This window comes from Pinus tabuliformis, chromosome Q, assembly GCF_031772625.1.
Source record: "Pinus tabuliformis cultivar Carrire ecotype Pingquan chromosome Q, CPIR1, whole genome shotgun sequence".
Lineage (NCBI taxonomy): Eukaryota > Viridiplantae > Streptophyta > Pinopsida > Pinales > Pinaceae > Pinus > Pinus tabuliformis.
Window position 1 is genome coordinate 435,762,750 of NC_142296.1, and position 72,089 is coordinate 435,834,838.

Sequence of the window (72,089 nt, forward strand, 5' to 3'; positions counted from 1 at the left end):
CTTTTTCCTTTTGTTCACTCAATTTGACTTAAGAAAGCTCAAGAAAAATCCTTGAAAGTGAGAAAAAAACTTGAGGTTATCATGATGTTGTTTGCTTGATGCTTAAAGCAGCATTGTAGCATAAAGATAAGGCTTAGTGCAACACCATAGCACTCCATTGAGGCTCAATGGTGTGCTATAAAGAGGCAGGGAGGGAAAAGGATGAGCTCAAGGGAGAAATAATGAGGCCATAGCGTTGAACTGAGGGCCAACTAGGCATTATAGTGCTGGAAAAAGGCTCAGTGGAGCACTAAGGAGGTTTAAGAGAGAAGAAAATTAACTTAAAATTCCAAGTTACAAGGCTATAGCACTCCCTTGAGGCCCAAGAGGGTGACTATGGTGTTGTAGTGATGCTCAAGAGGGTGTTATAGCAGCCTTTACAACATAGATTTTAAGAGAGACTCGAGAGGAGGCCTTCCCTAAGAGTGTGGCACTGACTTCAGGCCTAGAAGGTTTTTATAGTGTTGTCTTAAGGGACAAAAGGGCGCTACACAAAAGTTGGAGGGCCTAAAACCAAGTTACAAGGTCAGTTGCAAGGCTATAGCACTAAGTTTAGGATCTTTTGGGCATTATAGCATTAGCTAGGGGGTCAAGGTAGCACCACACTACCTTAGGAATGCTTAAAATTACAAATAAATTCAAGTCAAAACCTCTCCCAAAGAGTTACCTCATTATATTCAAGCACTGCAAAGCTTAGCTGATTTGACTAGGTGGGCCCCCCAATTCCTCCCAACTCAAGGCACTAGGAGAAATTGAGGGGTGTTGTTGTAGCAGCTACAACACAAATATATACTAGATTGCAAGAAAGAGGCCCTGATTGGAAATCAAGGCCAACCACCAAACTAGAACCCCTTATCACTGCATTTTAATAAGGGAAAGCCTAATTTTAAATAGCAACCCTGATCATAGAATTGGGACAAATGTTCGCATGAAGAATGCTCGATTCTTGAACGTATAGCGAATTGTTATCAAATTTGAAAAGTTTCTTTGGAAAAACTATTTTCAAAGGCAAGGTTTTAGAAAAAAAATTAATTATAGACTCCAAAGTTTTGAATAGAAGAATCAAAAAACAAAAAGAACATCAAATAAAACCAAAAATCTATGCAATTCAAATTGTGATGACAAGGCAGGATTTGGAGATCAAGATTGACCTCCAAATCAGGAAGGTAATAGAAAACCAATGAAAAGAGGACCCAATTTTGAAAATCAAGGTCAGTGACCAAGCTTTAGAATATGTTTTTAGAAAGAAAAAAGAGAAGTTTGAAAGGAGAAAAAGACGTTTAAAAGAAAAGTTAAATGAACTTGAACAAAGAGTATGGGGAGTTTGAATAGTTCAAAAAGATTAAAGTGAGTGTCTAATTTGGAGATCAAAGTTGATCCATAAATCAAGACAATTGTTAAATCAAGTGGATCGAGTCAAGGCGAAAAGAGTTTGTAAGGAGAGCTTTAAGAGTCAATTTTGCACATCAAGTTGATTTGGAAATTTACTGTTACATTTAAGAATTCTTGTGAAAAATTGTCCATTGGAATATCCACAACACTGCAGAGATCATGCATCCTCTAATAATTCATATTTGAAATGATGTGTCCATATTTTTAGTACAATCAATTGTTCTCAAAAATTAAGGACAACTAAAAAGTTTACAATAATTTTTATCAAGGATCTATGAATGATATTTGTCCAGTGATACAGTAAAATTGAACAACTTCTTCTAAACCGGGTTTCCCTAGGGTTTTTCATCATCAACCCTTGTGTTTTTTTAAATTTCCATCCAATTTGCAATTCTTCAATAATTCTCTAAATTTTGAAGACCGCAATAGTGTTCTGGAGACAATAAAGATAACAGCTTCATTCACTTGGAATGACCCTAAATTCCAGTATTCTTAAAATTTATATTCAAACTAGACAAAAAGGGATAAAGAACTTGGAGCCATCAACACCATAGCAAATGTATGGATCTTAACATAATGTTTTTCTTATTAATGGAACCTCCTCTCTTCCCCATTTATATGCATTGATGTGATGATGTTACCTTGAATGCATTTGTTCTTTCTCATTGAATATAGTGATTTCAAAAACTTTGTAAAGCCTAGTTGTTTCAACTTTCTTAGAATGCATGTTTACATCCCTTGAATCTATCACCAACAATGCCCAAAAGATGATGGCATACTCTGATGTAGCTACATCTAAAAGGATGACCACACTGATTGCATAATCATTCATGGGAACTATTGGCATGATATCAACATACAAATATATGTGTATTTAATGTTTAATGTATACAACATGTGATCAAATGTAAATATATAAATGAAATGGTAGACAGTGTTTCTAATCATTTAACATGGAGTTGGAGATTAACAATGATTGTGGAATCTGATAACGTGTTGGTAATATTTGGATGTATTTTCCGGGGGGATTTGAGTCGCTACAAAATGCAAAATTTTATTGTTGAATCCTGCAATCACTCATTTTTTTCATTGTGCCACAGAATCAATAATTGGTACCTGTGCTCGAAGATTGGAGAACAAACCTACACAATAAATCATGCCAAAGAAGTCTCAACGTTGATTCATATAAAGGAGCACTTAAAAATCCCACTAAAAGCGTGGTAAGTAGTTTTGAGGATCACAAAGGCCAAGATAAGCATGTAGCTAGGGCACAAACATAGTTTTAAAAACCGGCCACAAAAACCGGTAACCGGTCTAACCGGCCGGTTGGAGGCCTGGCCGGTCCGAACCGGCCTAAAAAACCCGGTTAGCCACCTCATTTGCCCAAAATCCGGCCCTAACCGGTCAAAACCGGCCGATTCCGTCCTAAACCGGCCGGTTTATGGACAGCCCGCCGGTTTATGGAAAAAGCGCCTGCGGTTTTGTGGTTTAGGGGTTTTGGGGGGGAGGGAAAGGTATTTTCCCTCCAAAAACACCCTCACACTTGCTATAAGACACCCCTCTCACTCTCATTTGTCTCACACAACTGATTTGGAGTGTTTGTGAGTGTTTGTGAGTTTGTTTGTGAGCTTGGAGAGTGTGGAGTTTTTGCTGAAGTAGTCATCTTGGAGTTGGAGTTGGAGCTATTTTGGAGATAGTGTGTAGCTGCCAGTGGAGTTGCCATCTTCAAGAGGAGGCTAAGGGAGCTAGTTTGCATTTCCAGGTAAGGATTTGCATTTGATAATTCCTCATTTGAGTCTGCTGTCCATGAATTTTTTTTTGATGTGTTATACTTATAAACTTCTCACTTCTATGATCTATCATGTATGCTATAAACTCTCTAGCTCTATGCTATCAAATTTTGTAGCTTGAGCCTTGCATGTGCATTTGTTTTTCTACATTTATCTTTGGTTTTCCATTTTGCTTAGCTGCAATTTTTTTTTAAATGGCAGATTTCTTTGCAAATTGTTATTATTTCAAGCAAACATGGCTCCAAAAGGAAAGGACGATGCATGGGTTCATTGTGATGTAATTGATGAAAAAATGATATGCAAATTATGCCATAAATCTATTGGAGGTGGGGGTATTCTTAGGTTGAAACAACACTTGGCTGGGGTAAGAGGCCAAGTAAAGCCATGTGATGCACCAAAAGAACTGTTAGGTCCTATTAGGGCAGAATACATTGCCAAGCTTGAAAAATTTTATGAGGATAAGGCTAGGGAGAAGGCCATCCAAGATGAAATTGCAAGGAAGAGGGAATTAGTAGAAGCCATGAATCTTATGAAAGAGAGTGGGTATGATGATTATGAGATTCAAGACTCCACTTCTATCCCTTCCACCAATGACCCTTTTCACTATGTTCATCCTTCTGTTGGAGTTGGCCAACCATCAAAAGGAACAAAGAGAGCAAACATCCAAAGTTATTTCTCATCTTCTGCCAACATTGCCTCTTCTAAATCTAATCCCACTTCCTCCCAGCCAAGTTCTCAACCCACTTTGGATCAACATTGGAAAAAACAATGCAAAGAAACTTCTCACCAATACATTGCTAGATGGTGGTATGATTCAGATATCCCATTTAATGTTGCTCGCTCACCTTATTACCAAGCTATGTGGGACTCTGTTATAGCTGCAGGAAAGGGCTTCAAAGGCCCTAGTATGCATGACTTGAGGGGAGCTCTTTTGCAAAAAGAGATATCTTCCATTGATGAGTATTTGGTTGAGTTTAAAGAGTCATGGCTCAAAACAGGTTGTTCCATTATGTCAGATGGATGGACCGATGGAAAGAACCGCACTATCATTAATTTCCTTGTTTCTTGCCCTCAAGGAACCATGTTTTTGAAATCAGTTGATGCATCTGATAGGGTAAAGGATGCAAGCCTTCTATTTGAGCTTTTGGATAACATTATTCAGGAAGTTGGGGAGCAGCATGTTGTGCAGGTCATCACTGATAATGCCTCAAACTATGTTCTTGCTGAAAAGATGCTTGAGGCCAAATATAAGACCATATTTTGGACTCCATGTGCTGCACATTGCATAGACCTCATGCTTGAGGATATAGGCAAGGTGGAGTGGGTAAAAAACACTGTAGAGCATGCCAAGTGCATTACAAAATACATTTACAACCACTCATGGGTATTGAGCCTAATGAGGAAACACACTGGAGGCAAAGAGCTTGTTAGGCCTGCAATTACGAGATTTGCAACTCACTTCCTCACGTTGCAATGTCTCAATGGTCAACATAAAAACTTGCAGAAAATGATTTCCTCTGAAGAATGGTCTGAATCTCGGTGGGCTCGTAGACCAGATGGAAAAGACACCAAAAAGAAAGTGTTAGACACTTATTTTTGGAAAAGATCTGTAGAGCTTGTGAAAATTACCGAGCCCCTTGTTAAGCTGCTAAGGTTGGTGGATGGGGAAAGATTGGCCATGGGCTACATTTATGAAGCTATGGATCAGGCAAAGGAGCAGATACGGGCAGCTTACAAGGACAGGTTAGCTAAATATGGCCGTATATGGGAGATCATTGATAACAGATGGAACAATCAACTCCATCATCCTATACATGCAGCCGGGTATTTTTTGAACCCAAGGTATCACTATAAAAATCGGCTAGGAGATCAGCATGATGGGGAGGTCAGAGCTGGATTGATTGATTGCTTGGAGCGCATGGTCCCTAACCATGTAGACCAGTTGGAAATACATAGACAGCTTACTATTTTCAATATGGCAAGTGGTACTTTTGGCAAAAACTTGGCAAAGATGGAAAGAGATGTGGACCAACCAGGTAAGTAATTCCAATTTGCATTTTGTTTTTCATTTCAAGTTAAAATTGTTTACGTTCTTTACAATTCAAATTATAAACTAAGTTACTAATTATTGTCTTTTTCTTTGCAGCACATTGGTGGGAGTCATTTGGTGGCCAGTGTCCTCAATTGCAAAGGTTTGCAATTAGAGTCCTCAGTCAAACTTGCAGTGCTTCAGGTTGTGAGCGCAATTGGTCTGTTTTTGAGCGCATACACACGAAGAAGAGAAACCGTTTGGAACAAAAACGGTTAAATGATCTTGTTTTTGTGCAATACAACCTTCGACTGAGGAGGAACCAAATGATGAGCAAATCACCTGATCTAGATCCCATTGTGTTGGACGATATTGATCCAACATCAGAATGGGTGGAGGAGACTGAAGATCTTGTGTTTGAGGCTGATTTTGATATCGACATGGCTTTAGCGGGGGATGAGGCAGATTATGTGGCGGCATCAGAACCAGGATCAGTAGCGGCATCAAGGAAAGGCAAGGAACCAATAGAAGGCACTAGTCGTGCAGGTCGACAAACTCGTGCTTCCATTAGGTCCACTTCTATTGTCATTGGTGGCGTTGATACTGATGTTGCAGATCAGGCTGAGGCATCCTCAGACTCTGAATCAGATGATGTCTATGTAGCTCCTGATGATGATCCTGTGTCTAGTAGTGGTGATGGACTTGATGATTGATCATGTGTACACTATAGACTTGTAGTAGGCCAATGGCCTCATAGCTTGCAGCATTGTTTTTGGACTTTATAGGCCATTTAGAGCCTCATTTCTTATGTATTTTGCTATTTTGTCGATGATATGTATTGCACTCGGTGCCATTTTGATATATTCACCTTTGCATGGTATATAAATGAGCAAACTTTGCATATTTTGTCTCTATTGGCTTGGAATCATGGTTTTACATCTTAAAAATGGTTTTGTTTCATTAAAAATTAATTATTTAATGTATTTTTTAAAAACCAGTTCGTTTAGACCAAACCAGTCCCGGTTAGACCAGTTCCGGTCGGTAAACCGGTTCATTAGGTGGACCGGTCCGGTCACCGGTTCCGGTTTTAAAAACACTGGGCACAAACCAGCAAATCAGGACATGATGCTTTGACATCAGGAATGTGGTGTGTGAAGGCCCAAACAATTTTTAAACAGATTCATTTATGTGAAACTTCAAATTCACTATCATCGATGTCATCAGGACCCACCTTTCACCTTTTGATAATTCAGTTCAGAATTAAACAAAAGCTTGACTTTAAAAATCTGAATGAAAAGAGCATTTGAAAGTTTTTGGAAAAGATCGCATGTTAGTTTGTTGTCGTCCACTCGTATGTCAGGTTAGTTCACCTTATTGTCTCCAGTGTTGGAATTATTGCTGTGATATCTACATGTGGCCATGGACCATTCATATGTATCATTAGTGTTTCGTAAGCATGGGCCATAAACCCTGTTCAGAGGACATGGCCCATAAACCCTCTTGGGAGAAAATCCACTTGAGTTGTTTACAAATATGCAACTTGAACCGCATTTACAAAACATCTTTTTAAATCATTGAGCTAAGTATCTCTAATACAAGTGTTTTAAGCCTAAAGGAAGGTTGGCATAATTTTTCTCTTATGGACATTTGTGCATCTCATGTGTAATGCACTCATACTTGGGCATCATTCTCTTTCTAATGCATTCTTGATTCAGCACTGGCACACTCTTTAGTGCTGGATTTTCTCTTTTCACTGCAGGTTTTTGAGTTGTCATTTTAATTCCATTAAAGAGTTGTCATTTTCATTCATTCAATCCCCTCTTTTTATTTGTGATCTCAACATCCTAGTGCATGAGTTTGTAATTACCATTTTTTAGGTCTCTGTGAATTCATTTAAGGAAAGCCCTTGCAAAGCTTTAGAAGCTTGGAAAAACTGAACGAATGGAATTTGAGATAAGGAATAACAAATGAAAGTTCGAACAGAGAGAGAATGGTTTGAGAAAATAAGCGTACAAACGTGGAATAAACAAGAAACGAAGAGATTCAACATAGTGTCTCGAACCCCTGAAACCAATTACAAATGGATGCTTGGTAACCAACCATGTCGAAGAATATATGAATTTTTAATTTAAGGGAATTAATTCAATTAATAGAGTTCCAAATACCAACAATTTGGTTAATGGACGTTTCGAATTCGTAGCAGTTGAAGTGGTTGTAACAGTTAGAATTTCTCCCACTTTGTATAAATGAAATTTCAAAAAATGAACACAGGGAATTGGCTATTAGAATTGTTTACAGCTGGTTTATGGTTATTGGTTGTATTGATTAAAAATTCAGTAGAGTCAGAGATCTACTCTGAGACGTTGCACCAAGAATCAACAGACTGCCTATTGAATTTCAATAAATTATTGCTTCGAATTTCTCTACTTTCTTTACTGCAATTGTGTTTGTGTTTGTGGATCTTCTGCTGTGTAATTTGATATGCAGGTTTTAGGCCTTGCATCAGTACCTAATTTCTTTCGACCGTCATTTTCTTGTTTCCAAACACAAAAGCACATGCCTGTAATGGCCAAACGTTCCAAGAAGACAGATTATAAGTACACACTTGGCTGCAGCAGCAGATTGTCCAATAATATTGTGGCCATAAGAAATTGAAGCCATAAAGCTCTACGCATCACTTAGAGCTCCAGTTGTAAATGTTTCCCCTAATGTGAGCAGAGAAAAAGATCCGGACAGCAATGAGTCAAGGCATGCTCTATCATGTTTCAGATAACTGAAATCGGTCATGATCAAGAAAGACATACGTTATCCATGCTCTGAATTTTTCATTTGCGCAAAATAGAAAAGAATCAAACATGTGTGGTGACATTTTTTCTAAACATGAAACAGGATGAAAAACACTATTATATACAAATAAACAGAAACCTGGAAAAGAGTAAGAAAGTCCATCTGTCAAACAATGTCTTCTAAATGAAACAGCCCCCGTCAATATCAATCAAGTCTTGGCAAGTAAAACTTCATGAAATCAGAACACAAGAATAAAATGCAAAAAGAATGATTTCAAGATTAAGTTTTGGCAAGAATAATATCCCTACAAACTACGTTTACAACTTTTGGAGAATTCTTGAATTCGCCGTAAAGCCACAGTCATATCTTGGCAGCTCAGAGTACTAAAACAAATGCGAAACCATCCAGGTTCAATGCAATAACAAGCAGATCCTGGAGTGACATTTATTTTTGCTTCATTCAATAATTTATCCCAAAGATTAAGCTCTCCCTTCTCACTATAAGATGGCATCAAGCTTCCCATTTCAACCCAACAATAAAGACCCGCATTACTCTTCACATATTTAATGCCTGCTTCCTTCAATCCCTCAGTGAGTACAAGAGATGTCTTCCTTAACCTCCTCTGGTTCTCACTCAGATATTGCTGGATAAATTGGGCATCCGAAAGCATGTTAATGAGCAAATGCTGTGTCTGAGAAGAAACAGAGCAGAATCTTGACATTTGTTGAGCAGCTTTGAGGACCTTATCATTGTAAGAATAAATAACTCCAACTCTAAAACCTGGAAGGCACAAGTCTTTAGATGTGCCATAGATAATATGGACTCTGCTCTTGTCAAATTCACCTGACTCTAGAACCTTTGCTATACTAGTGAAATTTGGGATATCATACACAGATCCTGCATAAATTTCATCGCATATAAGATGAATGTTCTTCTCTGTTGCAAACTCTAAGAGCATGGTCAATGTCGCTGAATCCAATATGTTTCCAACCGGGTTGGAAGGATTTGATATGAGAAGAGCACGAATGGTCAACCCTCTCTTTTTCGTTTGACTGAAAGCCCTGTCTAGGGCATTTATTGTCACATTAAAGTTGTCACTGCTGCGACAAGGAACAGGTACTAATTCAACACCAGCACGCCATTTAAGATCCCTGCAAAAACTGCAAAAGCCACGGATCTCTGTTTTAGTTGAATAAAAAACCCGCATCATGGATCCAACATAACCGGTTAACAGAATCTCAGCATGTCAAAACTCAAAAGCTATCCAAAGAAAAGAGCAACTTAACCATTATAATCTAGTTATATGAAGTTATGAACTATAGTTCCCATTAATTATCAATGGCCTACTCATGCAAAATAAGAGGTTCAAATATTTACGCTGGATAGTAGGGTGATGGAACCAAAAATGCATTTCCTGGGTCTGCCAAACAAAAGCCGAGCATTTCTATTGCTGGAGTAGCCCCTGCTGTCAATACTATTTTATCTGGATTGAAGGGCGCCTTCATGACTTCACACATAAAATCAGCCATTACCTGTAAATATGTCGAGAAACTTTCACTCCTAGATTGAAATTGTTTTAAATTTCCTTAAAAACTAAAGTGCACTTCTCAAAACTTAAGGAATTCAGACTCTGAACAAATATAAATATATTACGAAAAGAAGTTTTCCAAGAGATTACACGCTTCCATGACATACTTTGCATGCTACATAATATCTCTCTTTATCACTTGAAACTATAATCTCAATATTTTACAGAGGGCAGCTCAATATGGCTGCACCTTTTACTCGTTGCATTCGTAGTAGTGTTCCATGCAAACTTCAGTAACTCAACCTGAAGTTGATGGTTTCATAATCATTTCTTTTGATACTATAGAGAGCTTGCAGAGAGAATAGAGAGAAGTTGCATCTCACTAGTTTTGAATAAGGGAACATCACCAAAAGCACCAACGTGGAAGCATCAGAAATTGCAATAATAGAAGGAAGACACTCAAAGGCATCAACAGATAGAAGCCAAAAGCACCCAAATGGGGCTGAGAGTGATACAAGATAACCAACCAGCTGTGAAACCACAGGAGGCCAAGGGCAACATGGCTAGATGTTATGGGAGAAATTACCCCGCAGCTAGATGTTATGGGAGCAAATACCATGATGCTATAGAATCCTGAACATTAAGGGAGCAAATCCATTTGTGAGGTCCAAAGACTAAAGCTTCGATACCAATTGATATAGCCCAAATACGTTGTATGCAAAATAGAAAATAACAATAAATACATTGAAAATAACAATAAATAAATTGTTCAAGAATGTGTCTAATAACACATCCATTCCTTGTATTATTCAGCCTTCTTACAGACAACATACAATCAAATAAAAGATTGCCATAATAAAAGTTGACTATATCTCCAACACATTAAAATATAATAAACTTTAACGATCATAATAATTACTACTAAAAGGCTTGGCACATTCATAGTCGATTACATCACTTTAAAAAAGGAGAAAAACTCTCGAAACTTATTATTAACTAATTGTTTAGAAGTGCTCATGAATGTGAATTGTCTAGTTTCCTATATTAATTTATGACAAGGAATTCCACCTCATCAGCTGCGGATTTGGGAAAATAATATTAGATTCCCCTTTATGGAATCGAAATCCTAGCTTAATCTGTTAAAATTAGAATCTTGGCCCTATGTTACACAACTATTGAACATCACAATAATTCAATTAGGGCATCAAATCATAATCATTAGAAAATCATTTATGATACAATTTTGCGAATTAGTTTGGAAATTAATAATAAAAAAATCAAAAGCTTTAATCACAATGCCTTGACATATAATATTGGAGCTCAAATAATGAATCAAGGTGCAGATCCATCTTTCTAAAGATCTCATTGACACATCCTTATAAGATTTAGGACACGATGGCTGACCTATATCCCAATCTTCTTGTTCTATCCAAGAAGGCAATTTCAGTTCCTTCCTTTTGTTAGTTTGAATCGCCCATCCATCTTCTAGATCCGTAGCACAACATGAGCTTCATTCCAAATAACCTGAATATGGGTTTAATCCTTGAATGAAGCTTTCTTGTGTCTTGGAATGTCAGAGGGATGACAATCCCAAGTCATAAGATGTTTCATAGAGTTCTGTTGCAAGAATCCAAACCCGATGTGGTCTTTCTATAGGAAGTCAAGTATGTTGGATATGAGTTAAGATGTTAGATGATATACTATTAGAATGGCCCATTTTACGCTTTGAGCCACATCAAAGCAGCGGCAAAATGGTTCTCACCATTTCACACTTTTTGCAAATCTTTGATGTTGGGTACAGTTCAAATTCACTCAATAGATGTGTGATGGTTATAGTTTTGCTTCACAACAGGCTCCTCAGTTTTTGTTCAATCTATGCTCCCAACTCTAGTATTTACAAATGCACTCTTTGGGGTTAGATGCCCATATCACTGCTAGATGCAAGTTGGATTCTAAGGGGTTACTTCTACATGATGGAGTTGGCCATAGATAGGGATAGTGGCATTAACAGTGTTGTCTATAGGGCAGAAAAGGAGGTATGAACTAGATACAAGGCTACTTTGTAAGTGTTTGACTCTTGGGAGAAAAGGAACATGGATTATGGGTGGTAATTCACCTAGTGCAACCTCAAGCAAAGTTGTTACAGCTTACAGATGTGTCTGGATCAGTTTTATGGGCCTCATGATGGTCTTGTTTTCTTTGGGAGGCTCTGAACTATTGACACATTTGATGGATTCTATAGTATCTGCCATTTTCCTATACAAACTACCATATTTTTAAAAACAGTGGAATGACTCTCTGCCTTCCTTTCCTTTTCAACTAAATGTCTTGCATCTCTAGTCTCCAAATGTTAGGGTGCTAGTTCATCGGCTCTAGAATGTTTTCTCTCAATCTCAAGCACATAATGGTTTGCTTATCTAGTGGTATGTGTCCTTACGCAAGACGATCAAGTTCATAAGGGGATGGATAAGATTGATTGCTCAAAAACAGAGAAGGGATCTAAAGGAGGTACAGTTACAATCAGAAAGTCCTAGTATTTTTGGAAAGGAGGTACGGTTACAATTAGGAGGTCCTAGTATTTTTGGAAGAAGACTTGCACAATATTGCACTACAAGAGGAAGATGCTCATTTAGAGGCAGTAGTCTGCAAAGAGTAAACTTCCAAGGGGTGAAAGTTTCTGCCCAACTATAATGGATTGATGAAGGGGATGTGGGCTCTAAATTCTACTTTGACTAATTTCAAGCATAAAGCTTCTTCAAAAAGGATCCTGGATTGCATAGGGATGATTGTTCATTGGAAGAGAATTCGTCAAAGGACATGTTTGGGTTGCATTTCCAAAATATTCTCTCCATACACATTATCTGATAAGGTCATTGAGGCTAGATAGGCATGTTGTGAGGTCATTCCTAGGAAATTTACCACTGTTGATACAATTAGGCTAGATTGTGACCTCTCTAAGGATGAACACTTTGTTGCCCCAACTTCTATTTAAAACAGCAAGCCTTCCAAAATTGATGGTTAGTCATGTGAATTTTTCAAGCAATGTGGGTCACCGTACATGATGACCTTTGTTGTATGACCAATGAGGCCTTCTCTTTTGGCAACCTACTGATATCTCTCAATGGATAATCAAGTCGATTCCAAACAATGTGCTCGGGATACACTTGGGGGTGGGTGTCAACCCATTAGTCTTTTCAATGTCTCTTAAAAGATATTGGCTAAGGCACTTCCCATCCGAATTTGCAAGGTAGCTTGGAGAATGTAAGATGGGAATAAAGGGGTTTTGTGCAAGGCAAATTCATTTTAGAGACAGTAGTTTATGCATGGGATGCATAGAATCAAGTAGAGAGATGGGTTTGCACTCTTTGTTCACTAAAATTGATTTTGATAAAGGCCTATGATAGAGTCACTGGTCCATCACAAACATGTTACACTGCCTTGGATTTGGTCCCCAATGTGTTGCCATGGTGAACACCCTTTTCTCCAATGGTTTAACTTTTGTTTCTATGAACAGTGCATTCACAACTCACATCCCTCGTCATCATTAAAACAAGCAGTGTTTCCTGCTTTCCCCTACCTGTACATTCTAACAGTTAATGTTTTGGGATATTTGTTGGAAGTGGGTATGATGCAAGGAAGAAATCAGTGTATCTCTCTTCCCACTAGCTGAAAGATGGTTAATATTCTCTTTGTTGATGATTCTTTCTTTTATCAAAGAGGATAGATCAGGTTTGAATTAAAACTACAAGGGGTTGTTTAGACCTCTTTGCATTGCCTCTAGAGTAGTTGTGAATGAGCAAAAGACCAAATTTTGGCTTGTCTGGATCAATGATCCTCCAAAGTGGATTTCTTCTTCATGGAATTATATTAGGCTAGAGATAATTGTGCGTTACCTCAAGATCCCATTTGGAACTCGGCTTTCAGTTGTGACCATGTGGGATTGATGCCTTCAAAAGCTCCAAAAAAAGCTTGATATATGGCAATTCAAAGATATCCCTTTTGCATGTAACATGCCCATATGGATTTAATGGGCCTGTCATATTTACCATCTCTCTTATTGGCTCTTTAGCAAGTCCCACTTCACGAAACTAGAACAGATTTTCAAATCTTTTATGTGTTCCAAACATGATGATGAGAGAGGGCTTCATATAGTCCCATGTGATATATGTATTATAACCAGGGAAGAGGGAGGTTGGCCTTTACTGATGCCATGTCCCAAGGGAATATTCTTAGTACTTACAACTAAGTGGGTGGTAATATGCCTTGAGGGTTTCACCCTGTGGCAAATTTTGTTATGGCACAAGCACCCATCAGCTCAACATCTCCTTAAGGTTTGGAGTGGATTTGTCTTATATGACATATTTTCCTCCCCACCTTTTCTGAATGTATGGGTCTTTCAAACATTTGGGAGCCCTGGAAATTTGTTGACCCACTGGTCAAGTAGTACATTTTTAGGCAGTCGTGCAAGATGGAAGACTTGGCATTCTATTTGGAGTTGGAATCACCAAAGCCATTGCATTGAGCTTCCATGGTTCCAATCTCATACTCTTAGCAGGATGGGTATTTTTCTCTAGAGGGATCTTTGTGACTTTAAACCAGGTCACGGAAGGAATGGAGATTGTTTGCTTTCCAGAAGACCTTCATGTCTTTCAGTGATGTTGCTATAAGACTGTTGTTGCTCACTATTAGGACGTTGAAGGGTGTATAGCTCACTTGGTGAAGCACTGAGCTTTGAACCTACTGGCTGTAGGTTCAAGTTCTCTTATAACTGAACCACACTCGCTTGCTAGCTACACTGATAGAGGTACCAAACCATGCCTACTTGAAAGCCAAACTAATAGAGAATACAGTGACTCAAACAATGAAATTGAGGTGCTGTTTGGAAACAAGTCAAGCAATAAGCAAAACAGGTCAGACAATTGATGGAAACAAATGGGAGGTATGGAAGGTGAGCTTATTATCAAGAATATTATGGGGCTGATTCCTTCAGAGGAGCTGTACAAGTTGAATATTGATACGTAGGGGCCCAGGCAGCATGATAACAGTAGGTGATTCGGGAAACAGAAACGGCTTTATGATTCCAAAAAGATTTATGCACTTCTTCATTGGAGGCATATTCGACCCCCTATTTGAATGCTCGATGGACCTCTTCCAACCAAAAGATGGGTGGATTCGTAAGCTGCACAATTTTTGGTCTCTTTACATCAACTAGAAATTATAAATCTTTAAATAGTTGGTTATCCATCAAGGGCTGCATTTAAGGCCCACTTGGCTAAGAGAGGACTCAGACACGGTATTTTTTTAGTCTGTTGTCATCCAAAGAAAGTGAAGCACATTCTTTAAGAGTGCAAGTTTGGCAAGATTTGTTAGAATATTTCAATATTGTGTCCAAGATCACCATTCAACATTGTTTCAAGAGGTAAATTCATTAGCAAGCAACACTGCTCGAAGACGCGCACTACCTAATGCTTTTCTACTTTCTCAAGGATTTGGCATTGCCTTGGAATCACGGCTTTGTTCACTATTTGGCAGTTAAGATGCAAGTATCTTTTTTCAGATGAGGTCAATTAGTTTCAAAATTTTTTTTGACGTGTGGCGGGAAAAGGTATGTACGCGAGTGTTACCTAAAGAATATCTGTGAATTAAGGATGATAAAGACATGGATGCTCCTGCCTATTCTAACTTTAGTAGCATTAAGAAAGAGAAGATGATCCATTTTTTATATACCCTTCCACCTTCATTTTCACTTTTGTAGATATATCTGTTAATATCAGATGTACTTTCCAAAAAACAAAAATGAAACGAAGTGCCTAAGGCATGAACTTTTTTTAAAATGATGCCTAAATAATTTATCATTTTTTCCACTGTCATTTAAGTCAAAATTTGTTTATTAAAGACAAAATGTTGCATTAATTATGGCATACATTGCATCTGTCCCATTGCCCTAAAGTAAGCATGATCTTTTTATCACCACTTGCATTGCATGACAACTTTCCCTATGACTTGCAATGTGCCATGACTTCCCTCATGACATGCACAACAAATATTCTTTATTATTTTTCCCATGCACCATAAAAATTAACTTTTATGTTCTATGTAGCAGAACAAAGAAGGAAATCACACAAGTTTTGTGGAGCACATAAACTCTATAACACAAAACACTTATCATGAGAAAATAGTTATGGTGTTTCAAAATCCTACAGATAAAGACCCCTTAACCTAGATCAAACTAATATATATTGCTTGGAAATCCTCCTCCAATACATAGGAACAACAACTATAATGTGCCTAAATGCAAAATGAGGCACCATAATTGCAAATATAGACATGGACCAGTTGGACTAGTCACTGAAGTGATAGCAAAAATTGTTGAAATGAAGCTCAAATCACAGAGATGAAGCTTAAAAGAATTGACGAAAGATAGGAAGCATTCATCATCTACACATAAAGATATGGGGATTGTTACCACAAAATCTAGCAACCTAGTGCGAAGCCTCACTAGGCACTCTAGGTCAAGAGAAACAATAAGATCAGCCACCATTGTCACCTTACTGGTTGTTCCAATGTTGTTTTGTGGATGGATATTATCCCCACAAGGGAGGCTGACCCAACAGGCCTCGGAGATTAACCCAAGGAATTCCCAAGCTGAATACCCTCCTAGGAACCTGTTAGGCATCCCATAAACATATTCAAGGTAGGGCTCCCAGTGAGAATGAGGTAGTGAGTTGAAAGAACTTGTGGCCAAGTCTAAAGGGCTAAAATAAGTCTTGGAGATGCTCAAATAGATTCCAAACACATGCTACATCCATTAAATAATTGTTATTATAAATTAGGGTTTGCAATAAAGAACCTTATAGCATGCAAAATTTATGACAACCATAAAAATAGCCTATAAATGACAATAAACAATAAAATATCAAAAGCTATTAAATAGGTAAACAAGAGAAAAGTGAAAGCAAATTTTTTAAAGGCTGAAATGCACAAAATAGCTAGGAAAGCCTAGACGTCAGCCCTATAATTATGGCTGAAAATTGCATGAAAATGATATTTTTCCTCTTTTTAATTAAATAGATGCAAATCCTACCCCTAGGTCTATGACAGTTAAGGTTTATTTATGCTATTTAATGTAAAATTTTCCAAACCCTAACCTTAGTTTAACATGAAAAATAAGAAAAATAAAATAAAATTTAAAGAAGATTGACACACAATGACTAGTTCCTTTAATCAATTGGGCATACAGAATGAAAAGGGAAAAGTCAAAGGTGGAAGACCTTGAATGGAGAGAGAAAAAGAGAGCAAAACCTCTTAATCTAACCCTAGTGACTTTCACAAAGGGGAGATTTAAGGTCAATGAATATCATTCTAAGTTTCATTGATGGATACTTGGTGACAAATATTGCATACAAAGATTTTTAGAGTCGTTAAAGGTACAACATATGAAAATTTTATAAAACCCTAATTCTACAACATTAGCAAAATGAAAGAAAATGCTCGTAATAAATTAACACCATTCCCCATAGTAGACAATCCATCCATGCAATTTTATCTTTCCCAAGACAATTCTCTAGCCTAGTGATCAATTTCATAGAAGAGAGAAAAAGAAGCTAGTATGCACTCCTTTACAAGAAAGAAATAAGTGTGTCACAATGATACTCCCCAAATCGACCCCCTCTATTTCAGTTCTATGAGGGTAACCAAGTCTATTTGGGATCAAATAAGACTAAAAGCCCTAAAATAATATTTTAAGTGTTTACAAGTTAAGTAGGTCACACGCTGACCTAAAAGATACCTCTCTCAATTATAAAACATAAGAATCGGGATCTTTTTACCTATGTAAGTAAAAAGGCCTCCAAGGGTGAAGCCATCACCAAAAAGTGAAAATCTCCATCAACAAGGTGCAAAAGATAGGTCACGTGAGTGCTCTTCACATAAATTGTCTCCTCATCAACAAAATGTCCAATGGTGAAGCAAAATCCTCCTAATCAAGATACCTCCATCACCGAGCACTTAAGTCACCTGACACAGGGACAAGGGACACGAAGGGCACAAGGATTTGAGTGTCGAACACAGACATATTGACCCCCTGGAACAAGGCACGTTATATATTATTTTATTAAAATATATATATATCTATATATATATTAAAAATTAGATATTTCTTACACAAATTCTCATTCATGATACAAAGTCATTGATTCAAACATAGATCTTCAACTAGATGTAAGTTTTACAAAGTAACATTATGCATACAAATACAATTGTGACATAAATGATAAATCATAATACATATTCAATGTTCATCAATGACATATATATATGAAATATATATATATATATATTAAAAATTAGATATTTCTTACACAAATTCTCATTCATGATACGAATTCATTGATTCAAACATAGATCTTCATCTAGATGTAAGTTTTACAAAGTAACATTATGCATATAAATACAATTGTGACATAAATGATAAATCATAATACATATTCAATGTTCATCAATGATCCAATAGGAGAAAGACAAGATCCTGTAGTTTTCTCATTAAGTCATCAAAATCAAAATGTGTACAGTGTTACATAGGTAGTAACAATGCAAATGGCAAATAGAAATAGAAAATACAAAACAACTACAAGCCTAAAGGAAGTAGGTAGCTCATGAGTCATCAATCCTCATAATCAAAATCAGCATCAGTGTACTCACCATCATGATCACCATTGCTCTCCTTTGTTGCATCCTCCTCCTCTGTATCCAATGTCATCTCTGCATCTACTGGTGTAGAGAATGACCCCTCTATAATATCACCATCATCAAAAGTGACAGGCTCTAACAGTGGCTCATTAAGATCCATGTTGGCCAATGCCAACTCAACACTGTTGTCCAAACCCATATCATCAAGAAAGACATCCCACATCTTTGTCTTTCCCTTCAACCATTCATCCCTCTGCCTGTAAAATAAGATGATGGTTGGTGTGCACATACACCATTGTCTTTGCCCTGGACTGCTCAAACCTACTCTTCTTAACACTATACAAATTCCCATATGTGCTCCAATTCCTCTCGCAACAAGAGAATGAAGTCACCTGAGAAAGGAACCTCATGGCTAACAATTGTAGAGGAGGGCTTGTTGCCCCATGAGTTGCCCACCAAGAATAGGGCTTCTTAGCCCCCCTATCTCTAATCACATCATATCCTGCAAATCGACCAGTGCCAGTGGAAAACTTTGCAAAGGCATCCTCCACCTCATCAAGGGATGCTCTATCCTGAAAAATCCGCCTCAATGCAGCTTTCCTCCCTTGTGAAATTTCCCCATCCATGTGAGGAGGGAATCTGTGGGAAGGTCCACCATTCAGCCACTCATGGTTGTAGTATTTTGGGTTCAATGAGTGAACCAAACAATGTAAAGGCGTGTAATTCTTGTCCCATCTGCTGACAAGAATATTCTGTATGGTGGTGAAGAATGCCTCTGATGATGTCTCATACTCGAGGCACTCGCTCTGTAAACTAATGCTCCTCACAAACTCAATCATGGAATCCCATCCCACATAAACCTCTCCTAGAATGGGTTGGTTTGTATTTGCAAATCGAAGCAAATAAATGATAGGGTCCATGATCTGAATAAGTCGATCTACCCTCTCCCACCAAGCATCATCTAAAATTGTGTCCTTCACTCTTTCTGAGGTTGCTTGATCTGTATTTCTCAAAAAAGACCAAAACTCTGAAATAACCATGGCCCCAAGAGTGGTCTTGACCTCCCTCAACATCTTCAACATGATGAATGAAGAGGCAAACCATGTATCCGCAATCTTCAACATGATGAATGAAGAGGCAAACCGTGTATCCGCAATCTTCAATAATGATAGATTGGTGTGCTCCTTGTAGATAGTGAGGGCATTTGTATGATTTTGTACAAAACTGCAGATATGTCGTGCATCCTCAATCATGCTTCCAATCCAAAGCACATCAAAAGCTATAGATTTAAGTGCTAAATTCAAAGAATGGACAATGCAAGGTGTCCAAAATACTTGTGGATATTTAGCTTCCACATTCATGACAACAGCCTTGCAAACAGGGGCATTATCTATAATGATTTGCACACAAGAATCAACACCTACATCTTCAATAACTTTAATAAACAACTCACCCATATATTGTGCATCCTTGTATTGTCCAAGTGCATCCACTGATTTCAAGAAAACTAGACCATTCAAGGAAGACACCATGAAGTTGATGAGTGGGTGTCGTGTTGGATCTGTCCATCCATCAGAAACAATGCTAACCCCGGATGTTGGCCATGTTGATTTGATAAGCTCAAGCATTTTGTCCACTGCTTTCTTTGCCTTCGTCAACAATGTGGTTCTAAGCTTCTTTGACCCAGGAGGCACATACCCTGATGGAGCCCCTTGAGTTAGAGCTCGGCACATCTCAATAAATAAAGGTGAGTGTGTTTAATGTTGCACGCTCACCTTTATTTTTTTGAGATGTGTCAAGCTCTAACTCAAGGGGCTCCATCAGGGTATGTGCCTCCTGGGTCAGAAAATCTTAAAACCACATTGTTGACGAAAGCAGAGAAAGAGGTGGAGAAAATGCTTGAGCCTATTAAATCAGCACGGCCAACATCTGGCGTTAGCATTGTTTCTGACGGATGGACAAATCCAGCACGGCACCCACTCATCAACTTCATGGTGTCTTCCTTGAATGGTCTAGTTTTCTTGAAATCAATGGATGCACTTGGACAATACAAGGATGCACAATATATGGGTGAATTGTTTATTAAAGTTATTGAAGATGTAGGTGTTGATTCTTGTGTGCAAAGCATTACAGATAATGCACATGTTTGCAAGGTTTCTAGCGTGATTGTGGAAGCTAAATATCCACAAGTATTTTGGACACCTTGCATTGTCCATTCTTTGAATTTTGCACTTAATCTATTGCTTTTGATGTGCTTCGGATTGGAAGCATTATTGAGAATGCAAAGCATATTCGCAACTTTGTACAAAATAATACAAATGCCCTCACTATCTACAAGGAGTACACCAATCTATCATTGTTGAAGATTGTGGATACACGGTTCGCCTCTTCATTCATCATGTTGAAGAGGTTGATGGAGGTCAAGACCACTCTTGGGGCCATGGTTAATTCAGAGTTTTGGTCTTTTTGGAGAAAGACAGATCAAGCAACCTCAAAAAGAGTGAAGAACACAGTATTAGATGATGCTTGGTAGGAGAGGGTAGATCTACTTATTCAGATCATGGACCCTATCATTTCTTTGCTTCGATTTACAGATACAGACCAAGCCATCCTAGGAGAGGTTTATGAGGGATGGGATTCCATGATTGAGTCTGTGAGGAGCATTATTTTACAAAGTGAGTGCCCCGAGTATGAGACATCATCAGAGGCCTTCTTCACCACCCTACAAGATATTTTTGTCAGCAGATGAGACACGAATTGCACACCTTTACATTGTTTAGCTCACTCATTGAACCCAAAATACAACAACCATGAGTGGCTAAGTGGTGGACCTTCCCGCAAATTTCCTCCTCACATGGATAGGGAAATTTCAGAAGGGAGGATAGTTGCATTGAGGCAGATTTTTCAAGATGGAGCATCCCTTGATGAGGTGGAGGATGCCTTTGCAGAGTTTTCCACCGGCACTGGTCGATTTGCAAGATATGATGTGATTAGAGACAAGGGAGCTAAGAAGCCCTATTCTTGATGGGCAACTCATGGGTCAACAAGCCCTCCTCTACAGTTGTTAGCCATGAGGCTCCTTTCGCAGGCGACTTCATCATCTTGTTGCGAGAGGAATTGGAGCTCATATGGGAATTTGTATAGTGTCAAGAAGAGCAGGCTTGAGCAGTCCAGGGCAGAGACAATGGTGTATGTGCAAACCAACCTTCGTCTTATTTACAAGCAGAGGGATGAGTAGTTGAAGGAAAAGACAAAGATGTGGGATGTCTTTCCTGATGATATGGGTTTGGACAACAATGTTGAGTTGGCATTGGCCAACATGGATCTTAATGAGCCAAGGTTAGAGCCTGTCACTTTTGATGATGGTGATACCATAGAGGGGTCATCATCCACACCAGCAGAGGTAGAGATGACATTGGATACAGAGGAGGAGGATGCAACTGAGGAGAGCAGTGGTGACCACGATGATGAGTATAGTGATGTCGATTTTGATTATGAGGATTGATGACCCATGAGCTACCTATTGCCTTCAGGCTTGTAGTTGTTTTGTATTTGCTATTTCTATTTGCCATTGGCATTGCTACTGCCTATGTAACACTGTACACATTTTGATTTTGATGACTTAATGAGAAAACTATAGTGTTTTGTCTTTCTCCTATTGGATCATTGATGAACATTGAATATGTATTATAATTTATCATTTATGTCACAATTGTATTTGTATGCATAATGTTACTTTGTAAAACTTACATATAGATGAAGATCTATGTTTGAATCAATGAATTTGTATCATGAATGAGAATTTGTGTAAGAAATATCTAATGTTTAATATATATATAATGTGTCATGTTCCGAGGGGTCAACGTGTCTATGTCCGACAATTGAATCTTTGTGTCCTTCGTGTCCCATGTCCCTGTGTTAGGTGAGATTTAGCCTGTGATTTATCAATACGCTACCATTGTTTGACTCCGACATACATCGACGCACAAAAAACCTCCACTGCCACTGCAAATCTCAATGTTGTGAAAATTTTACTTTCTATTGCAACAACTGGAAATTATTCTTCTCACTGTAAATTAAATTATGCACTTTATTTGCTACGGTAAACAACAAATAAAATCACAACTGCAAGTTCCACCATAAAAAGGTTGCAGAAAATAAAAATGTTGGAAACTGAGAAATGCTAACACACACACACATAAAATATGACAGCATTATTTTTGGACAATTGTCCCCGAAAAAACCCAATGTGGGAAAATCGCTACAGCAGCTAAGGGTTTTTATTATTATACAGTAGCGAAATTCTGAGTATTTTTCTATCTGAGAAAAATACTGGCAAAATCAATTGAGGGAAATTACCCTCCTCTCCAAGCAATCCCAGCACAAATTGACAACTCCAAGTAAGTCGTCCAAACCCTCTGCACAAGCCTTTGCGCAACCTGTCACACACTCAACCCAGAACTACTGCTACTCAAGTCGTTCTGCCTGTTGCTGCTCTAGAAACGATCCTCCTGGCCTTCTGGAAATTTTCCCAGCCTCTGGCAACTGAATCCACCTCCAGTTCAGCTAAATAGCACTGCCTCTTTGAGACTTCTACGCTACCCCTACGTAGCCTCCAGGAGAAATAACTCGGCCTCCTCTCTTGACTCTCCAGAACTGGAATCCTCCTTTGAAATCATTGTCTCTACCCCTTTGCTTCTCTTCTGGCTCGTACTCTTTTCCTCTGCTCGACCTCTGAAGTTCTATATCTCGACCTACCAAGGATCTCTAACTAATGGCTCTCACTCTTTGTGTGTGTTTCTCCATCTACCCATCGACCTCTTCTTATAATCTCCAGTTGAGTCTTCAACAGCCAAGATTAAAACTTAATCGATAGCTGAGATCATCCCCAAGTCGATCCATGTGAATTTCTAGAGAATTCTTACCTTTCTCAATTAATTACTATTAATTAACCAGTTTTGTACTTGCTATTCTATTTTTTATTTTGATGGCTTAATGAGAAAACTGCAGTTTCTTGTCTTTCTCCTATTGGATCATTGAGGAATCTGTCACAATTGTATTTGTATGCATAATGTTACAACTTACAAACTTACAATGTAGAATCTAGATCTATGTCTGAATTTGTACCATGAATGAGAATTTGTGTAATCTATGTCTGAATTTGTATCACGAATGAGAATTTGTGTAATATGAAATCATTGAAATGTCTACTTATTATATATATGACATGTCTTACGTGCCCTACGTCAGAAACTCGAATTTGCATGTCTTGTGTCCCTGTGTCAGGTGACTTAGGTGCTGGAGTGGCATACTATTTGTGGAAATTAATAAACAGTGATGATTCCTACATCCATTAAATTCTATCTCACAGCAGTTTGTGCATGCTTATTTATTAAGGAAGAATGAAGATGTTAATGTTATTATCAATAGCTAAAAGCAGTGAGGGAGTTTGTTGTTTCAGTTAAGGGAGATGAGGGATTAGGTTTGTTGTCGCGCAAAGTGTCTAGGCACCGCAACAACGCTCAGACCAGGGGCTGTCACCCTGATCCCCAATCTCTCCATTTAAGTCGTCTCCCTAGGCTAAGGGGGGTAGACCCTATGGGATAAAGGAAGACCAACTAGGAACCCGCTGAGTTGGGAGACACAACAAACAAGCACCTGGAGATTTTAATGATGGATAACTTGATGGATTTAAATGATTAAATCAGAAAATGCCCAAACAAGACACGACTACAAGATATAAATAATTTTAGACCAGTGCCTTCGATATTTAAATCAACCATCAATAAAACAAGCTATCCAGATCGATTTTCAATATGTGATGAAAAAGTAATGATAATCCACATAAATGCCCAACACTGTCACATGCAAAAGATTCCAGATTCAAAACAATTATCGTTAATGACCAAGATCTAGAATAAATTTTTTCCAACAATCAGTATAGCTTTAAAACATTTATCGTAATTTGACCATAGGAAAACCATGCATTTAATAACCAAAGGAACTTTAAATTTAAATTTTAATTATTCCTTAGGAAATAATGCTTAATGGTAATTGAAGATTTTTAAATCTTTTAAGACGATAAACAATAAAAATTAAAAATAAAAAAGGGCTAAAAAATTAAAAAAAAAAAATTAATGGGCCATAGGCCACATTTAAAAAAAAAAAAATTAAACATTAAAGCACAAATCCCTTTTGTTTAGCTTTTAAAATATTTAATCACCAAATTTTTTATGATTTTTAATTTTTTTAGGATTTTTTTATAAATTTTTAGATTTTTTAATGATTTTTTTTATTTTTATTTTTATTAAAGTAAATCTAAAATCTGAATGAAACAAAGAATTGAAAATCTTTATGAAACCTAAACCTAAAGAAATCAAAGGTAAAAATAAAATCTAAATCCTAAATCAAATAAAGCCTCAAATCAAATCGAAACCTAGCATATTAATATATAAATACAAATAAAGTGAGATCTAAAACTAAAATTTATATAAAACACCGAATATTAAAAAAAAAAATTCTAATTTAAAAAAAAAGAAAACTAACTTAATCAAAATATAAAACCTAGACCAAATCATATCAAATGCATTACAAAAGAAATACGAACTACTAAGCTAACCCTGTTCATAAATCGAAAATGAGAATTTACTGAGCGTTCAGTGTGTGCAGGGTGGCGGAGAAGGAAATCGCATGGATGAGAGGATAGAAGACTGTCGTATTATGCAGGTTTGGCACACGTAATGGAGGAGTTTGCAGCTGCGGTGCGGGCAGGATTGGGTTGCGGATAGGAAAAGGCTCGATGGCTGCGTGGAAGAGGTTTGGAGCAACAGACGGAGGACGCAATGGATGGGCAACAGCGATGACAGAGGAAGGGACAGCGTGGGGAGACAGCGTGGAAGAATGGAGTGAGGATGTTGGCTTAAGAGCTGCGTATAGGCAGCGGAATTACACGCAGCAAGGAGGAGGCAGCACGCAGAGGAATGGCAATGGCAGAAGGAGATTTGCGTAGATGGAGGAAGGGCTGCAGGACGAAGCAGCTATGGAGACGTCAAGGGTAGATCGATGGCTGGAAGGAAAGGGATTTACGCAAAGGGAGAGATGACGCTAGAGAAGGCTACGTAGATGGACGGGTAGGCAGCTGGGGGAAATAGGCAGCGTTGAACGCTGCATTGAGGAGGCTGGAGGATCCACAGATGAGGGAAATCAAATGTGGAGCAGCTCGCGTGGAGGCAAAAGCACGCTGAGCAGTTAAAAAATTTCCTGCGAGACGATGATGAAAGCCCTGTCCCAACAATGATTATTCCCTTTAAAAAAAAAAATCGAAAAATTTTCTGTGAAAATGAAACCCTAAGCAGCAGTGAAAGATGGATCAAAAAACCTCCAGTAAATTTTTAATCACCCTGCATTCAGATTTCTCTAATGAAAACCCCGAAAAAACTTCAAGATCTGTACTTGCAAAAATGCCCAAAAACAAAATATCCAATAATGAAACCTTAAAAACCCTAACTAAATAATTATAGTATTCACAGTTTGAAAGCTCTAAATAGCCAGATTTGTTAGTATACCACAGAAATATTTTCAAAATTTTAAGTTTGATATGAGGTGCTTCAAAAAACCGTTCATGCATCCGCAACAAAAATTCTAATGATAAGCCCGGGATCAAAACCAGTTGGGCTCTTCAAAAAATAAAATCTGGGAGTTGGCTAGTTCAGCCGAGAACTTCCCCGAACGCCCGGTAAACCCAAAATCAAGGATTTCCTACACAGCGTAATTCAACCATTAACAAAGAGGAAGAAAACAATACTAAAATCCAGATCTAATGGAGATACCTACCATCATATTCAAAAATTTAACTACCATTCAAACCCTAGCGACTAAAAAAAATACATGTGTTTAAATCACTCTTCATAAAGCTATCATCAGTGGCTGAAATTAAAATCATGCACAGAAATAAAACATCTTACAACATTTCCGGAAGAGTAACACCAACAAGATTTCAACCCCAAAGTCTTTCTTTATTTGCACATGAAAAATGATTACAAGAGAGCTTTCTTTAGCACACGACTCTCAGATCGAATTATCTCAAATGACCCCTAACACCCTATTTAAAGAAAAATTTCCCAACGTCTAGTTCGAGTGATCCATGTCAAAGTGATCTCGACCGTCGATGAGAATCAAAATCTCTTTTAATCTCGTCCGTCGAAATTTTAAATGCATTTTAATATATTAAAAAAATAAAATTTTGCATTTATTTCCTCAAAACTTGACTTATTATTATTTTTTTATTTTTTTTTTTTTATTTATTTATTTTTATTTTATTTTATTTTATGTTATTTATTATTTATTATTATTATTATTATTTATTATTATTATATATATATATATATATATATATATTTTTTTTTAAGGGACCCTCGAACTTAGCCTTTGGAAAAATCACCTAGGACCTAGGACTTATGAGGGGTTTAATTATTTTTCTAACCCTCAAGACATTTTACATCATGATTTTTTACATTTTTACATCTCAAGGGGGAAAACCCATTTGACATAGACCCTCATAGACCACCCAGTTCTGTGACGCAAATATAATTTAGCAGATCAAGCGATTTGTAATAATCTAACCAAATAGTTAGGATTATTCCCAAATCACTTTTACATAGACTCGATTTAGCACACTAGGACTCCCCTAAGATTCTAATGACAAAATCCATTCCGACTTTGGGGTTAGTCTGAAGGAAAACTCTGCCAATCATGGATCGGTGAAACAAAAAACCTTCCGGAATGTAGATCATCACTAGAAAATTAGGTTTACCTAAACAATTACATACATGATACAAATCTGCTAAGATTATTTACAATTTATACATGCATACTGAGCTTACAACATAATATGATCGGGCCGATGATGATAGTCGAATGGCACGAACACGTTGATCAGGTGTTATCCCTTTTTCGAAAAAAGGGGGTGTACTGCTATGGGTAGTTGACACGTAGTGGTCAACAAGGATTTTTTCAGAGGATATATAAGACAGGCAAATCACCTTACAGATAATTGGATCTTTCCCTCCTGCATGCATCGTTGGAGTATGTTAGGGAGGGGGTTAGATTATTTTTAAGCAGATTGCAGCAGCAGATTCCCACCTTCTGGATCTGACAAACTGCTTCCATCACTGCGTACCATTGGACCTATTGCAGCCTGTCATGTGTTTGTCATCATTATGTGATTCGATCTCTTGAATAACATACTATGTCTATGGCTATTGGAATGTCTTGGTTAAATAGCCATTTAGTTGTATTGGAGTGATTTGGTTTGCTTCCTATGCACTTCCTTAGTTTCCTATGTCCATTTTATTTCATTATTCCATTAACTGTTGTAATTTGGCTAAGAAATCTCATCCAACCATCTTACTTGGGAATTTACCCTTGCTCTTGACTAGTTTTGGGCATCTCAAGGGCATGGTTTTTTATGTGCCAATCAATTGATTTGTTATACAAATTAGTTTGTTTAACAACAGCACACAACCCCCAAGGGACACCCCCTGAAACTGGAAAGGCACTAGTGCAAACAGAGAGAGCTGATTGTGTGAGAGTTTGTTGTCTAGAGTTGTTGTGTAGATTTATTGATGAGCCTATGGGTACCTTTGAAAAGAATCCCCACCCCCTCCCCCCCCCTCCAACACCCAACAGCTACCTAAGCAACAAGATTTCCCAAAGAGTTTCTCAAACATCTACCATGCTTCCTACGGTGTGTCAAAGAACTGAATATGAAAATTCAAAACTTTGAAGATGAACAAGCAAATAATGCCTCTTGCTTCATCATTGTGATTTAACCATTTTGCATGTTTCTCAATATCCATTGGTGTCGGATCTATCCCAAGTGTGAGTTGATACAAACATTTACTTATGAAGATTCTCTATGTAGGATTTCCAAGAATAATAATTGGTCCTTGTTAACCAAACCACATGAGAGTTAGTAGCAACCATTTTGCAAGATGAGAAATCAAAATGCACAATTAGCTAAAATAAACTGTGCCACTACACAGATCTCAAAAAAAAATGAGACTCAAAACCAAGTCTGTATGAGGAAGTTATGCACCCGAAAAGCTGCAAAAACAAGGATAAGCCCTAAATATCTCTTTAAAAAATAACTTCACCTGTATCATATAGAAAAATAAATTGAAAACACCTATGCCACTATGTAGAGGACTTAAAAAGACACTCTAAAAGAAAGCCAAAATTCAAGTCCAAACGGTGAAGTTATCACAATTTGAAATTTCCCTTCAAACTTGAGTGTGAATCGCTGGAGTGGGGGCTGAAATGCCACATGGAAATGTTGATTTGGGGTAGCATCGGATGTGCTCTAGGCCTCAAATTTTGCAGGGAGATTTGGGCACGTCTTCCAAAGAACCCAAAAAACATTTTGGAAAATTCCACCTAGAGACAATTTTATTAAAATAATTGATATTTTTTAACGGGACCTTAAGTCTAAACTTAGGAAATTAAAAATATTAATGGGTATTAATATAATTGTGAATGTAACTTCTAGAAGAAGACGAGGATCAAGCTAAAATGATCTTAGCCATTGATTAGTTTTTAATCTAGGTCGTTGAATGTCAACGAGAAGATTATTTAAGGGAGCTTGAGGGTCAGTTGGAAAACACACCGAGAGATCAAGAGATCGAATTTCTAAGGTGAGAAGTTCTCAGGAGGAAGTTTTGATCGAGTAGATTTCTTGCAGTGAGGGGCAGTGAATATCCGGAAGAAGGAAATTTTCCTAGACCAGAGAGTACGAGGCAAAGAGAGGGCAGAGCGACGTCTAGAGAGTGGTAGACACTGGCCCACGCAAAGCTGACGTAGTGGCAGTGCAGGCCTTAGAGGGAAATCGAATTCCTGTTGACGAAATCGAGTTTCAGTAGCCGATAGTTGGGGTGTGAGATCGAGAGGCAAAGAATCGGATTTTCCAGTCAAAAGAGGGTCCAGAGAAGGAGCAACATGAGACCCAACAAGGGTGACGCAGGAACTGCGTGGGAGAGACGTAATTTTGCGCAGAGGGTCTAGTTCAGCATGATCAGACTCAGATTCTCCCAGTGACAAGGTCAGAGCACTTCATCATTCGTTTTGTACAGTTTCTCTCTGTATCGAATTGCTAGTTGAGCATCCAAGAACTGTACTCAGAGTTACTACTGCATAATAATAAAACCCTCAGAACTGTTGCACCAGTTTTCTCGCATTGGGTTTTTCCGGGGACATTTGTCCAAAAATAACAGTGCCATCTGTGTTGTATTTTCTTTCTTGCTCAGTCTCTTGTTTCCGCATAATATTTAATTAAGTGAAGGCTGCAGTAGTATTTACTTCGATATTTACCATAGAACACAGTAAATAACTTGTATGGATTAACAAGTAGGAGAAGTAACATCAATTTGTTGCAGTTGGAATTCTGGTTGAGGAATTTTCACACGGTATCAGAGTTGCGGGTGGAATAAGAAGAGCAGTGTCGGTAGATCTAGCGCTGAGCAGAAGAGGGAAATCGAAAAGCTTGAGGAGGCAGCAGTTTGAAACCCCAGAGGGTTTGCGCAATTCTTAGCCAGAGGGCTGAAATTTCGAGGCAGTCTCTCTCCAAGAAAGTCGATGGAGAGAAGGGCCTCCAAATCGAATTTTTCGTCGAGGCAGAGGAAGCAACGCTGAAGCCTCAGTGTGAGGAGAGCTGGTGGGACGCAGATTTTTCTGTAGGCAGTCTACTGGGCAAAAAATCGTTAGAAGAAAGAGGAGAAGCACAGTTGAGGGAATTTCTTCCTCAGAGAATTCCTAGCCAAGGAATTTGAATTCTCTAGAGTTGAGCAGCAACAAGGGGCAGCAGTTTTATTAACTCCAGCAAAGAGTGCGTAGGCTAGCCTAGCAACAACACAGAGGAGAGAGGAGGTCATTCGATTTTATATTTTTGGCAGAAATGGCAACCAGTGGCTTGAGGAATCAAAACAAGTTGGATAGAGCATCCAACTATGTCATCTGGAAGGCTAGAATGTCATTCCTTCTAGATGAGCATGCCCTCAAGACATATGTCAACAGCGTGGTGGTTGTGCCTGCAGATGCAGATCCATTGAAGAAGTACAGATCAGAAATGGCGAAGGGCAAGAGGATGATCCTTGACAGAGTAAAGGATCACGTAGTTCGTCATGTCGCTAGAAGAGGAACTGCTAAGGAGATGTGGGATGCCTTGGTAATGCTATATCAAGGTTCTTTCGAGCAGCGAAAGATGTACTTGGAGCAGAAGCTGAGATTTGCTTAGATGCAGAAGGGGGAGCGTGTGGATCCATTCCTCATGAAGCTTAAGGAGACCCGTGATGAATTGTCTACTGTAGGGCATACACCTCAAGATTCAGAGTTGGTTAGGCTGGCCCTCAATTTTGTCTCAGATGAGTGGTAAGTCTTTGTCCAGAGTACCCTGGGCAGAGCAGCATTGTCGAATTGGGTTGAGATGTGGGTAGAGCAACATTGTCTAATTGGGATGAGATGTGTGCAGCTCTAAAACAAGAGGAGCTGAGGAGAGACTTAGTCAAGGTCAAACTTGACAGAAGAAGCAGCAGTGGGTCGAAGCCCAAGGAGGAGGAGGATAATGCAGCCTTTGCATCGAAAGGACAGCAGGAGCAGCAGAGACGTAAGAAAGACGTCTTGAAGATCAAGTGTTTCAGGTGTGGTGAGATGGGTCACTACGCTACTTAGTGTCCTCTCAAGAAGAAGGACAAGGATGAGAAGCACAATCCGAACACTGCGCCCCTGAAGATTGAAGAGGAGGAGTTCGCCATGATAGCCGAGATACCTCCAGGAGGGAGGTGGGCTGATTTAGAGCTACAGTTCGAAAAAGCTACAAATGGGCAAGATCCTTGAGGAGTCCACCTCTTGGATCAATACCTTGCTACGAGAGCCCAGTTTTGTGGTAGCAGGATGGACTAGTGTCGGATGGTGCCGAGGAATGTCGAAGAGATAGTTTCAGTGGCTAAGAGCGCCAGAGTCCGAGCAAGGCAGAGCAGAGTTGATAGCAATGCAGATGGCACAGAGCGGAGGTCAGTAGCAGCGCAGTATACTCAGAGGGTCAGTGTAGAGACTAGCAGCAATCAGGCTCCAGCATTCACGTGGTATCATATTGAACACAATTAGTTCAGTAATTTTGGATGTTTTTCCGTTGTTGATGGAGTAGCAGCAACAGTTTGTAGTGCAGTGGGAATTGGTAGTGGCAGTGCTAGCAGCAGCACAGATGCAGCACCTAAGAGGGAGTTGTAGTACAGATGCATTTTTGACAGTGGCAATGTCAGCAACAGTACAGTTACAGCAGCATGCAATAATTGGTGTACAACTTGTCAAACATCAGTGGCGCAGAGGACGATGCTTTAGAATCAGAGCAGTATGCAGGAGCGTATATTGCTAGAGCACATTCCTCGCTAAGAGGGAGTGTTGATTTGGGGTAGCATCGTATGTCCTCTAGGCCAAAAAAATTTGCGGGGAAGGCTTGGGCACATGTATTCCAAAGAACTCAGAAAGCGTTTTGGGAGATTCCACCTAGAGATATTTTTATTAAAATAATTAATACTTTTTAACGGGACCCTAAGTCTAAACTTAGGAATTAAAAATATTAATGGGTATTAATCTAATTGTGGGTGTAACTTCTAGAAGAAAACGAGGATCAAGCTAAAATGATCTTAGCCATTGATTAGCTTTTAATCTAGGTCGTTGAATGTCAACCAAAAGATTATTTAAGGGATCTTGAGGGTCATTTGGAAAACACACCACAAGATCAAGAGATCGAATTTCTGAAGTGAGAAGCTCTCAGGAGGAAGTTCTAATCGAGTAGATTTCTTGCAGTGAGGGGCAGTGAGTATCCGAAAGAAGGAAGTTTTCCTGGGTCAGAGAGTACAAGGCAGAGAGAAGGCAAAACGACGTCCAGAGAGAGGCAGAGGTTGGCCCACACAGAGCTGACGCAGTAGCAGCGCGGGCCTTAGAGGGAAATCGAATCCCTGCTAAGGAAATCAACTTCCAGTGGCCGAGAGTCGGGGTGTGAGACCGAGAGGCAGAGATTTGGATTTTCTAGCCAGCAGAGGGTCCAAGGAAGGAGCAGCATGATACCCAACAGGGGTGACACAGGAACTACGTGGGAGTGACGTAGTTCTGCACAGAGGTTACGCAGAGCGTACGCAAAGGCTCCAGTTCAGCGTGATCAGACTCAAATTCTCCCAGTGACAGGGTCAAAGCACTTCATCATTTGTTTTGTCCAATTTCTCTTTGTATCGAATTGCTAGTTGAGCATCCAAGAACTGTACTCAGATTTACTACTACATAATAATAAAACCGTCAGAACAGTTGCACCAGTTTTCCCACATTGGGTTTTTCCAGGGACATTTGTCCAAAAATAATGGTGTCAGTGGTGTTGTATTTTCTTTCTTGCTCAGTCTCTTGTTTTCGCATAATATTTAATTAAAAGAAGGTTGCAGTAGGAGTTATAGGGGCCATGGGGAGGATTTGCGAGGTCGGAGCAAAGGGTCTATAGTGGCAATGGGGTTGAGATGGTCGACAGCAAGGGTGTAGCATTGGCAGTGATGTAGAAGGCCTATGATAATGCAGAGTGTTGGCAACAAATAAGAGAGGTCGATGGTAGGAGTAAGGACAACAAGGGGAAAGAGAAGCTCGCAACAATCATAAAGGGTTGGAGGGGTCATAAAAAATCCAAAAGCTCCACAAGGTAAAGGCACGTGTAGGGAAAAGGGAGACACTGGAAAACCAATAAGAGTGGCTGAAAACATAAAATAACCTGCCAAAAAACCAAAGAAACTCATTGAAATAACCAAGTTTATATAAAACAATTAAAAAAAAATTAAAGAAATTTCGAGAATTTAAAAAAATTCAACACAAATACAAACCCCAAGTAGATGAGAAAATAAGCAGATCTACAGATCTAGAACATCTGGAGTCTATTATTTGTAAAATTAAAAGTATTCTTGGCTAATTTGGTCACTTGGGACTTTATCGAGCAATTAGATTACTTCCCAAAAATCACTAGCATGTGTGGATCTAAAAAGTTCCTATCTGACCAATTTGCCAAAACCAATGATCTAGCCCATTCAATTATCAAAGTTTACTCTAATAAAGCCACCCTGATACCATGTTCAAAATTGCATATGGTCATGGGATCATAACACAAATAACAAATTGCACGGGATATGTAGTAAAAACCTCAAAAAGAAAACATCAACAGAACAAATAAAAAGCTCAATTATTACTCAATCAACTCTCTTGTGTACAAAGAGGACCCAAGTTCTTTACTTAAAAAGTCAATACTCGCAGGCAATCTGCTCATATATTTTTAGTTCACTAAGCCACAACTAGAAGATTTTCCAAGTTAAGTTTACTTCAACTTGGGATTCATCCATGAAAGAATGGATGGAGATAAACTTGATCTTGATAAGTCCAATAGTTATGGATAATTACGAGTTATTTACTGTGCATAATTTATTTATTGGATGTTTACAAATAATTAAATAATGTGCACATTAATTATACACCAGCAACTTTATCTATGATCTTCGATTTTGCCTCGTGTTGATGTTATCTGATATTCTTAACTTTGTTAAGGGGTTAATTATAATTTTGCAACTTGTCCATTTCGTTGTCTCTCCTTGCAAATTCTTCCTTCGACTCATCTCATCCTTATTTAGTTTGTTTACATGTCCTTCTTTCTTAACTTCCTTAACAAAAATTTGATTAATGTTCTACAACTTTGATATCTTATCATATTTTTTTGCAAGTTCTCACTCGAATTTGTCTTTACCTTCTATCATTCATTTTCAATTTTCTGCATACTCTCCTCGTGATCTTTTCCAGGTTGTTCATCAGTTTTTGTCTCCTTTATCCATCTATTTGGATTATGGAAACACTACTTCAAATTCTTTCCCATATACTTTTGCCCATTTGGCTTTATTAAGACTAGACCACCATTTATGAGCTTCACCATCAAAGTATTGCCATATTGAGAACTGTTTATAACAATTTTGTTTTAACATACACAACCATCCACTAGGATCAATTTCATCTTTATCTCCACAAAAATGGTAGTTCCATATGTTCTTGAAAAGCAGGTGCTAGGATCTGAACTCAGCTTACAATTGATGTGTCTTATGCTAATGTAAATCTAACGCAGAAAAATTTTTGACAATATAAATATTTGTGTCTCCTGCAAAATGCCCCAGATCCCACCGCAAGATGGATTCTGAACTAAAACTTATCAATATTGTATCATAAGTTGTTAGAATTCTTGGAAAAATAAAGGTTTTTCAGAGCCTTGAAATCTGAATATCCCTGGAGTCTGGACTCCACAACCACCACCCAAACTGACCTGAATTTTTGAATAACTATTCTAGCTTTTTTCCTCTTTCCAACATCTTTTGAATCACCTCATTTGGATCTTCCAATCAAAAATTGTAGTTGTGTGCAATAGAAGATGACCTACTGTTTTTAACCGATCTTTGGGACAGCATTAAAGAAAGATGGCATACTGTTTTACTACCATTCTTTCTGTTGAATTTTTGACACCAGATCTGATCTATTTTTTAGTTTTCACAATTATTTGTACCCAGAAATTCATTTTAACGCAAAAAACACACTAGTATTCTCACTTTTAAAGAGTAAATTTGCGGCAGAAAAATAAATAGGAAATCACCACAAGACAGCAAAACTCAGCCCAATAAATCTCCCTTCACTTTATATTAAAATCTCGAAAATTTAGGGGCTAAACCAGCAGAGAAATTACACAGAAAATGCAGCAATATTATAAGCTGGAACAGGCCCTAAAATCTTCGACCCAAGGAAGAAGGAAGAATTCGGCCCCTGAAATTAGCTGGAAGAATTTCGGCCCCACTTTACTACAGTTTCAGCTTCTCCTGTCCTCCATGCGGCCTGCTAGAATTCTCGGCCTCCTTTCCCAGTTTCAGCCTGTACAAATTTTGGCCCCTCTTTTTCCTCCCAATCTCAGCCGCCTTTAGGATTCTTGGCCCCCTCACAATTCTGCTTCCAAATATCTGCTGCACACTTTTTATCTTTCTCCTCAGTCACTCGAATCTCTCACTAATGAGAAAATCGCTTCGTCAACAATCCAATAGTGTGTCTTCATCCTCTCCCATAGGTTCTTTTTATAATTTCAAATTGAGCAAAATCATTAACCCTCAATTTCCAAAGTGATAATTTCAAATTGAGCAAAATCCTTAACCTTCAATTTCCAAAGTGATAAAGAGTTAGGATTAAATCCTTAACCCTCAATTTCCAAAGTGATAAAGAGTTAGGATTAAAACTTAACCCGCTTAGATCAATGGATAAAATTTGATCTAAGTCACTTAAATAATTAAATATTTATCCTTAGAAATACGCTCAATTAGCCAACATTAATCAATTGATTAATAATGTGTTTTTCATAATTTAGATTTGGGAAAGAAATCACAGTAATTGCTCTTCTCGAACAACCACATAAAAAAACTTTTTCTCATACATGCTAGACACAAGCCTATGCAGAAGACCTTCGGAAGCTACAAAATCAACACTTTGTGATTGCATTATGACAACTTTGTATGGACTGTAACTCCTAAAACTTTGTGCCAATTCCTCTAAAATTTTTACCTGTAAAAGAACGACATATTGTTTTTCAATGAGTCCAGTCACACTAGAATTGGATCTTTACATAAGAATTTATAGTTGCAGGAAATGATGTACTCCATGAAGCACCAATCTGAGATCAGCCCTACTCAAATACCACTTTTGATGATACAAATTGCACAATTACAGAGTGTACAAAAGAATATGCCTAAATATAACATAAAACAACGAATATTCAGTAAATAACCTCTTTATTTAGAAAATGGCCCAAAATATCATGAATACCGGGAGAAGCACACTGTTTCCAAGTGATGGATCATACACCACCTATCCTGAGAAGACAAATGGGGACACTCTACCACCAAATAGAAGGGATAATCCTTTATACCTGGGAACCTATAAAAGTAGGAGATATATTTATTCAATGACTATTTAATGATGCCTTGCTCTAGAGAACTATTCACCTATATAGACTAGAAAAAAGCCCAAGTGTAGAGATAATGCCAGGTGTACCCATTCATATCTGCGCCAAAAGGCACTTTCTACAGCCCAGGTGGGTGAGAAGTGCCATGTCTGTAACACATCAGTCCAAAAATATTAATTAACATAAAAAATATATGCTCACAATTAAATTAAATTAAATTAAAATAAAATTATATATATATATATAATTTTGTAATTGTATTTATGATTACTGGAATATAATATTTATGCTGGCAAGCATAATACAATTACAAAATAAATCTATACTAATAGCCCAGTATTGAAGAAATTGTCAGATTGTAACATCTATCCCCATATGTTGGTCAACGATAACATTTTATAAAACAAAACAAAACAAAAAAGTAATAATAACAATGCTCAAAGGCATCACTGACCATGAGATTCTCACTGGTTGTTTTCTTGTTTCTCTGTGCGGTTTGTAGTCAATGAATTTGATATGATGTATCTGAGGTATTGCATAGAGAGTATTTAGGTGCTCTACAACCATTTGACAAGGCTGTAATGTTAACAAACTAAATCTAAAAAAATGATTTCAGTAAAAATTGAATAGCCAACTATAAAAAGAAATCATTGTAACAAAATAAATTAGTATAGACCCATCTTCATTCAGGATCTATTCAGTTTCGGGAGGGATCAAATCTCTTTGAGGTGCAAACCTTTCTTATAGTTTTACATACTAATTAAGGTTTACACCTCAAGGGATTTGATCCCTTTTGGCGCTTGATAGATCTGGAGTTAAAAGGGATTTATGCTGGTCATATCTCTACTCCAACTGCTCCAATATTTTCATCAATCGATTGATATAGCCTATAGGCCATACACATTTTCAACCACCACTTCTGCAATGTACGATGTTGTATGTTTCTTCCTAAACAAAATACCTCTTCTTGCCCTTTTTATGGCTCCTTAACAGTCCCACTTACTTGGATCTGTTGTGTTCAGGTTCTTCTACCAGCAATCTTCACTCTAAATATCACTAACCCCAGCGAATTTAATTGGTTGCCAAAAGGCGCTAGATTTACATCCCAGTATGATAGAGATGTCATCACATACGTGGGGTAACACTTCAATCATCATATGTCGACTTCATAAAAATATATATAATACTTGTAAAACTAATAATAGTACTACCATATGTTAGCCAAATGAAAATGAAAATATCTCCATGTATATACACCTAATATAAAAACTGCTATATAAAGAAATAAAAGGAGAGATACCAGATTTAGACGTAGATAGAAAAACCATAGAAATGGTATTTTGCAATAATATCTTGTATCTGAATTCTACTCACTTGAGTGAGTCTACAAAGTTACAAACGGCCTAGATCAACTGAAAGCATAAAAATATTTACAGCATAACAATATTTACAGTTCAAAGTATTTGATCTCTTTAAGAACTTGACTGATCGAGGGTTAACATGAATCTACACTGGTAAAATATAATTGTGGGTGATTTGACCAAATGGCTAAACAATAAATTGACCTGAGATACCCGTTATATATATTTATATACAGGGGCACAACTGTTTTGCAGTTGAACATATCAATTACTAAGTGAGTTCAAAAGACTTAAAAAAACGCAAGGGCTTTCGCAATTTTGTCACCACATTTCCGCATTACTCTACCCATCCTCTTTAAATGACATGAGTCCAGTCTGACAGTTAACATGTATTTCTTGACAAGAAACCAAATACCGAGCACAAGTACAATGTCCACCATCCTACCAATGCACATACAACATCTCTCAAGGATAAGGACACGGTTATGGGGCGGGTGAAGCAAAAGAAGAAAATATGGGCCTTTATTGCAATCAGAAACTTGGGCTGATTGTGAATCAAAATTGTGTATCATTATCATCCTTTACTATACTTAAAAGTTAAAATGCTAAGAGAGAGAAGAGATTGCAACTCAACATATCTAAAACAAAAGAATTGTTCGCATAATATAATCATATAGTACAAAGAATACAGAACAAGACATACAGATCTCAAGATTGGCATTCCATAATAATCTTGATGGCCTGCAATTCCTCTTAAGCTCAAAGGCATATCACTGATCCCTTCCCATGATGACACCTCTGGATGAGACTTGAGCCAACCTTCAATTAGATCCAATGATAACTGCTCTAACAATGCACAGAGAACAGAAGACAAAAAAACCATATAAGCGACCAAAGCTCTTCATCCAAGCTACCAAATAACAAAACAAATGAATCGAGAATCCAATGATGCATGTGCAAATAAATCAGAAACCAAACACAGGGTAATCCATCTGACTTTCCATGAATTACTATTAAATCCAATGGACACCAACTAGATTTTTTAACGGGTTCAACATGTACACTGAAGCTACCAATCACGTCTGCAAAAGTCTAATACCCAAAATTCCGAACAGCCATCTCAGTTTTCAAGGATTACTGTGCAGAGAACGAAAACCCATCTAACTGGATTACTCCCCAAATAACAAACTTCTTCTTCGTTTAGTATTTCTATCCATAATAATCATCCCTACTGAAGGACTAATCTCTACAAAAGTGACACCTCTGTAATTTTTTCACAAGTGCAATTGAAATAATGAAAACCCATCCGATTTTCGAAGGATTATATCAACAAACCCCATCCGATTTACAAAGAGCCACTGCCCCAAACAATGAATACCCACCTGATTTTCGGCCAAACCCATTTGAATAATACCATCCGGGTTGTGTTCGGCATCATAGGGATTCTCCTTGTATGCCTGCCAACCCCTGTAGTAAGGGGAATTTTCGTCCTCGATCACATGGAGAGCCCTTGAAGAGACCAAGGCAGGCTTCCGGGGGCTTCTGGAGGGCCTACGAGGCGGGGGAGGAACTTCCTCACGAGGGGCTCTCTCAGAGCGATGGCGCTTGAGGTAGAGCTGAAGGAAGTAGAAGAGGGCACAGGGTATGACTGATCCCAAAACGACCCCTCCACGCCCTTGCACGACGCCTTGTAATGGGACAATTACCCTCATGACTGCCCCTGTTCCTGGGCCTCTTGCTCTGTCCTCCTCCCTCTGTCTATCTTCTTCAATTCTGCTTCTGCCGCTGCGGCTATGGGTGCTGTTGTCATGGGTCATTGAATCAGTCCCTCCCAATCTCACTCAAACCCAGGCCCGCCTCTCCATGTACTTCAATTACTCTCCTCCTCTTCCAACAGATTTTGTTTATGTTTGTTTAGCTCAGCCAAGTCCCTTGAGCTGTCCGTGCAGAATCTTCCATCTTTGTTTTATTCCTCGATTGTGACTCCGCCTCTCAGAATCTCCAATGCCCACGAAAGGAACAATAGTAACAATGAGTAAAAGTATACACCTATTTGCTCCAACTTCCACCTTTAATTTGTGGTAACGATGTTAGAGGTCCTCTAACGTTTTCTTATAACTCACGTTGAGTGAGAAGAACCAAAAAGCATTTTTTCCTGAGTTCAGTAATATGTGAGTGACAGCCTTCCTCACCGATGGAAGCTACCATTCAAAGGGTTGAAGTTATGAAGGATATGAGTGGATTTCAAATTGTGAATTCTCAAGGTTGCAAAGTGTTTTGAGGAAAGTCTCGAAGGGATTTAACTTTACAAATTTAGTCAAGCACAAATTTTTGAGGAAAGTCTGGAAGTGATTTAACTTTACAAATTTAGTTAACTACAAATTTTCGAGGAAAGTCTTGAAAGGATTTAACTTTATAAATTTAGTTAAGGGAAATTTTTGAAGGGATTTAAATTTATAAATTTAGTTAAGTAAAAAAAATTCTTAATATTATTTAAAGTATTGAAGTTACCAAGAATATTAGCGAATTTAAATTTAAATTTGTAAATTCTTAAAGTTGAAAAGTGTTTGAGGAAATTTTTGATCCAAAGAGATTTGAATTTATGAATTTTGAAAGTTGTAAAGTGTTTGGAGAAGAGTTTTATATAGATATGTGATAGTGTGTTGTAGGTGGGTAAATAGATATCTCTTTAATATTAAGGTTAATTTTGATCAACTCAATTTAATTGGAAAAAAAAAATAAACAAATTGAATATGGATTTGTGAATTCTTAAAAGTTCCAAAGTGGAAAAAAAAAAATTGAATTTGGATTTGTGAATTCTTAAAAGTTCCATAGTGTTTAAGGAGATTCTTGATATATAGGGATTTGAATTCGTGAATTTTTAAAGCTATAAAGTGTTTGGAGAAGAGTTTTGCATAATTATGTGATAGCATTTTGTAAGTGAGTAAATGGTTTTCAATTTAATATTGAATTAATCTTAACATAAAGTCAATTTAATTGGAAAAAAGAATTGAAAAAAAAAACAAATAAACTATTCCATTTAGTAAAGACATAACACATGTTATTAAGTTAAAATAATATTCGAAATTATTTTTGAGTGAAGAAATAGATTATTTTTAATAAAATTGTGGGTATGAAAGACATTGATTTTATAAAGGAAAAATGGTAATCATAAATGGTGAATGGAATATTGATTAAAAACAATAAAAATGAAATAGAATGAAAAAGAAAGCATGGAATGCATAAAATATAAAATGGTTTCAAAAATGGATATAAGAAAAAAAAACTGTGTTGAAGAAATAAGTAGGTGGTATAAAGTTAAGTATAAAATATTATAACAAGGGAAAATAGATTTAACAAGCTAAGAGAAAAGAACAATATTAGGGCATATGTGATGTACTTAGTGGTTATAGTGGTAGTGGATTCTATTAGTCACAAATAAAAAACATCTCATCCTAGGAAAAATAAATAATAACACAACTAAAAACTAGTTCACAAATGGTGAGATTAAAACAAGAATAGGGCAACAACAAAAGGAACCATGAGAGAAAAAGTCATATGAACTATGTGCAAAGGGAGGTAGAAACTAAGCAACTTTCTTACAAACAAAAAATGCTGGTAAATTGGGGATAGGTAAAATTTGCATATTAAACATCAAGAATCAACTTTTTAAGCAAATTTAATAAGAGGTACATCAAAATTAGTTAAAAAATATTATAAATAAAAGAAGCAAAAAAGTTGAGAGTAGAGTTGATAAAAGCCACTAACTCTTATGCAAATTGGAGAGGACTAAATCTAATTGAATAAACCAAGTGTGTAGCTACTATCAATATACCATTAGTTATGATTTCTCATGAGAGAAAAAGCTATATGAATTATATGCAAAAGTAGATAGAAACATAGAGAGTTTTTTAGGGCGTTGAATCTATATACAATCAAAAACTCATTTTAAACAATAAAGATCAAGGTTTGACCAAAATAAATTTCTTCCCATTAGGCCAAAAAATCTAAACTCCAAAACATATAATGGTTAAACAATATAGATAGAAACTAAGCAAAACTTTCTCTTACACTATAAAATATTTGAAAAAAGTAAAATTTACATATTAAACACTAAAAAACAACCTTTTTTAAAAAGATTTGATAAAACATACATCGAAATTAGTTGAAAAGATATTGTAAATAAGAAGAAAAAATGAAAGCAAGTTAATAAAAGCAAATAACTCTTACAGAAAAGTAGAAAAGCCCCAATCTAATTAAATAAATCAAATGTATAACTCATATCAACTAATTATAATTTTGACAACAAAAAAATCCAAATTTATAAAACCTTTAACTTTATTTTAAATGTTGATGCTAACAAAATTTTATATTTTAAAAAACATGCATATTACATTTAATATAGGAAAGTGAATATCCATTAATCATACATAATATTTATAAACAAATTTTATATTTTAAAAAAACATGCCTATTACATTTAATATAGGAAAGTGAATATCCATTAATCATATATAATATTTATTTTATATATATGTTAGGTGAACAAACAAAAAAATCCAAATTTATAAAACTTTTAACTTTCTTTTAAATGTGAAGCTAACCAGGATTTATATTTAAAAAAACCGTGCATATTACATTTAATATATGATAATGAATATCAATTAATTATATATAATAATAAAAAAATGGTGTCGAGAGAAAAATAGTTTATATATTATGTGGTGGTTATAAATGTGATATATTTTTAAAAATGTAAAAATTTATTTATTTTATAGTAAGTATTAAGTAATTAGTAAAATATAAAATTTTATGTTAAATATGTTTTAATAATTTTATTATTTATAAAATTTATGATAAATTTTTAATTAATAATGAAGATAGTTATTGTTATCTATGAAGTGTAAATCAGTTGATTGTGTGGGGTTAGTCCCTATTGAGTTATAAATTCAAATTTCATAGAGAAGAGTTGAAAATGGAAAAGGGAATTAAATTTAGGAAAAGCCATCGTTGTGCACAATCCTAATCACCAAAAAAATAAGATAGTTATTGTTATTTTTGAAATGGACATAAGTTATATTTTAATAGTATTTTATTGATTTTATTATTCACAAAACTTATCATAAAACAATTATTATTGATCATTATGTTCGTGCAAGAAGCACTCACACAAGTCCCCTCTACAAGCACGTGGCAACAAGAAGTCCAAAGGAAAAGTCATTGATGATTCTGCCTTATATAGTCCCACATCCACACCTCTCACCAGGTCATCTGATCTTTATGTAAAAGAATTGTTAAATGCAAAACAAAGGTTGGAGGTTTTAGAAGTTAAAGAGCATAAAAGAAATCATAAAATTCATATAATAACAGCTAAGAACAAGGCTTTAGCAAAAAGCAATAAAGTTTTAAAAGAACAAGTGGCATTACTACAGGAAGCTCTCCTAATAGGGAAGACAAAATGGCAATGTATGAAGGCGGATGTGCAAAACATAAAGAAATATGTAGTGGAAAGTACATAGGTGGTGAATGCGAAATCATCCCAAGATAAAGGGAAAATGATTGCCCAAATAGACAATCATGAAGGGAAAGCAAGAGAAGAAAGGAAAGGAGATTCCACCCAAGTTTCCAAAACTTGGGCTCAAGTTATTAGCAAGTTTGCTAATAAGGAAGGAGAAACAAACATTCAGATTGACAACATGCAAGATAGAGAATGCAAGGAAAGACAAAATAGGGCAGCAAACATAATTATTAAAGGGGTGAAAGGCTATGGGAAAAATGAATGTACTCTTGACCTTGCAAGAGACTTCTTGAAAGACAAGTTGCTATGGCAAGGACAAATAGGGTGGGTAAGTTTAACAGGGAGAGAGTCAGGCCCATAAAAGTCATCATGCCTAGCTTGCATGATAAATATATCATTCTAAGCAAGAAACATCTCTTGAGGGGTTCTCATTTTTTCGTAGAATAAGATTTAACTATAAAACAATGGGAGGAAAGAAGGGAGGAAATGTTAAAAGGTTAGGGCAGCAAGAGATGAAGGCAAGAGAGCATGGATTTATAAAGGCAAAGTTGTGATAGCACGATTTGGACCTCCTTCCAAAACAGAGCAGCAAGATGGTAATAATGAAGAGGCAACAAAATCTTCAACAGGGAATCAGGAAGTAAGGTCATTATGGGAAAGCAGGGACAAAGACTCAAATGTGCGTCTTGCATGTCAAAATAAATAGCAATCAAGTCATACTTAGGTTTCCTTAAGATTAGTTTGTTGGAACTGCAGACGTTACCCATGGAGACGAGGACCTGGTTTAGGGCCTATTGCGGAAGATAGAGACATAATTGCCTCATAGAAACACATGAGCATGAAGGGTGCAAGACACCTCTGTTTGAAGGATACTGGAAGATGGCAGTGTGGAACATGGCAGCAAGGAATGACAAAGGGCACGGGGGTATCATGGTTTTAGTAAGGGAGAAAGAAAGTCATCTCATTCAGTTAGAAAAAGAAGACTCAAATAAGCAATTCATTTGGTTTAAAATATCAGAAAATGGAAACCACATCAGAATTGCAGCATGCTATTTTGCACCGCAATTTTCAAAAATCTACAAAGGTAGAGGGCTTGACCACAAAGATCCATTTACAACCTTAAAAGCAGATATTGCAACTTATTCACACCTAGGTGAAGTCCTTATAGTGGGTGATTTCAATGCTAGGACTGCAAGTGAGCAAGCTAGCATTCTTTGTTGTAAAGATGATTGCAACCCTATTTGGCTTACAGAAGAGAGTAATCATCGGTGGGAAAGAATTTCAGAGGACAAGGGTTGCAATCTCTTTGGTGAACAATTGCTTACTCCATGTGGGGCCTTTGATTTAGTCATTTGCAATGGCTTGACTAGATGGGCAAAGTCCGGTAATTTCACTTGCAATACTTACAATGGAGTAAGTGTAGTAGATTATGTAATTTGCTCGCATGGTTTGTGTGAGAAAATGGAGGAAGTCTTGATTGGAGATCAGCTGTGGGACTTAAAATCAGATCACAAGCCAATTTATTTATGTTTCTCTTGGACTAAAAAGAAACAATTATAGTCAAAAATTCAGCATGTCCAACAAAACCTCCCACAAGGTAGAACTCTTTTGACCCCATAAAATTGTAATACCTTCAAAATGACGCTAGAGAGGCTCTTCGAGAAGGATAAAATCACAATTCACAACCTTCATAGTCATGAATTAACACATTTAATTCAATGTGCACTTGCAAAGTGCAAAAGAGCAAAAATTAAAAAGTATGAAACAAATTACTTTACGATTAATGCTTGGTTTGACAAAGAATGCAAAAAGGCAAGGAGAATGTCGAAAGAGTCAAACAAGGATAACATAAAGCTCAAAACTTACAAGTAGTTATTAAGAAAGAAAAAGACCGGTTTCATGGTTTCAAGGAGGGAAGAACTAATCTTCCTTAGGAAAAATAATCCCAAATTATTTTGGAAGGAGCTCCAACCAAAAAAGATACAAACTGGAAATAATATTACAGCTTCTAAATGGTTTGACTATGCAAGACAACTCTATGAGCAAGATCCCAAGGGTGACCCTCCCCCCTTAGTCAACACTGATATTGAACTCTTCATGGTGCAAGAGGTAGGGATGGGTATCAAGAATTTGGGTGTTGGAAAAGCAAAAGACTTAGCTGAACTCCAAGCAGAATATCTAAAGTGGGGCTCAAAAATTCTTGCACCTCACATTACAACAATTTTCAACAACATCATACAACAGGGACTCCACACAGATTGGACGACTAGTATGGCAATAACTCTTTTCAAGAGCAGTGACGTGAATAATCTCTCCAATTATAGGACCATCATGATAAACCCTTTGTTTGCAAAGCTATTTGGAAGCATACTAGAAAACAAAATTAGCAAGTTAGCAAAAGAAAGAGATAAACGTGCTAAAGGGCAAGTAGGTTTTAGACCTAAACATTCCACAGTTGATCATTGTATAACTTTAAGGCACATCATTGAAAAAGTTTGGGAGAAAAAGGAAGAAGTCTTTTGTTGCTTTGTTGATTTCAGAAAAGCGTTTGACTCGGTTCCTAGGGATAAGCTTTGGAACAGAATGGAGGAACTTGGGGTTCTTAAACATTTGAGAGTAGCTGTGCATAGGCTGTATGAAGAGGTGAAAGTCAAAATTAGAACTTCAACAGGCATTTCTGAAAGTTTCAAAAGCGATATCGAGGTCAAGCAAGGTTGCCCACTGTCTCCTACCCTTTTTGGTTTATATATCGACAAGCTTGAGGAGTGGTTAAATTCGCAAGGGGGTGATGGTATCTATTTGGGAAAGTTTGTTATAAGGCTTCTTTTGTATGTAGATGACCTTATTCTGCTTGCTAAATTGGCTCTTGGTTTGCAAGAGAACTTACTATGCCTTAAGCATTTTTGTAGAAGTGTGGGAATGCAAGTCAATGTCAGCAAAACGAAAGTAGTGGTTTTCTCTAAGAAAAGAAAACATAACCAACATAAGTTCTACTTTGAAGGCAACATTCTAGAAGAAGTTACGGATTACAAATATCTCGGAATTGACTTCAACAAAAATCTAAGTTGGAATGGTTGTAGAAAGAAAAGAACTTTGGGGGGTTGGAAAGCATTTTATGCTTTTCAAAATAGGTGTAAAGAGGCAGAGTTGTGGGACTGGAAAACCACTCAAACTCTTTTTGGGCTTCTAGTGATTCCAGTGATTCTCTATGGTTGTGAACTATGGGCCAGCAGTACATCTGACATGCAGTGGAGACAAATTGAGAAAATTCAGAAGCGTTTGATTACAAACAAATTCAAGATTAAAAGTGCAGTTCCTTATGCTATATTGTTAAGTGAAACAGGGACTGCTCCTATTGAAGCAATTGCTATGGTGCGAGTCATAAGGTATTTAAAAAAAATTGAGCAAATGGAAGAGGGTAGATGGCCTAAGGTTGTCTTTAATGATAGATTGTGCAAGAGAAAAAATACTTGGATGCAACAAAATAACAAATGGTTTAGTAAATGGAGTATTTGCTTGAACGCGTGTCCCATAAACAATAGAGAGATAAAAGCTTTTGTTATGGAAAAGTTCCACAAGCATACTAGGGATAAGGAACTAGGAAGAAAGAAAAAGTACTATATTGAAGTGTTTAATCCCACTCATAGTCATCAACCAAAAGCATACATAGAGGCCAATATCTCTTGGAGAGCCAAAATTCTTATTGCTCAGTTAAGGACTAATTCTCATCAACTCCGTTGTGAAACAGGGCACTGGAAAAGGCCAAAAGAAGTGTGGGAGGAAAGAGTATGCATTTTTTGTTCTTCCAGAAAAGTGGAAATAGAAAAACATTTCATTTTAGAATGTGAGGCCTTCAAAGATAATAGGGAAAATTATGCAGATATGTTGGCAGCTAGCTCTTGGGATAATCTATTTAGCGAGGGGTTTGTCGAGAAGCTAGGAGCATTTATTTTGAAGCTTCACAGAAAAAGGGTTGAATACATCAAGCAGATGAAGAAGCAATTTGTCCCATAGGCTATCTTTAGCCTCGTGGATGTTAAAATAATTTCTTTCTTCTTCTTTCTTTCTTAAATGTTATTGGGATTATTTTTTAAACTATCATTATTATTATTTTTATTAATAATTTATGTCTTTAAATTATTTAGATCTTTCAAATCTGGGGTTTTTGTGAGAAGATTAATTATGTTCAAGCATTTGTGGATTACTCACATAAGCCATTTTGATTGACTACGTTTGGAGCTAAGTCTGCCACAGTCAGAGACTCCCCTTGGGAATGTTTTAATTACTTTCCCCCAAGAGTGGCTTCCACGCCTCCTGCTTCCCATGAGATTTGAACCTCGTGGAGACTAAAGCCCACACAATTATAATCTTGATGTTAAATATATATTCAAATTTTAATAATAATTAATAAAAATATAAAAATATTTCAATTTGTTGAATTTAAGCTTCTGTGATCCATATCAAGTTTTTTACGAAGAGGTTTTCGACGGAAATCACATTATAATTCATTTGTCGACGCGTTTCGAACCAACAAGTGTGGTTCATCGTCAGGACAAGTTGAAGAACCAGATCATGGCTGCAGTATAAATAGAGAGAGCAAGTTATCTAACGGCTACATTTGACCAGGAAACGACTACATTAGACTGGGTAACCGGACAGGACCAAGAGATATGGAGAGGGACATATAATTAGTTAATTAAATCATTAGATAGTTAGTTTTATTTCTATTTGCGATTAAATGTAAATTGCTTGCATTTAACTAAATTAACTAATAGGATTTTGTATTATTTCAATCATCAAAGACTATAAAAAAACATATAATAATATTATTATATGAAATAATAAGAATAAATGAGTAATAACTACAAAATCTAATTAGTTAGTTAGTTCTTTGACTTAATTCATAATTTAATAAAAATTAACTATATTAGAAAAGAAGCAATTTCTATTTAGAATATAAATAAAAGTCAATGGAAAAGATATATCTATTTTCAATTAGTTAGTTAATTCAATTTATAATTTTATTTATTTATATTTATTTTACTCAAGGTATAACGGGATTAATTGGTTTAAATCATTATAATCCTATTATCTATGTTTTAGGTATAACGAATTTTTATTCATTTATATAATATTAAGGCGTAAAAATTAATACATAAATTACTGAATGAAAAAACCAAAGAGAAGAAAGGGAAGATTGGAAAAACAGTCCAAAGGACGAGGGGAAAGGACAACACGAGGGGTGGGGGGGAGGGAGGGGAAAGGGGGTGGCTAGGAAGAAAGGGAAGGGATCCAATAGCTGCTAATTTTCCAGTCGTCATCTCTATTGAGATTCCTCAGCCTTTTTTCAATTTCTATGGCTTCCCTAAATTTCTGGTGATGACAATGCGCAACCTTGGCAATAACACGGGCCTCCTCAATACAAACATGATGTTTAGTGTTTTCCGCGTGTTCTGCCAGGGCGGAAGACCGGGTCCTCCCATGTTTTATGTCGACTAAGTGCTCATTAATCCTTTGATTAATAGAACGACTAGTCTCACCAACATAGGGGGTCCCATAGGAACATGGAATAACATAGACACCTTTCATGTCCTTGGGGTCAATAGGGTCTTTTACCGATCTAAGGGAGCTACGGATGGTGTTAAGGGGTCTAAAGGTTGAGGGAACATTATGCTTCCTAAGAATTCTCGCAATCTTATCAGTGGTCCCCTGGATGAAAGGGAGATGAACCCCTGAGACTCGATCTTTAGGGTCTTTCTTGACCAAGGAATTCTTGTTGGCTTTAAGGAAAGCTTTCTGACCTTGGTGCCTACTATAACCATTATTAACAAAAACATTAAGGAGATGGGCCTTCTCTTTATCGAGGCTCTCAGCGCACTAGTAGCTAGCATGTTGAGGATGCCCAACTTTTGAGCAGGGAAATTATGGGAGCTGGCATGAAGATACTGCTCAGTATGAGTCTTTTTCTGAAACACTTGGTGGGAGAAAGAACTGTCATCATTCTTTGAAATGAGAACATCGAGGAAAGGAAGGCACCCATCAACTTCTTGCTCCATAGTGAACTTTATGGAGGAGGATTGATTGTTGAGATGCTTGAAGAAAAGATCCAACTCTTCTTGGCCATGAGACCAGATGACACCAGTGTCATCCACAAATCTCTTCCAAATCTTGGGTAAGAGACGGGCTAAGGCCAAAGCCTTGGATTCAAAGTCTTCCATAAAAATATTAGCAACAACCGGGGACAGGGGGGAGCCCATGGCAACACCACAGGTCTGTTCATAGAATTCACCTTCGAAGTTGAAAAAAGTGGAAGTGAGACAGATCTCAACTAATCGAGTGGTATCAGGGTCAGTGAGGCAATTGATGACCTCAATGGCCTCCTTTATAGGAATGCAAGTGTAAAGGGAGACCACATCAAAACTCACAAGAATGTCCCTAGGGTCAAACTTTATGCCCTTAAGCTCTTCGACAAATGACGCAGAGTCTTTGACGAAAGACTTTGTGAGGCCAACCAGGGGTCTAAGCTTCAAGGCAAGGTATTTTGCAAGAAGGTGTGTAGGACCACCAATGGTATTGATAATGGGCCTAAGGGGAGCCCCCTCTTTGTGAATCTTTAGAAGCCCATAGATCCTTGGAGTGATGGGGCTACTCTCAATGATTTTATGGCAAAAGGAACCCAAAAAGTTACTAGACTTGATAGCTAGAGCTACTATTCGGGAAATCTTTTTTCGGGGGATTCTTGATAAGATTTTTATAGCTTCCAATATTACAAAGATGATCCAACATCTTCTAGCGATAATCCTCCTTGTCAAGGATGACGGCAACCCCTCCTTTGTCAGCTTTTAGAACCACGATATCTTTATTATGGTTTAAGGATTTGAGGGAATCAAATTCATCCTTGCTAATGTTGCTACTGGGGGGCTTTGCCTTCCTGAGGAAAACAGTGAAATCTTGCCTAATAGTGTCCTTAATATTATCGGGTAAGCCCCTAATCCCAAATTCTATGTCACATATAATGTCTTCTACCGGGATCTTTTTAGGGGCCAGGGAAAAATTTAAACCTTTACCCAAGAGACTAAAGACGGAAGGGGGAAAGAGAATCTAGAAAGATTGACAACCTTATTAATACGAGACAGATGGGGAAGATGATGAGGATTATTATTATTATTATCATCATCATCATCATTATTATTATAATTATTAATATATTTCTTACCACTAATACTATTATTATTGGTTAAATTACAATCATAATTATTTCTAATTATCATATCATAATCATTGTTGTTATTATTATTATTATTGTTATTATTAATATTATTATTATCATTATTATTATAATTATTAATATATTTCCTACTGCTAATACTATTATTATTTGTTAAATTACAATCATAAATATTTCTAATTATCATGTCATAATAATAATAATAATAATTACTATAGTTATTATTATTATTATCAACGACAATTTCATTATTATTATTATTATTATAAAAACTATTTCATTGTAATTATGTTCACCTATGTTAACCTTGTCGATATATATATTATTATTCTGCTTAATATTATTATATTTATTATAAATTTCGCATTCATTGTAATTGTATTCAACTACGTTAAACCTGTCCACATATATATTATTATTAAGTTTATTATAAGAATCAATCACAAGACAATCAGAACACGAACCAGGTTTAGGCGATGGAAGCTCATCTGGAAGATTGACGGAGGAGATAACGTCAGGGTTAATAAATCGGGATGGAGCACTAGACTCAGCAACTCAGCGAGAGGGTTGAGGACATGCAAACCAGAAGGGAAGGGTTTGAGACGATGACACTGTGATTGTTCCATGGCAGAGCCTAACTGTAACGGTGGGATAGAACAAGCTGATTTTTCTGGGCGAGAATAACCAAGCCAGTTAATCAACTTGACAGAGGAGCGCCCGTCCGAAGGGTGGAGAACAGGGAGAAAGGGTTGAATCGAGATCTCGGACAAGCTAGACATCGGTTGAGGGACATAACAGGTGGCAGAAGGATCATCTGGAACGTTGGGAAGATGGTTAGACACCGAAGCAATGGGGACTGGATGGAAAACAACATGGAAGATGACCTCTCCATCAGATTCTACCAACAAAGCAGAAGCCACAGGTGGGCAGCCCGCACCAGAAAGATTATAAACCCAGGACTGAAGAGCAGAACACTGATTAGCCGAAAGCCGACTATGGGACTTCTTACCCACAGAGACGAAAGGGTCGCCAAGTGCAGATGACCTTTGGGCCAACTTATGAAACTTTGAAGCCTGCTTCTACCTCAAAAGATCTTCCATACACAGGGATTTAAGAGTTGAACATGCATCAACTCTTGTCCATAGGGAGGCGGAAATCAAGCCTGAAAGTTCCAGATGCAAAGCCAAGAAGATTCCGAGAGAGCAAATCTAGGGTTCTTCTAACTCTGCTAATCTCAGATCTCAACAATGCTAAACTAGCCTTCAAAAAGACTTGATGGTTCTAAGGAGTGTGGAGGCGATGATTAATCTGGGCAAAAACTGGGATGAGGGAGGAATCTTTGCATCTCTTAAGAAACACCAGATATGACTTCAACTTTGAAACCTGCAAGCGTGCCCGTTCAAAATGATGAACCTTAGTCACAATGGTTCTTCCATGTAGGGATTCAATTGTTGAATTTAAGCTTCTATGATCCATATCAAGTTTTTTGAGAAGAGGTTTTCGGAGGAAATCACATTATAATTCATTTGTCGATGCGTTTCAAACCAACAAGTGCGGTTCATCGTCAAGACAAGTTGAAGAACCAGATCATGGCTGCAATATATATTGAGGATATCAAATTTTCGCCTTTAACTTATACATAAATTAAAACAAGAGGGATCGTTGCATAGCCGCATAGTCCCTATCTCTTTTCAAAGTTATCAATATGTTGGTGTGATTAAAGGCAATGTCGAGTACATGTTTTGTCATTATTTGAAAATGCTCTTGTTCCCGCAATCGTTTCTGCAATCTATTATTATTCCTGCCTTCACACACTTCTTCCATACATCTTAGCCCTGTAGATGACTTCTATTGCATAGGTACTACTCCACACAATTACTTTCTCACACTTGTGGTTGATCATTTTAATTACACAACAATTCCAAATTTCAGTGAATAGCAAAATATGTTGACATTGTGCCCAACCATTACACAGAGTTTTTCAAGGACAACATAGATCAACTTATGATTATGGCTTTTAAAGACAAGAAAAATGGTCCAAATCGTCTTGTTCCCATGTTGAATACACATATTCATTCTCAACTTGCTAACAATGACGTCAAGCTGTGGCAGGTCAACTACCTATTGACTACTCTGAAGGAATTAGTATGTAAGCAAGAAAAGGTGAATGATCATATTCCCATAGTACTCTATGGAGACTTCAACTCTATGTCAGGTAGTGTTGTCCACTCTCTTCTATCATTGTCTTGAGCTTTCAAAAATAGAAATCCTCTGAACACAGTTGCACTTGAAGTACTAAGAGTATTAAGGACCTATCTCCAGTGTTTGTGGATACCTGAACAACAACCATGAGGGTAGGAAAGTTTTATCTATAGAATCAAGGTTCAAGTCCAAGGAGAGATAGTAAACAACAACTCTTGTAAGCTAGTAGTTGGGATGATCCATGTGGATATTGGTGGCCACCCACCTATTCCACCTAGACCTCTAGTCGGTTTCCTCCATTTCCTTGTTTATTGCATCATTTACTATTTTTAGTATCTTTTCAAGTCTTGAACTTCCGGAGCAGTTTTGACCCCTTAACGACATTTTTTTAGGTCTATAGCAGGCTCGTGGCCATTGGTAGAGGCCTGCCACAAATCCTGTAGTACTCAAAGAGATCTTTCCAACAAGGTATCATACACGCCAAACAGAGATAATATGACCAAGGTACAACCCCTGGAAGTTGGCTACCCAACTAACCCCAACGGGGCCCACGAACTCTTAGTGTTCCATCTCCTGCAGTTAGGGTTTTGGTTGTTTAGGGTTTTCCCTTCTTGTTAAATAATAACTAGGCTCTTGAGCCTCGTTGTAACATAATTCAGAGGCATGTAGACGCCACATCTCTTCGCAGAGATAAGCTACCAATGCCCGAGCTAGTTATCCATTCTATTTGTAAGCATATTTCAATGTTTTGATATTAATGAAATGAAGTGTTATTTCTATTGCATCTCTATATTTATGGTTATATTGGTACTTTTTTGTGTTCCTTTTTAAGTTTGGATCAGTGGTATCAGACCGATCTGCTCTTTCTCTGTTCTTCTTTGCATGTCCCCAACGAGGTTGGGATATAAGGAGTTAGGGCTCGAACTAGTTGAACCTTTACAAGACCAGCCTTGCAAATCCCAACGGCCTCCCATGGCGAAAGAGAAGAAAGACAAGGGGGTAGGAGATCCTTTCAAAATCTTGCTCGAAGAAGCCCTCGAGCGATAAAGGAACGCGATGATGGACAACTTTTCCCGAATCCTTTAGCGGCTACCCAAAGGCGACGCATCTCCTTCTAGCAACCACTCTAGAAGCATCACACCCTTTAAGGTACAAGTTAAATTTGACATCCCCATATTTGAATGTCAGATAGATGCAGACGTCGTAGATATATGGTTAAATATGCTAGAAGGATATTTTTATGTTCATGATTTTTCTAGCCGGGAAAATATTACTTTTACACTTCCCAAAGCCGCCCCCCACGTTAAGGATTGGTGGGAAACCTACTGTGAGAGGAAGGACGAAAGTTCACCCTCACTATTTTCAGTCGCACCCACTTGGAATTTGTTCTGGGATGCCATCAAGGAGCAGTACTACCCTGTCGGGAGCTATGAGGATAAATACATAAAATGGACCATGCTGTAGCAGGGGAGGGACCAAGACATGTTGGAGTTTACCAATGTTTTTCATACCCTTTGCACGAAGTTGGGTATCAAGGATTTTGAGAGACATTTGGTACTCAAGTACTGTGACTGTCTACGTAGGTACATCTAGGACACGATGGAGTTCTTGGACGTCTCCTCACTCGGCACGGCTTACCAATACACTGTAAAGGTTGAGCAGAAGTTTAAACAGAAGAAGCGAGACTTTGGATCTGTGAATCCGAAGTAAGGAAAAGGCGCCCCCAGAATGTAAAGAAAAGGACAAAGTCGAGGCAGGGTGACCTAGGACAACCCACCAAAGCCGCAAGGAAAGAACAATGCCATGAAGGCAAAGAAGGACACGAGAAAATGGTGTGAATCCATAAGAGCTCCACTCACAACACGAGTGAGTATCAAGCCGAGCAGTCACTAGTGGTCGAGATGAAGGCTTCTGAATCAGACACATGCTTCGAATTTGAGTTAAAACCCAACAAGGGGAATGATGAAGGGAAGCAGATCATTGATGTAGAGCCTAGTGCCATTGTGTCCACCACCAAGATCCAGAAGAATGAGCCTGAAGATCCAGAGGAGGGGGACGCCTCTTCTACTCACAGGTGTGGGTGAAGGATTCTTCGCTGCAATTCATTGTCGATAGTGGGAACCAAAAGAACCTCATTTCAGCAGAGGTCGTGAAGCAGCTAGGCCTATCAACTACAACACATCCGCAATCGTACACCATGTTCGAAAATCAGAAAGGCAGTAAAGATTTTATCGATCTTGATAATTTCTTGTGATGTTTATTATTATTACAATTATTTATATCTTCTTTCTTTAGTTCATCAAGTAATTACCAAAAGCAGCATCACATAAAACAATGGACACAAGATGTAGGCACATGCCAGGGAAAAGCCCCCCTCGAGGGGAAAGCCCAGTCAAAGTAATTCTTCCTTTCAATAGTATTCTTTGAGACTCTTTACCCTAGACCAAGACCAGACCTTCCCTCCACACCAAGTCAGCCTCCAAAAGATTGACCTCTTCCCAGCAACTTTGACTATGCAGCAACTTACATCAGCTAACATCTTACGACAGTAGTCCAACTTGGAAGACTTCGTTCTTTCTGTATTCAGGCTTTTGTGATCCATAATGAATTAAACAAAGTCTTTCGGTAGAAATCACATGAGATAATTTTTTTTTTTGGCCGACGCGTTTCAAACCAACAAGTGTGGTTCATCATCAAGACCAGATGAAGACGCAGACCATGGCAAAGGCTTAAATACAGAGCAATGTAGAGACATAATTTCAAGTAATGGCTATATTTGACCAATAATGTTTAAATTATAATATTAATTTATTAATATATTAAAAACAAATATTATTAAGTAACGACTATATTAAACGACTAGTTTTTGGAAAAAAAATAAAAAAAAATAAATAAATAATTATATTATTTCATTAATTTATTAAAAATATTAATAGGTAATGGCTATATTAAACGACTAGTTTTTGAAAATTAATATTTAAATTAATTTATTAAAACCATTTTTTTTTCACTGGTTCACGGATACCCATGGTCAATGGGTCCGCTACGTCCAGGATCGAACAACGCTAGGGTGGACCCCACCTGAAGGGGGTCACACCCCTCGGCCTATTTACTGACCTGACCCCAAGAGCTTTCAGGTTTCGACCCTGTGACCTCCCATTGGCGAGGCCCCGACTTGACCGATTGAGCTAACCCTTGGGGCTAGAATACTATATTGTACCGCATTTTCTCCTCATCTTCTTCCTCTCGTGCCGAGAGTCGAACTCACCTCCTCTGATACGATCGTTATTCCAACAACCAACAAGACAGCGAGGACCACGGCAATTTATTAAAACCAGTTATTACTAGTTCTTGAAAAATAATATTTAAATAAATATATTAGTCTATTAATTTATTAAAATATTAATATGTAACGACTATATTAAATGGCTAGTTTTTGAAAAAATATTTAAATAATGATATTATTTCATTAATTTATTAAAAATATTAATAGGTAGCGACTATATTAAACGGCTAGTTTTTTAAAAATAATGTTTAAATTAATTTATTAAAACCAAATATTACTAGTTCTTGAAAAATAATATTTAAATAATGATATTAATTTATATTAATATGTAACGGCTATATTAAACGGCTAGTTTTTGAAAAATAATATTTAAACTGTGATATTAGTTTATTAATTTATTAAAAATAAATATTAATAAGTAACCGCTATATTAAACAGCTAGTTTTTAAAATAAATAAATAAATAATCAAAGTCAAACTTTAAAGAAGGGGAGTCAAAAATTATAAAAACGAGTGAAGACCCTAATCGAGACAAGATCATTTGATAAATAAAATAACTAATGGAAATAAAGTAAAATAAATTAAAAATAATTAATGGAAAAATAAATAAAATAAAACAAAAATATACACAAGTCAATATATATATATATATATATATATATATATATATATATATATAAATAAATAACAGAAACATACATATATATATCCAAAGAAAAATAATCAATAAATAAAATGGGGTCAACAATAAAATATGGGGCTCAGGCCCATTAAACAAATAACAAAAATACTAAAAGGTGTTAAGAACTAATAGGATGACAAAATACATAAAAAACATGAAGGATCAAGAAAATAAACTCTAATGAAGAGTAAATCAACAACAAATACTCTAAAAAGGTTGCCAATACCAACATAGATTAAAAAAAAAAAAAACTAGGATGACAAAACAGGGACCCAACTTCTACTAATATTCCAACCATCACCTCTATTCAAATTTTTGGGTTTTTTTTCAATTTCTAGGGCCTCCCTCAATTTACAATGATGAAAATGACTAACCTTAGCAACGACTTGGGCCTCCTCAATGCATATGTGATGCTTAGACTTCGTTCTCCCAATCCAAAGCACGAAACAGAGAGAGACCACCACCAAAATTTTGATTTTCCTTGACTCCTTAGACTCAACCAAAATCACATTCACTTCGGCTTCCCGACAATAGACTTTCCCAACTATCCACTTCACACTTCTACCGAACAACAAGATTTTTGCACTTCTGCCTAGTAGAAAGAATTCAAACTTGATGAGAATTGATGCTCCAAATGAATTCGATGTCCTTTCTTTTATAGGATTCTTGTGGGGTCGAATAGGGTCTTAGGCCGACATGGTGTGGAGGTTCCATAATTCATATTTGACTCAATACTAAACCTTTTTACATGATTCAAAAGCCCAAGAAGGGTCTCTTTAAATGTACAATAACTCTATAGACTCAGAATAAATCCTAGAAGTCCTCAATGGGGACTTTGACCAAAAAACATGGTGACCCAAGCATGAAACCCATGATTTAATAAGTCATAATAATAATAATAATAATAATAATAATTTTCTTTATTCTTTTGACAAGTACATTACATAATGACTCAAGTAAATTATTGAAGACCGAACATAGTTACTTTTTCCAACACACCATCAGGTGGTCCACATCAGCTAACAGTGTCGCCTTCCTATAGCATCAAGCCCTTCACAAATGAGGTACTGTGTGATGTTGCTCCTCTTGAAGTTTGTGAGGTATTATTAGGACAACCAAACTTGTGGAAGCAACATGTTGTATATGAGTCTAGACCACACTCTTTGATTATTACTTTGGGAAATAAGTTGTACAAGATAAAGCAGGTAGCCCCGCCTACTGCCATCTCTTTGATCTCTGTAAAGCAATGTTGTAAGATCATTTCACAGACCAGGAAATTTGTTTTCCTTGTGATTTTCCCTCAGGGCAAGAAGAAGATCGTGGCCACAACTTCGAGACGAGGTTCCTACACAAAACAACAACAAATGGACAAGGTAGTAGAGGAGTACAGGGACATTTTCACCTCACCTACGGGGGTACCTCTACACTGTCAGGTCAATCACTCCATCGATCTGACCCCGGGCGCATCCCTACCCAATGGATCGATCTATCGACACTCTGTTTTAGAGAACAATGAGATCAAGAGGTAAATTCAGGAGTTGTTGTAGAAAGGACACATCAGGTGAAGTTCATCACCCTGTGGGAGCCCGATTGTATTGGTACAAAAGAAGGATGGGACCTGGAGATTCTATATTGATTATCGAGCGTTGAATAAGATCATTGTCCGGAATAGGTACCCAATCCTATGAATTGATGACCTTCTGGACCAACTCAAGAGGGCCAAATATTTTAGCAAGATTGAGTTGAAGTCTGGTTATCACCAGGAGCCTATCAAACCCTCTGATGTGTGGAAGATTACCTTCAAATCCAAGGAGGTCCTTTTCGAGTGGTTGGTCATGTCGTTTGGGTTGACAAATGCCCCCACAACCTTCATGAGATTGATGGACGACATCTTGCAACCCTTCACCGATGCATTCATGGTGGTGTATTTAGATGACATCCTGATCTTCAGCCAAATTTGGGAAGAGCACCTCCACCATATTCGACAAGTCATCCAAACCCTGTGACAACACAAGTTGTGTGCCAATTTAGAGAAATGCACGTTTGGCATGACCCGAGTTCAATATCTAAGGTACATCATTGATGAGCAGGGTATGCATGTGGACCTAGCCAAAATACAAGTCATTTAGGATTGGCCATCCCCAACCACACTAACAGAGCTCTGAAACTTTCTGGGTCTTGCCAATTTCTACCGCAGGTTCGTGTTGGGGTTCTCTCATATCACTTGGCATTTAAGTCAAGTCACCAAGGGCAGAGCGAAAGCAAAATTCTTTTGGTATGAAACCCAACAGAAGGTGTTTGCCTAGTTGAAGCATCACCTCTGCTTTGCACCAATGCTCACATTACCAAACCTGCAACAACCATTTGAGATTGAGACAAATGCCTCTGACTATGTTATTGGTGTAGTTCTTACTCAACAGGGGCATCCAATGGCTTACCATAGTGAGACACTTTCAGACACAGTCCGAAAGTATCCCACCTATGACAAAGAAATGTATTCCATTGTGCAGGCTTATTGTCAATGGAAGCATTACATTTTGGGGAAGGAAACGGTCATCCACACAAACCACTGACCTCTGCAGTTCATACAGACACAAGGGAAGTTGCAGAACGATCGTCATCAGAAATGGTCCACATACTTGCAACAGTTCCATTTGAACATTAAGTACAAAAAGCGAAGCACCAATAATGTTGCAGACTGCCTCTTCCAACCACCAGCCATGGCATTGATCACTATGCTCCACTCCTATGGGCACGAGACTTCGAGGTGGCCGAATCTTTATAAGAGCGATCTAGAATTTAGCAACACATACTAGACACTCTTGGAAGTTATTCAAGTTCCAAATTTTCACCTTCAGGTTGCACTGTTATGCCACCTGGGACACGTTTGTGTTCCTTCAAGCAAGCGTGCGAAGATGATTTGGGAGGTGCACTACAGTTGGGTCGCTGGACATTTTGGAATAGAGAAAATAGTGGCAGTAATTCAAAAGTATTTTTATTGGTTGAACTTTCGTCAGGATGTTGGGAAGTATATTAGATCCTGCACTACATGCGTCATTTCCAAACCAACCATCAAGAAGAAAGGCCTATATACTCCTCTTCCTACTCCTAGTCGACCTTGGGAATCCATATCCATGGATTACATGTTGGGCCTTCCTTCTACTAAGCACATCAACGACTGTGTTTTCATGGTCACCGACAGATTCTCTAAGATGGCCATTATGGCAGCCTACAAGAAGAGTATCACAATAGAGGCCACTGCTAATCCCTTCTTTGAGCAAGTGTGGGTACACTTTGGGATCCCACAATCCATTGTCTCAGATAGGGATAGTAGATTCCTAGGTGCATTTTGGTCAAGTCCCTGGTTGATGTTGGATACCAAACGTACTAAGTCCACAACTTTCCACCCCCAAACTGATGGCCAAACAGAGGTCATCAACAGGATGATCAAACACATTTTGCGCATGTACAACTTGAAGCATCCACGCACATGGGATAAAAGCCTCCCTTATGTCCAACCCAACTGCAACAGAGCTCTCCATAGTTCATCGGGCCACAACCCCTTTTAGGTAGGGTTGGGATTTCAACCTTTATGTCCCATTTATGTGGCCATATCATTTGCAGCTACTTAGGAAAATTTAGCTCACGTCCAGTCTAAAGCCGACAGGGCTAACAGCTTCATTGAGCGCATTTAACACATCCACCAGCAAGTCCATGATATATTGGACAGAGCCAAAGCTAAGTACAAGTAGCGCCATGATCAGCATCATGTGCCACACAAGTTCCAGGTGGGTAACAAAGTTTGGTTACATTTGTAGAAGGAGTGCCTCACTGGACCCCACCGCAAGCTTCACCCACTCCGATATGGGCCATACACCATCACCAAGGCTGTAGGGGATAATGCCTTCGAGGTCAACATTCCACCATTCCTTGTTCAACACCAAGTGTTCAATACAGACCACCTTCGGCCATACTTTCCACCATCGCTAGACACATCTAACATTACAGAACAACTCACACCAACAAAGCTAAACCTAGACTGCATGGAAGAAGCTACAACTGATCAGATTGTGGACACACAGATCAAGAACACTCACCAACAGAGGATCCAGGTATATCAAGTTGTCAAAGTAGGCCAACTCCTTCACCAGGGCAAGTGGTTCACCAGGGACCAGGTTGAATAGAATTTCCTCAACTCATGGAGGCTCTACATGCAATGATGACCATTGCTTCCTAAGGAGGGAGGACTGATACATGTGGATATTGGTGGCCTCCTGCCTATTCCACCTAGGCCTCCAGTCGGTTTCATCTGTTTCCTTGTTTATTGCAACATTTACTATTTTTAGTAGTTTTTTCGAGTCCTAAACTTCAAGAGCAGGTTTGACCCCCTAAATGACATTTTTTGAGGTCTGCAGCATGCTCATTCCCATAGGTAGGGGCTTGCCGCAAATCCTATAGTGCTCAGAGAGTTTGCAACAAGGTATTGTATGCGCAAAACGAAGATAATATGACCAAGTTACGACCCCGGGAAGTTGGCTATCCAACTAACAACAGGGCCCACAAATTCTTGGCGTTCCATCTCATGGGGTTAGGGTTTTGGTTGTTTAGGGTTTTCCCTTGTTATTCAATAATAAATAGGCCCTCAAGCCTCATTGTAACACAACTCAAAGGCATGTAGCTGCCACATCTCTTATCAAAGATAAGCTATCATTGCCCGAACTAGTTTATTTCCATTATGTTTGTAAGCATATTTCAGTGTTTTGATATTAATGAAATGAAGTGTTATTTCTGTTGCATATCTGTATTTATGATTATATCTATAATTTGTTGCGTTCTTGTTTAAGTTCAGATCATGGGAAGTCTAGGTATGCATCATTCAAGGAGTCTAACCATTGCTTTGCGACAAGATTGCATCAGAAAAAGAAACCATAGTAGTGCATTCTATAAACAACGGTTCTAGCCATTATAGCTAGCTCTAAAGATGATATTGTGCCATATTAGAATGAGATAGTCCAACAATGGATTACATTAGGCCTTTGATGTGTTGGCTTATATGCTTAAGAACGTTTGAAATTTCCATGGTGGATACTTTAAAAGGATGCCTCATATACATGCAGATTGATCCATGAATGCAACGCGGACAAGAATAAATTGAAGTGTCTAAAATAAATGAGGTGGGAATTTGAGTGGAATTTAGACATCTCTCCACAATCTCTTGTAACTGTGGCGCATGTCATGCATATTTGGAATGTTGTGCAAGAGGTGTGGAAGTGCGAAGGTGCAAAAGTGTGGAGGTGCATAACTAACACAATGCATTAAACATTAGCCATGTATAACTTCTCCACCACCACTGCAACTTGGTTAGTTGCAAGAATTTGCATTCCCGTTTTTCTTTCTTTGCATGCAACATGCAACAATAGCATAAGTGGTGCAAAGGGAATTCATTAACAAATCGATTATTATATTATTGTTTCTATTGTCGGAAGGATGAAAGATAGGTGGCACTAAAAGAATTATAACATATAAACTCCCTCGCAAAGTAAAACCAAATGATTTCAAAGTAATTATATAAATTAAACTGGTTTTTTTTATCATGAAATGTTGAGATCTATCTTTCACATTATTATATTATAAGAATGGTGAAGTTATTTTTCAGAGAGAAAATGCAAAAGTGCGACGATGCAAAGGTGTAGGAGTGCGAAGCTGTGGGAGGTACGAGAATACCTCCATGGCTTTAAGAAAATGCAGATCATTAATAACAATAAATTAAGTGAGAAAAACAAGTCTCATTGACATGTGTTCAATAAACAATAGTTGGATAAGAAAACCATTTCGAAGGCATAATTCAGTGGTGGTTTAACCTTATTACATTGAATCATTTGTGGGTTATGTGGCTTCCACCAAATTTGTCACCCATTATTAGTCCCTGCCATCTGGCATTCGGCAGGGACTATTGTAATCGATCGGCAGGGACTTAGCATTACTTCTTAGTCGCTGGCGAGGGTTATTCGGTCATTAGTCTAAAGTTTGGAAATGTGCTGTGAGGTGATGTGCCTACATAGCCAAAGTTCTATTGCGCCCGGAACCTTTGCCATCTTATTTGGCCTCTTCCCAAGGCGGAAGAGGCCCGACCATAGCTTAAAACCAATTTAAGCCTGCTGCATTCTCGCTAACCGTCAGACTAATGCCAACATTAAATCTGAGGCATTTTATGTTCTTATTACATTTGAGGTATCTTGAACCTGTTCATATCGTTGTTGCAATGTGTCACTCTGCATGGACAACAGATGCTGTCTTTCTTGCCTCTTTGCTGTGATACATTCCCCGCCCACTTTCCCTTGCTGCATAGCTGAGCTTGTATTCTTTTGTGCGTCTGGAGCTTTCGTCTTTTCTCTGAGGCTCGCACAATCTCTGCGGTTCTCTCCTGAAACATTCTTTTCTTTCATTGCTCCCCTCTTGTTTTTTATTATACCCAGTGCAGTTGTTTTGAACAGAGACTGGAACAATACACACAATTAGAACCACCTGCGTTGAAGCCAGATCCATATTCAAGCGTTAATATAATTAATATATTGCTTCTGTATTGAGTCTAATGGCTTTGAGATTTACAGAAATTCCTGCTGGTGTAGGCCGAAGGCAGGCACCTTTGGATGTAAAGATTGAGGGTATCGGCGCCTTCCGTAGATCTCTTTGCGTCTCAGGGCCGCTGGGTGGTGACCAAGCAAAGTGGGCCGATCGTCGTTCGGTGAAGTCGAAGACGCAGGAGCTTTCGTTTTGTGCGTCTGGAGCTTTCGTTCTGTAAACAAGGTATGCCCTTTTCCAAATCAGAAACTCATAGGTAAGGAAGTTAAACAGGAACTTATTAATGTTTACATTTGACTCTATTCAGAGACTCAGCAGCCTAATAACGTTGCTTATTAAAAAATCAGGCAAGTGCATGTAAAAGTAAAGTAGGTGCATAGTAAAGAAGTAAGAATTCGCTTATTACCAGGGATGCCTCAGATCTTGTCCGCACGGATACGATTCTTTTGGGCATCGTGGCCGTTTCCTCCCCGGAGCCATTGCTGACAGCCTTATCAGGTTTCTCTTTCTGTGACTCCTTCATCGACGAATTAATCATCCCATTCTGAAACTGATCCGACCGCATGCGATTTATATAAATCTAATGTTCTTCCCATACTATAGAGCGCCCTGGCAGCTTTATCGTAGGCAACAGCAGCCTCCTCTGCAGTGGCGAAGGTGCCGAGCCAGAGGCGAGCGCCTCTGTTAGGCTCGCGAATTTCAGCAACCCATTTACCCCATGTCCTCTGCCTAACTCCTCTGTAATTGCAGAGCCCATTTTCAGGGCCTCCTTTGCCTTTCATGCATCCTTTTTTGGATCCCTTTGCAGGAATCTTCCTTAGCCGGGCAGAGTTGCGAGGCCCATCGTTCCAGACCAGGCATTCAACATACTGGTAGCTGCCACTTTCTTCATGTTGTATTTGGTAATCAGGTAAACCATCATGTTCGCTTGCACGCCCACCACTGCTAGCTTCTCGTAGGTCTCGTTACCTGCATTTCAACGAAAGATAAATCAAGGCTCATATTATAACCCTACCCATTTAATTCTGTCTGGGTATCGGGCCGCCCCTCAACTATCAAACCCTAGAGCTAATTATTTGAGATTAAATGCAGTTACCGATTTTACCTATTATGAAAGGCATGGTTTTCAAACCGCCTGGTATTTTGGGCTGTTGACCACGAACGGAAATTATCATTTATTGATGGACTGTCATGCTTGTCATTCCCTGGAGGTCGGCCCGATTTGTCCATTTGCAAAGCTAATTCAACTGCCCTTTTCTCTTCTGCCATTGCCAAGGCTTGCCAAAGATCTGGTATCTATGAAATAAACATATCAATGAACTTAGTTCATGGATCTATAATAATACAGAAACAAATAAATTTAAATAAATGAGTTTTTGTAAATGTAGTTATCCATTCATATCCTTAACTTGTTTGCATGCTCAACTAAATTGCATATTCTGTAAATATTGCAAAATTGAAACAATAAATAGCCTTACCAGGAGCAGTTCGGCTCTGAGATGTTGTGAGCTCCACCCCCAAAAGATAACGAGCTCCTTCCTATTCTTGGGCGAAAGAATTGTATCGTCGGGTTTCTTGCATCTGTATTGGAATAATTAAATATGAAAGGAACGTGAATGGGCGCGAATCGCCAGGTTCGTTGCATCTCTATTGGAATATTTAGATATGAAAAGAACGTGAATGGGCGTGATGCAAGTGGGGTGCACTCCTTTTGACGGACTCTATCACGAGAGTAGAGTAGGTTGGAGGATGACGATATGTGTTGGCCACTCAATCAAACAAGAGATGGGGAGATCATGCACTGCCACAGCTGGCTGTTTGGCTACACACGTCGAGGCTTCAGTCGCTCCCACGTGTCTTCTTGAACTTGCTTGCCTCTTGACCCAGCCCAAGCGCTCCTCCTTTTCTTTCTGCCTCTTCATTAGCTAGAGTTAGAAACAAATAGGCCCACTTGGCAGATAACTTCAATTTTTTATTTTATTTAGTTATATTTTTGGTTATTGTATTTATTTTTTAATTTTCATTCAAATTTTTATTTTTAATTTAAAGAATCTCATAGCCCTGCATGCATGAGACGTGTCTACCTCACCGTCTCTTTAAAAAAATAAATTTTGATTAATCAGTTCCTTCATTCCATTATTTCATTTTCTTCGTTAATCTTTCTCTCTTCCTGTAGGTGAATGAGCCATGTTTGGAGGAGAATTCCATCTCTGCAAAGGAAAACATGTTGAGCCTTTTAGCATCACGACAGTGAATTTCTTTGTTCCATTTGCAGCTTTTGTCCCTGTTCTGCTCTATTGGTAGGGACTTGCTGCATCGTAGCTATACTTCAACACATAGTTTCTGCAACATAAACTGGCATGTTTCTTGTTGACGAGTCTGCAGGGTTGGATCGCTAATCCTGCCCCTGTGCCTCATACTTCACTTTCTGCAGGCCCTGTAGGGCTTAGTTCGGCAACAAGTCCAGGTAAGTTGTCTCTGCCTCTGGCTGGGATGCAATCTCATTTCTTCGATTTTATAGCAATGGCATGTTTGTATAGATAGTGATATATGTTTTTTAGTCTTTTTGCTCATAGTTTTGCAAATACTTTGATATCCCTTGCAGGTTGGATCGCTAATCCTGCCCCTGTGCCTCATACTTCACTTTCTGCAGGCCCTGTAGGGCTTAGTTCGGCAACAAGTCCAGGTAAGTTGTCTCTGCCTCTGGCTGGGATGCAATCTCATTTCTTCGATTTTATAGCAATGGCATGTTTGTATAGATAGTGATATATGTTTTTTAGTCTTTTTGCTCAGAGTTTTGCAAATACTTTGATATCTAGTGATTAAATAGTCTGTAGACATATTTCATTCTTGACCATAGAACCTTAGTAAAACTCTTGTAAAAATCATTTTTTAGCTGCTATGGTGAAGCACCTGCAGCTTTTGCTACTATGTATTCCCTGGTTATCTATTCTCAACCCTGACCAGTGTATCGTGGGTGTGCTGGATTTGGCCTCACTCTGCTAGTTTAAATGACATGCGTTGTTATGGTGCAGGGAAATATGGCAGCGTGTTGTAGCAGCATCCAAAAACAATCGGCCTGATATCCATACTAAATTGATGCGCAAATACCCTGACATCCCACAATGGTGGTTCTACACTCTCTTGTTTGGGACTGTTGCTGTTTCCTTTGCACTCTGCGAGGTTTACAAGAAAGAGGTACAATTACAATGGTGGGGGTTACTTTTTGCCTGTGCTCTCGCTTCATTTTTCACTCTTCCCATAAGTATCATCACCCCTACTACTAATCAGGTAAGCACATTGATTTTATTGATTATTTTGTAGAAGGATATATATATATATATATATATATATATATATTCATATGTTCTGGTTATACCACATTCCTAAACGAAATCCATTTCCTGAAGATCTAGTGTCTATATATGTATATATAGGTAAGGTTGGTTTTGGTAAGAAAAAGCCCAGTAGTGGTTTTCTTATAGTAATAGCTTGTTCCTAGCTTTCTATACAGCAGATTGGCTCCGGCATGAATGGCCTCGGACTAGGTGCCTTTGGTTTCGATTGGAGCACCATCGCAGACTTCTTGTTTAGTCCTCTTATTTCTCCATTCTTTGCCATTATGAATGTCATGGTTGGTTATGTCTTCGTAGTATACTTTGCAGTCCCTCTTGCTTATTGGGGCACTAACATGTAGAATGCAAAGGCTTTTCCTATTTTCAGCTCCGATTTGTTCACAGCCCAAGGTCAAAACTATAATATTTCACAGATTGTGAACAATAAATTTGAGCTGGATCTCGCTGCTTACAATCAGAATGGTCAAATACATATGAGCTTGTTTTTTGCTCTGACTTATGGGTTTGGATTTGCAACCATTGCTTCTACAATTACCCATGTCGCTCTATTCTATGGGAAGTAAGTTCTGATTTTTGTATTGACTTGACTTCCATTACCGATTTCTTGCAAGATCATCAATTATGGATGTTAGTTTAAATGACATGCGTTGTTATGGTGCAGGGAAATATGGCAGCGTGCTGTAGCAGCATCCAAAAACAATCGGCCTGATATCCATACTAAATTGATGCGCAAATACCCTGACATCCCACAATGGTGGTTCTACACTCTCTTGTTTGGGACTGTTGCTGTTGCCTTTGCACTCTGCGAGGTTTACAAGAAAGAGGTACAATTACAATGGTGGGGGTTACTTTTTGCCTGTGCTCTCGCTTCATTTTTCACTCTTCCCATAAGTATCATCACCGCTACTATAAAATATTGTCAAAACATTCCTTTAAATGAAAAGGGAAGCATTTAATTTTGTATCCCCTTCATGCACATTGCTGGTTACATGACTTAGTGGATTATCAATGCTTCAATTTTTCAGATCAAAATTTGTTACGGCTTTGTTACTTGCATGCCTTGAATCAAGTATTGAGATATGGAAATTCTAACAAGCTGGAGTGAATTCTGTATTGAGCTAATTTATCTTTTGAGCTTCATTTGATGCATCCATTACTAATGATAAGATTGATCATTGAATATTCTTACTGCACATTTTTCCCCTTCATTGTTGCAATGCTATATTAATATAGCGTGAGCACTTATTATTACCAACAGAAACTGCTAATTAATATGGATTCATTAACTCGTCAATTTTTTTTTGGGGCATTGGCACTCACTCTTGCTTATCCGTGCCTTTGCAAAGCACTTTGGGTTATAATCTTTTTATGATATCAATGCTTCTTTCGATGCTTAAGTCTCCTTTTTTATTTCCATAGAAAAACAAATCTTTATATTAATGTTTCCAAGATAGAAATCAAATATACATTGAACATTCCTTCTTGGATCGGTTACTTATCATGACCACCTGTTCATATATGAGCAAAAGAGATGCTAAATGTACTTATTACAGTCTTCCTCCAAAAGTCAAAAAGCATTACAGCTTATCCTGGAAGCTTATACTAACTTTCAGTACCTTACATACATTCATAAATTTGTCCTCCATAGTGCTAATATCATCAAAGCATTTGTACAAGGATTTCTCAGATTTTGAAATGAGAGAACCTTCTCTGTACTCATGTACAAGTAGAGTACCCTCTTGCATAATAGCTTTTTTCATATCTGCTCGTGTATTGAATTCAAAATAAACATGAGTAAATGGGATAAACTCAAAAGTGGCCTTTACCTCGTTCACTTGTTTCATAACATCAATTAGGTCCAGATTCCCAGTGCTTCACTGTTGATTTGCCCAATCTATCATAAGTTTTGTGTTTCCAAAGACTTAGAGATGCTGAGCCAGGCAGTTTCTTTCTTGTCAGACTTCAAGCTCGGCCATTAAGATAACAGCATGAAGAGTTTCTTACTGGGGAGAAATCTTGTAAATAGTGAAATTAGTTTCCTGTAGCTGTCCAGGGTAATGAATTGTCTTATTATGATTTCTAATTGTCAAATGTTAGCAAGTTTAAATTAAATTGAAACGAGCCTATTTGCAGGAATACATTTCTTCTGCCTTGCAAACATGCCTTTTTATCCTCAGATTGTCTTTTCTTTCCTGTTTAAAACTTCTGGTATACAGAAGCTGCATTTCGCTCTTAGCTCTTGCTAGCCTTGCAAACATGCCTTTTTATCCTCAGATTGTCTTTTCTTTTTTGTTTAAAACTTCTGGTATACAGAAGCTGCATTTTGCTTCTGAATCTCCTGATCTAGTTCGGAAACTGCCGGCATATAGTGCTGCTATACGAATTCAAAGGCGGCTAGATAGAACTATGTGCAGGGACTAGCTGCTTCGCAGCCATCCTTGTTTTTAAATTTTATGATATGTTTAAATGGATGCGAGAGTCGATGAAGATCTAGAATCTGCACCAAAAAATGGAAATACTTTTTAAATTTAATTAATGATATCCATGAGTAGAGTGAGTTAAATTTATTTATTTAGTTTAAATACTTTATTTTGGATAAGTTCCTTTTGTTCCTATAAACTCCCTCGTAAAGTAAAATCAAACGATTCCAAGGTAATTATATAAATTAAACTGGTTGCTTGTCATGAAACATTGAGATTTATCTTTCATATTATTATATTATAAGAATAGTGAAGTTATTTGTTAGAGAGAAAATGTGGAAGTGCAGAGTTGCAGGAGGTGCAGGAAGACCTCCACGAATTTAATAAAATGCAGATCCTTAAATAGAAATAATGGCCCTCGTGGAATTCATGACTACTTCTTAACCAATCATCTCCTCAACACAATATGATATTCTAACAATCATCTCTACAACGAAATATTTCAAACAATAACGATAAGCTCAAGCAAATATTTATAAAGTCATCTCTGCAAAGAATTATTTCTAATAATAATGATAAGCTCAAGTGGATATTTATAAATTTTTTAATACAACATAAGTTTCAAAAACTCTAATGTATATATCTTGTGTTATGCTCGTACAATGTGAACTATTTGCAAGGCGCTCCAAATAGGATGATTGAGAAAAGAAAATTAAACCAAATAATTTGCCACGTTGAGGTTATTATATTTGTTATTTTATAAGTGGTTCGACAATGAAACGAGATTTACGTCAAAAGTTTGAGTTGGAATTGTAATGTTATTATGTGGGTACAGGAAGCCTACCTAAGAAATATTCATAGTTTAGGTATCAAGAAGGAAGGTAACTTGTCCACCTCCCCATTCTATATAATGTAGACACTATTACACTGGCAATGCAACAATATTACTTACTTTTAAATGATCTCTGGTGGTATTTTAGGCCCCACACAGTTAGCGATGAACATTTGGCTCCGCACTATAGCGAATGTCACCTAATGTGCATTGTGTTGTTCGGGTCCCGCACAATAAGATAGATTACAATCATCTTCAAACCCACCTGTGTGAAAGGATATTGGAGGTGCGGAAATGCGAACGCTCCTCCCTTCTAAACCCCTCGAGCCTTACGTAAAGGACAATAGAAGAGAACTAATAGTGTCAGGCTATGTCAGTGTGAGAGCACTCACCAACAAAATGCCCATTTATAAAATTAGTCTTTTTATCATTTTAAAATTATTTGTGAGGTCACTCACATGCCACCTGTGCTCATAGATTGGTGGCGAATATTATGGAAGCTTAATGCTCCTCCCCACACAAGACTGTTAATGTGGAATATCTTAATGAACAAGACACCTACCGGGAGAAACGTGATGAAAATATCCTTTCATGGCCCCTCTTGGTGCATATTATGTCTACAAGCTGAGGAATAAAATGACCATATCTTTCTCCATTTCCCCACAGTGATCGATATGTGGTCCCAGGTTCTTACTTCTCTATCCATTACTATCAGATGGCTCAAAAATACTACTGTGGAGGCTTGGAATCACTAGAGGGAGGGGACCATGAACCAGAAACATCATTGTCTTCCCCTGATCATCTGCTGGACTATTTAGTTGAACAAGAATGTTATCATCTTTAGAGGCAGAGTTATTCGTTGGCCATTATCCATTGCCCGGATCATCAATGCATATCACGAAATTCCAAACGATGACTCCACACCATCTGCACGGGTTGTGACTCCTGAAGTCATTAACCACAATCTTTCATGGGCATATTTCGATGGTGCTGCACAAGAACAAGGGTGTGTGGGGGGGGAGGCATTCTATTGCACCAATCTGAAAATCATGTTTTCCGCATACAGATGGGTTTGGGGACTGGCACTAATAACTTTGCCGAACTTATCACCCTTAGACACTTGCTCCACTTTGCACTCGCACATGATTGCAGACATTTATAGATATTTGGGGACTCAAAAATCATCATTAACTGGTTCAATAACACATCTGCATGTCATATGCACTCTCTCAGAAATATTTTGGATGAATTTATGCTATTAAAATCACAATTTGAATATATTTCTTGTCAACATATTTACAGGGAGCGAAATCAGGTTGCCGACCAGCTATCCAAGGCGGCCTGGTCCAACCCAAGGGGATTTGGCTTATAAAGGAGCAGCAGGGAGCCAAACATTTTCAATACTATCATCGGCCTTACATAGATCAGTTCTACCAGCGGGCCGATAGGCCCTAATTTTGCAGTATATATCAACGCTTTTTATCAGTTTCTGGTTTTATATATTCTATATATATCATTTACATGAATAGTCATAGTATGCCTGTATGGGTAATTTTGTACAGACATATTTTTTGATGGTACGACCCAACTTATAGCATATGCCGTCTAGACATCTACACCATGTAATTTTCTCAACTAGTAGAAAATTGTGTTTTTGCCTGGGGAAAAAAAATTATTTGTCAGGCAATGACAAATATCAAAATTAAATCGCCCTCCACCAAGGGAATTATGTCACATCAAGTTTTATTAAACCAATGGAAAATTAGAAATTAGATTTTCAATAATTAGGAAAATACTTTTTAATTTAAAGGAAAATGCAAATATTGAACATTTTCCAAAAGTTTTGGTTAAAGTTAAAAAAAGTCATAAAAGTTCAACAAAGTAATCCACAATCAAGGGACTATTAACCGTGAGGTGATTTCTATAGTCCTTAGCAGACGCGGGGACTACAAATTAACAGGTAATCAACATATCCAAGTCTCTCCTTTTGAAATTAGATTTATAACTTTCTTTTAATATTAAAGAGATCTTCGACTAGACATATGTGACAATGTAATCTTCCTTCTTGGTTTCGGTTAATTGGACCATTAAAATATTGCTAACCCCGTATATGTGAATGGGGATCTAGATTTTCTTTATGTTCGATAGAATTTTAAGGTTCCATGGAAAATTTTATTGTATTTATATTATTAAAATATTTATATATTATTATTAACATAATATAAATAATATTTATAACCTCAATGGGGCATGGAAAAATGAACTAGCATAGGGGAAGTTCGCCACCCTACCACCTTTCCTCGCATTAAAGAGGG

General features: G+C 37.7%; 2 protein-coding genes and 2 long non-coding RNA genes across 7 annotated transcripts; 1 reads left to right on the plus strand and 3 right to left on the minus strand.

Annotated features, from left to right (window-relative positions):
* Positions 1–8,289: 8,289 nt before the first annotated feature.
* ACS12 (1-amino-cyclopropane-1-carboxylate synthase 12) lies at positions 8,290–39,684 on the minus strand. 2 transcript variants are annotated; one of them, XM_089384633.1, is made up of 4 exons: positions 39,052–39,678; positions 38,373–38,510; positions 9,415–9,569; positions 8,290–9,197 (listed from the first exon to the last, which is right to left on the minus strand). In XM_089384633.1, exons 1-4 carry the CDS (start codon positions 39,484–39,486, stop codon positions 8,342–8,344), a joined length of 1,584 nt encoding a protein of 527 aa, XP_089240759.1. In that variant the 5' UTR covers positions 39,487–39,678; the 3' UTR covers positions 8,290–8,341. The 2 variants fall into 2 exon arrangements, with proteins under 2 accessions (XP_089240759.1, XP_089240760.1); XM_089384634.1 differs by lacking the exon at positions 38,373–38,510 and having other exon boundaries at positions 39,052–39,684.
* Positions 39,685–62,835: 23,151 nt separating this feature from the next.
* LOC149220079 (uncharacterized) lies at positions 62,836–63,757 on the minus strand. 3 transcript variants are annotated; one of them, XR_016248729.1, is made up of 3 exons: positions 63,573–63,757; positions 63,229–63,380; positions 62,836–63,081 (listed from the first exon to the last, which is right to left on the minus strand). It is a non-coding gene; the product is annotated as an uncharacterized LOC149220079 (long non-coding RNA). The 3 variants fall into 3 exon arrangements; XR_016248727.1 differs by having other exon boundaries at positions 62,836–63,109; XR_016248728.1 differs by having other exon boundaries at positions 63,194–63,380.
* A 332-nt stretch (positions 63,758–64,089) lies between these two features.
* Positions 64,090–64,726, minus strand: LOC149220080 (uncharacterized). Its single transcript, XR_016248730.1, has 3 exons — positions 64,645–64,726; positions 64,272–64,462; positions 64,090–64,135 (listed from the first exon to the last, which is right to left on the minus strand). It is a non-coding gene; the product is annotated as an uncharacterized LOC149220080 (long non-coding RNA).
* A 2,131-nt stretch (positions 64,727–66,857) lies between these two features.
* LOC149220081 (oligopeptide transporter 4-like) lies at positions 66,858–67,506 on the plus strand. Its single transcript, XM_089382719.1, has 2 exons — positions 66,858–67,081; positions 67,184–67,506. Exons 1-2 carry the CDS (start codon positions 66,996–66,998, stop codon positions 67,476–67,478), a joined length of 381 nt encoding a protein of 126 aa, XP_089238845.1. The 5' UTR covers positions 66,858–66,995; the 3' UTR covers positions 67,479–67,506.
* The last annotated feature ends 4,583 nt before the right edge of the window (positions 67,507–72,089 follow it).

Coding starts and splice junctions, on each gene's coding strand:
- ACS12 (XM_089384633.1), bottom strand. CDS start 39,486: ATGACCCATGACAACAGCACCCATAGCCGCAGCGGCAGAAGCAGAATT. Junction 38,511..39,051: donor TGGGTTTGGCCGAAAATCAG/GTGGGTATTCAT, acceptor TTGTTAGAGCAG/TTATCATTGGATCTAATTGA. Junction 9,570..38,372: donor GAATGCCAATCTTGAGATCT/GTATGTCTTGTT, acceptor ACATATTTACAG/GTAATGGCTGATTTTATGTG.
- LOC149220081 (XM_089382719.1), top strand. CDS start 66,996: ATGAGCTTGTTTTTTGCTCTGACTTATGGGTTTGGATTTGCAACCATT. Junction 67,082..67,183: donor GTCGCTCTATTCTATGGGAA/GTAAGTTCTGAT, acceptor GTTATGGTGCAG/GGAAATATGGCAGCGTGCTG.